Source organism: Panthera onca, chromosome B4, assembly GCF_046562875.1.
Source record: "Panthera onca isolate mPanOnc1 chromosome B4, mPanOnc1 haplotype 2, whole genome shotgun sequence".
Lineage (NCBI taxonomy): Eukaryota > Metazoa > Chordata > Mammalia > Carnivora > Felidae > Panthera > Panthera onca.
The window spans coordinates 79,861,059-79,930,658 of record NC_138345.1 but is presented as its reverse complement, the minus strand read 5'-3'; the positions used below and the strand labels follow the sequence as shown (position 1 = coordinate 79,930,658).

Sequence of the window (69,600 nt, the reverse complement as noted above, 5' to 3'; positions counted from 1 at the left end):
AGTTTCTTTCTTTTTTCTCCTTCCACACTCGTTTTTTAGCTGTTGCCGAATCTCCATGATTTTTTTTTTCCCCTCCGTGTGAAACTGTTAGTCTTGTGTTGATTTCTCTTTTTGTTTGGTAAATGAATTTATTGTTTGGGAAGCTCTATGGGGGTGTGAACAAGGTCTCTTTTGATTAATTCCAACCCCCTCCTCTTTTGAAGAATAATTTACTTGAAGTAGTTTATGCTTTATCCTCATTTTTGTTTAATCTCTCAATTTTGATGTATTTTACCTCCTTTTAAAACCTGACTTGTTCTTTAAATTTAATCTTTACATGTTAAACCGTTTTTAAAGTTTTTATTTAATAAACTTCACCATTTTATACATTTGCTTACCCTTCCCCAGCCTCCTTTGCACTCCTTTCTCCTTCATTTCAGGACCCTCACCCCCAACCTCCACAATTCCCAGCTTCAAATTTGACTCACCCTGCCAGCCAAAGAGGGACACCTAGGAAGAAGCAATGTCCTGCTTGGGTCAAAGCCTACATTCAGGGTTCTAGTTCTCCCCTCCTCCCCCATCGAGCCAGCAAAATCAGGGAAAGAAAAATTTCTGTTTGACTTTTTAGTCTAGGACTGAGCTCTTTCTCCTTGCCTTTATCCTGGGCAACTTTTTGGTACACAAAGTTGAAATTTTAATTCTCATCTTTTCCCTAAATTCTAAGAAAAGTACAAGCAGATCTTTGTACCTCCCCTAAATGTCAGCAGCTAGCTCAGGGTAAGCCTGTTGGGTTTCTTACCTTCTGGAAGAGGATTCCCAGAAGAAACACAATGTTTAGTCCTCTCTTTTACTTTTGATTAAGGTGGAGGTGGCAGGGATCAGGGCACCCCCATTTTGATCTCTGGCTCTGGCTTTGAACGGACACAAAGAAGGAAGGGCGAGCTGGCCTGAGACTCGATCACTTCTGGTCTGAGAGGTCTGGCTTAGGATAGTTTGGGGTAAATCTCACCTCTGAGGAGATTCTTATTTAGCAGTACTGTGAAGTAAACCATCAAAATGGTGTGATGAGGTTTTCAGCCTCTTTAGATCCAGTGCAAGTACAAAAATCAAATTGTTAGAGTAATCTGTTTCCCAAAGATCCACCTCCTGCGACTTTGTCTGTTTCCCGGAGGGAAACAGAACCCAACTGGGCAGAAGTAAAACTGCCACTGCCATTGCCCCTCCCCTCCGGGTTCTCCAGCTCCGTCATCACATTGACATTCTGGGCACATTTGGCCCAGCCCCCGTCCCCCGCTTCTCCCAAGTATGAATCTAAATTACTATTAATAAGGGGCCGCTCCAAGTTAATTGGCATTAAAAGAATTCATTTCAATTTGTTAATATTAAATGAACGCTCTGCACTTTAGCTCCCTTCTTCGCCCTGGATTCCCAGATGAGTGATGGCAAGTGGGGGTGGGGGAATAGAATGAGGATTTTATTTCTGACTCTCCAGCCTAGTCACTGCGGTGCCTCCCCAGGGGGCTGGAGATCAAGGCTCAGTGGGGGCCAGATTGGGGAACGTCCGGTGCTCTTTCTTTTTTTTTTTTTAAGTGAAATTCATCTGATTCTGTGGGAGCTGCAAATGTGGGAGAGGGCAGAGGGGAGCTGAGGGAGAGGGACAGTAGGGTTTGGGGGTAGTTTTGGTGGAGGGATGGGGGACTGTGGAGGGGTGGGGGTGGGGGAGTGGGGAGGAAAAAAGACAGAAATGCATGGGAGTGGTAGGAGGATACGGGTTGTGGGCTGTGGGGGTAAAGCAGATTTGTCAAGGAAGGTGCTAAAACCCACCTAGAGAAGGAGGAGCTGGGGGTGAGGGTGGGAGATGTGGGGTAAAGCAGCTAGGGGATCTGAAGCTATCTAGCTGTGTGACTTTCGGCAAGTTGCTTAACTTTGCTCCCTTAAGTTTCTTGATCTGTAAAACTGGAATAATATTAACAGTAGCTATCTCAGGGGTTGTTTGGGATTTGATGAAATCCACGTGATGTGTTTTCCACGGGGCTTGGCACCTGGAAACTACCAGTAAATGCTAGCTCTTATTATAAAAAATTTTTTCTAACATTTATTTTTGAAACAGAGAGAGACAGAGCATGAACGGGGGAGGGGCAGAGAGAGAGGGAGACACAGAATCAGAAGCAGGCTCCAGGCTCTGAGCCATTAGCCCATAGCCCAACGCGGGGCTCGAACCCACGGGCCACGAGATCGTGACCTGAGCTGAAGTCAGACGCTTAACCAACTGAGCCACCCAGGCGCCCCGGTGCTAGCTCTTATTATAGCAGAGTGGTTAAGAGCATGGATTCTGGAGCCCGACTGCCTGGTTTTGAATCTCAGCCCTGCCTTAGGCTAGCTGTATGACCTGGGGCAAGTTACTTTACCTTTCCGGACGACAGTTTCCTCATCTGCAAAATGGAGTTAATAGTCCTAGCGCACAGGCTGTTGTGGAAGTGAAATGAGTCCATGTGTGTGACATGCCCGGAACAGTGTCAGTAGAGTGGGCAGTACTGTGTCAGCATTAGTTATTATGGATGTTGCTTTTCTAACCTGAGAAGGTTGGAGATAGAGGCGTGGAACCCCTTCGACGTTAAGGGCTCAATGGATTCTCTAAGCCTGATCAGCTCAACCCACTGATCTAACAGCTGGGGTGTACACAGTGGGGGCAGGAGAGAATGAAGCCCTGGGGCTCTGGAGGCTGGGATGCCTGAGTTCTTCCCCAGCCTCTGCTGTGGCTCTTGGCTTGGCCGTCCCTCTCAGTGCCCAGAGACTTCAAGAGGAAGTCACTTCTTTTTTTCCCTGTGGCGGCCCATGCTGGAGGAACTACTTTCTCGGTCTCATACCCCCCTTGGGTCAAGAATGAGTCTCTGGAGTGGGGGCTGGGGTGGGAAGTGGCTAAGTGGGAATGTTTTGGAATGCTTAGTCAGGGAAGACTTGCCGGAGGTGGAAAACACAGATCCAGGTGGGTTCAGGTGGGAAGGCAGTGAGGATGGGGGTAATGAAGAGGGCGGGGGGGGGGGGGGAGTGGTACACTGGCCAGGAAGGGGAGGGAGAAAAGGCCATGCAAAGGCTGGATGAGGCCAGGGGGCAAGGATCAGTTTGGCTTTGCTGGCGCCAAGTAAAATCGGTTACGTTTCTTGAGGACCTACTCTGTGCCCGGGCACAGGGTTATAGACTGGGTGTGTCCTGTTCGATGATCACAACAACCCTGACAAGTGAGTGTCTTATTCCTGTTTCCAGAAGAGTCTGTTGAAGCTCAGAGAGCTGCCCCATTTCGGGTCACACATTTGGTAGCTGGATTTGCCCGGCACTGACCCCCGTGCCTGAGCTGCCTGCAAAGCATGGCCTCCTCCCTTCCCCGGGGCTTGCCTCCCATTCCTACTGTGTCCCCGCGTTTGTAGTCACACTTAGTGACTGGGAACAGAGGATAGAGAATGGGACAGGACCATGAGAAAGCGGCAGATGGGCAGTGGGGGCAGAAGCTTGTCTCACATGTTTGTGAAGAAGATGGATGGAGGGGTATTCTCCCTGGAGCAAGGCCTCCAAGTCACTGTCCTGTGACTGCTGTTCTTGGCATGACGGCCATCGGGGAGCACAGTGACCTCATGGGGGATCACATTGTTTTCTGGACTGTGGTCTCTAGCCCCCCTCCTTTGAGAGGGGAAGGGGAAGAGGGTGGTTCAGGTGTGGGTCTGAGCCCTGGATGAAGACCACTAGTTGTTCAATAAAACCCCTTCTCTCCTTGTTGCTTGAAAGCAGACGGCCTTGCGGCTGGACACCCATTTCGTGGCTGCACTTGCTGCCAGGTGTGGCCAGAGGGGAGTGGGAGCCAAGTAATGTCATCAGAGCCTTAAGACATTGGGTACGTTCTTCTTTCGCGAGCTGGACCCGATGCACCTGGGACTGAGCTTTGACCATGCACTTGAGGAGAAGTCCTTAAGAGAGAGCAAAGCAACCACATGGAAGGAAGCCACGTCTCTGACTGACCAGGTGGAACCGAACTGCCTGCCGTCGAGAAGTGCTCCACTGAGACTGTTACACGAAGAATAAACTTGTTTTCTCTAAGTTCCTGTGTCTGGGGGCCTCTCTCTTATGGCAGTTTTGCCTTCGTCTTTCCTGACGTACCTCCTTACACCAGATTTGTGGTTCAGACTCACCGGCAGGATCACATCAGGTCAGGGAATAGTTACAATAATGACATGTACTGAGTGCCAGATATGACGCATGTTAGTTAATATAACCCTCGTGACAGTCCTCCGAGAGAGGGATCACTATTATTCTCACTTACACGTGAGGAAACTGAGGCCCAGAGGAGATAAGTGATGTGCCAGTGGATACACAGTAAGTGGTAGAACTGGGGTCCCAACCTCGAGTGTGCAGAGCCCGAGTTCTCTATACGGGGCAAGTCCCCTCCTGCAGACGGAGAAGGACCGGGGACCTTGGAGATCATGTAACACTTGGCCAGACCCCTTTCACAGTCATGACAGGGGCCTCGGCATTTCTCATCGTGCCCTCATTTGAACCCAAGAAGTTCAGCAGGACACCCCATGTTAGCTGTTGGGTTGCTACTTAAGATTTTGAGGGGCGCCTGGGCGGCTCAGTGGGTTAAGTGTCCGGCTCTTGATTTCGGCTCAGGTCACGATCGCCCGGTTCGTGAGTTCGAGCCCTGCATCGGGCTCTGCATTGATAGCGAGGAGCCTGCTTGGGATTCTCTCTCTCCCCCTCTGTCTGCCCCTCCCCCGCTCATGCTTGCTCGCTCTCAAAATAAATAAACCTTAAAAAAAGGATTTTATTTAGAGAAAGGACCCCATAGCTAAAACCAGTTTTGACCCCCTGATCGGTTTCATCTCCCCCCCACCCCCCACTTTGTTACAGATGAGGCCCAGAGAGAGGACGTGACTTGTTTAAGGTCACACTTCGTTTTTCTGTCCATTTTCTGAATCCAAGATGAATTCTCTCCCCACCCCATCAGCTGCCTCAACCAGCAGCAAGGACAGAAATAACCCAAACCAGGCAGGGGGCCTGTATCTCATCTGATATGCTTCGGGATAGCCAAGCCATGCTTCCCTAATTTCCCCTGTGCCCCTCCTGTTGGATATCTGCCTCAGAGACCCGCCTCTCTGGGCCTGCACCTCTTCTCCAGCCACCTCCTCACGCAGATGGTCAAACACGCAGAGGGAAAGGAGAGCAGGGGCCAGAGCCAAGATCCCTGACTCCTTCAAGTCTTTCCACATTTATATCTCCCTCCTCCCGCCCAGGCCCCTTCTGAGTAGCCCACCAGGGAGGAGAAGGGGGAAAACTATCATAAATTTCCCCTATTTATACAAGAAGACAGAATGTTTCTTGTGCCAGAAAAAACACAGAGAGGGAGCTGTCAGGGGAGAAGAGACCCAGCCCCATACCTTCTGGGGCCAATTTATCTTCCCGAGTCGTGGCTTGGGGGCTACCATAACCCTGCCTGTGTGATGTGCAGGCTCTGGCTTGAGGGCGCAGCCAGGACTGACAGGCCTCGAGCTTTGTTTCTGAGCACAGCCCTCCTGCTCCCTCTCAAAGCCCCTTCCCCTCCTTGCTTGCTCGCTCGCTCTTTAAACAGGTTTCTTGAGAAATAATTCACATACCGTACAATTCACCATTCAGGCGTATGATTTGGTGGTTTCAGTGTATTCACAGATAACGTGCAACTATGAGCACAATTTGAGAACTTTCATCACCCCCAAAAGAAATCTCATACCCGTTACTTATCACCTCCGTGTCCCCCCAGACCCCCTCCCAAGCCCTAAGCAACCACTAACCTGCTTTCCGTCCCTGTCGATTTCCCCGTTCTGGACTTCCCCGTAAGGGGAATCGTGATGTGTGGCCTTTGTGATTGGCTGATCTCGCTTAGCATAATGTTTGCGAGGGCCATCCGTGCTGCAGCGTGTACGAGTACTTCGGTGTAGCTCAGTCCTTTTCACGGCCGAATAATATTCCATCGTATGGATATGCCTCACTGTGTGGATCCACTCTTCAGCTGATGGATATTTGGGTTGTTTCCACCCTTTGCTCTTATGTCTCTGGACAGCCTGGATCACACAAAGTGAGGTCTGTGGGCAAGAACGAGTGTGTCTTACATGTGGGAGCACCCGATATCCACAAAAGCAGGGCCTTACTTAGGTCATGTCTTCTTTTATGTTAGTTACATACCCACTAGCTGGAATTTCCCTCCCTCTGTTAAGTTACTAAGAAGGGGCTGCTCCTTCCATTTGCCATCAATTCTTTTTTTTATCATCCTTATTTTGGTCACTTGCTGTATTCCTCAGAGTGGGGGACTCGAACCCTTCTCCAGGTCTTTTAGAGACACCTTAGCAGTTGCATGGATATCTTCCCACTGGGGAAAAGGTTCCTGGAGTCTGGGCTCCAGTGATCTTCCGGTATCTCACAGCTGAAGGAAGGTCTGTGGAGGCTCCAGGTCAAGAGAAAGTTTTGTTCCTGGAGGCGTGACTGAGCCCAGAATGCAGGCCTCCTGCCCCTACCTCCTTTCAGTCTTTTACTTTACTTTTTAAAAAATTGTAATGTTTATTTTAGAGAGAGAGAGAGAAACAGAGCACGAAAGGGTGGGGGAGCAGAAAGGGAGGGAGACCCCGAATCCGAAGCAGGCTCCAGCCTCCGAGCTGTCAGCACAGAGCCCAACGTGGGGCTCGAACTCACAAACCGTGAGATCATGACCTGAGCCGAAGCCGGACGCTCAACCGACTGAGCCACCCAGGAGCACCCGCCATTTCAGTCTTGCAGACGTGCCTTGGGCTCCATCCATTCACTTACCTACCTAGCCAGTCTTCACTAAGTATCCAGTGAACTCCACAGACTCCACCACCGACCTCGTAAGCCTTGCAGTTCCGGTGGTGAGAGCCAGACAAATACGAGTGAGCAAAATAACGGCAAGTTGTACAAATTCTGCAACATTTGCTGAATGAACGAACGCATGAACCCTTAGTATGTTCCCTGGAAAGAAACCATAAACATTGGAGTTATAAATCACTTGTGTCGCCACCACCTTTCCTGGTGTAGATAGATGTCAGCCCTTCTCCATCCCTCGGAGGGGATGGTGTGCGGATAATGCAAAATGTTAGCTCAAGTGGCTGCCAGTTATTGGACTAGCCATGTACCAGGGGAGTTATATATGTCACCGATGTTCACCCTTTTAATTAGGTATAATTATCCCCATTTTGAGGATGAGAAAAACTGAGACTCCAAGAGTCTTTGAAATCCCATAGGTAGCAGTACGTGGCAGATCATTTGTACTTTGCTCTGGGATGTGTATTTGTTCTCATTCCCAGCTCTCCACATTCAAGACAAACCCATTTCTTTCCGAGGCCCTGGTACAGAGGAGCTGGCCGCCCTCCCCTGTCCTGCTCCTCCTGCTCAAAGGAAAGCGGGCTGAGACAGAGGTGTGTGTCCCTCTCTCACAGCTTGTGTCCACTGGCTATACCTGCCTCGCAGGTGGGAAGGGAAGGACCAGTCATTTCCCTTGCTCTGTGGGAAGGACCCGTGAGACGCCTGGATGTTGTCAACCAAAGACTTGAACAGGCCAAAGAGCTGACGACGTTGGCAAGAAGGGGACCTCCATGAGGCAGATAATCAGAAGTTGACGACTGGGGCACCTGGATGCCTCAGTCGGTTGAGCGTCCAACTTAGTCTCGGGTCATTGTCTCACAGTCCATGGGTTTAAGCCCCACGTCAGGCTCTGTGCTGACAGCTCAGGGCCTGGAGCCTGCTTCAGATTCTGTGTCTCCCTCTCTCTCTCTGCCCCTCCCCTGCTCATGCTCTGTCTCTCTCTGTCTCAAAAACAAATAAAAACATTAAAAAAAAAAAAGAAGTTGACGACTGACAGTCCTTGAACATCCCTCCCTGCTGCCTCCTGCTAAATCAGGCCGCTCCCGTGGTCTTGACGACAAATAACAAGCTTTCACACGTTCTAATTTTCACATACGTTAGCTCCCTGCTCACAACAGACCTGCGGGGTAGCTAAGGCTGGCCTTGTTCCAGAAAAAGAAAGTTTATGGGGCTAGACCCCAAGCGTCCTGCTCAACTTCATGTAATGAAATTTATGTATGTAATGAATTATGTATGTAATGTACGTATGTAATGACATTATTTATGTATGGACCGCGTACTCTGAAATATTTCACGACTGTTAACCCATCTCCTCTTCTCTACCGCCATATGAGGTGGGCATGAGCGTTAGCCGCAGTTTTTTAAGATGAGGAAACTGAGGCACAGTAATGGAGTGTCTTGCCCCAGGCCGCACAGCCGGCGAGTGGTAGAGCGGGGAGGCGGAAGCCAGCTGCCTGGCCCCACAGTCTGCGTGTAATCGCTGCACCAGGTGGGCTCGGCACAGCGACTGCACTCGGGAACTCTAGTTTGTTTTTCTGGTGACCCCCCCTCCCCTTCCCCCTGCCTCCCTCAGTCTTTATGGCCCATTGGAAAAAAAGCGAGCCAGAGCTGTGGCTCCCAGGGTGACGATCCTTCAGCTGCCTCTTTGGCACTGTCATTCTGGCCTCCTATCTCTTGCCAAAGGCTCCAGCCGGGAATACCGCAGACGGTTTGCCATGGATCAAGGTTTCTCCGGAGAAAGAGCTCACAGGAAGGCTGCTGGGCAAAATGAAGTAACTTGCCGTTTCCCCCATTGCCTCGTCGAGAGCGGCCAAAGGAAGTCACTGCACGTATGAACACGTGCCATCAAAGCACAGCCTCTGGCCAGTTTGGAGACCTAGGTGGGCCGGAGCGGCCGGTGACTCACTGGCCACGTGGAAAATCTGAGGTAGCGGATGATGGAAATAACACTTCTCTAGGAGTGTGGCGTGTTACTCGCTCAACAGTGCTCCCTGACGAGGGCCCAGGGGTGTGCACCTGGGCTGTGACTAGGCTTGTTCATTCATGTACTTGTTATCCACTTATTTATCCAAAGCATTCTAATTCATGCACCTAAGAGGCGCTGAGCTAGCTGTGGAGGATAGGCAAGACAAAATTCCTGCCCTCCAGGGGCTCACCGTCTAGAGAGGGGAGGCAAGAGCAGGATCCAGCGGTTTGCACTAAATCCTGACGTCGTACGGTCATTTCGCCTCGCCACCTGACATCATCTCCCGCCCAGCTCTGTCCTGCTGGCCTCTCCCCACGCTCAGGCACAGGTCACACCTGGCCCAGGCAGCCCTCCTTCCTTCTACCTTCTTTCTGCCTGGATCCGCACCTTCCTTGTGAGCCAGACCGTTTCTGTCAAACGAGGAGTCTTGGATCTCCTTCCCTGTCAGTTACTGTTGGTCTGCAGGCAGGGACAGAGGTGGTGATAAAGCAGCAGAGATAGGCTTCGCCATCATATGGGGATCCCAGGTGGGGCGGGCGGGTTATTTTGTTTGCCCCCTGTGTTCTCCGGGCTGCCCTGGGCCCTGGGGAAGCAGCCTTAAGCAGACCGCATCACCTGGGCTCCTGACCTCCTGATTTCTGTGGGGTTTGGCCAGCAGGGGTCCTGGCAGGAAAGGAGAGAGAAGCCACTGTGTTTATTTCCCATCCCCTGCTGCCTGCTCTCTCTCCTGCCTGAGTCCCAGCAGGGGTTCGGGCTCCTCTGTGGCCACAGCTTTGCTGGGTGGCCCTTGGTTCATGACCCCAGCTCGAATCAGGCTTTGCTGCACATTTCCATTTCCTGTCTCTTTGGGGCTTTCCTGGTGCCTCATCGGCCCTTATTGGTTCCCCGAATCCTGTCTATACCTTGCAAACTGTCATATCATGAAACTCCCTTCCGTGAAGCCCTTCTGAATGTGTCTTTTGTTTCCCGCTGGAACTCTGGCTGGCCTCACCTGGGTGCAGAGGACTGGGTCCCCGGTGGTTCAGAGACCCAGGTCAGCTTTATTACCCCTCTTCTCCAGGGGCTCCCCCGGGGAACAGAGAGGTTGAATGAAGGACAACGCTCTACCAAGGGTTTTCACTGAGGGATGAGGAATCCCTGCCTTCCTGGAAAGCAGAATCAAGGGGCAGTGTGGGACAGGCAGCCGGAAGCTGTGGTCAGGCCAAGGGGAATGAAACAGACTGGGGCCCAGGGCCCGCCTCTGCTGGCTGCTCTGCTCAGCTATCTCCTCAAGGCTTCCGAGCCCTGGAATCCCCGCACATACCTTACTGATGAGAAATCTGTGACTCAGAGAGGGAAGAAGGAGCCTACAGGAGCATCATTCTGTCTCCCTCACACTGGCAATCAAAGAGAAACCCCACTGGGTGATCAAGAGGTTGGAGGGTAACAGACAAATCTTGGCCATGGTGGTGGCCCAGCACATAAAAAAAATCTGGAGCCAGACCGCATAGATGCCAATCCCGGATCCACCTCTTACTAGCGGTGTGATCTTGGACGGGGTACTTGACTTCTCTGGGCCTCAGTTTCCCCATCCATAAAAATGGGGCTGATGAGAATAGCAACCCCCCACCTCATAGGGTTGGGGAGACAGTTAAGTGAGTTTGTGGTCACGAGGCCCCTAGGAACAGCGCTGGCACACAGGGAACACTGTGTAAGTGCTAAAAATCGGAGCTTCTCCCATTCTGCCCCCAGCCGTCTTTTGATTGCGCACCTCCCCTGCCTCCTTTCCAATGTCCCGAAAAAGGGTGAACAACCACCAAGGGAGCCCCTTGTCAAGTCTACCATCACCAAGCCTTTTGTGAGCACGAGCCCTGCCCCGAGGGGTCACCATTCTGGGGAGAGCAGTGAGGACAGGACGCACCCAGTTGGCTCACTCACCCCAGGTGCCTATGCCCAGTGGGCTCAGCCTCGATGCGTGCAGAATGGCCTCTTCCCCCAGCCCCCTCAACTTCCCGGAGCTGCAGGGGGCCCGGGAGCTCTTGGTAACAGCACATTAAGCCCCTGTTTGTGGGAACTTTAATTTAAACACAAATTAGAGACGGCAAATGACTCTGGCAGCCAGATAAGCCATCCCGGGAGAGCAAGGAATAAGCCAAGAGAATCAGCTGAGGTAAGGCCTGAATTTAAACTACCGGAGATTCCCAGAAGCCTGGAATGGGTGAAGGCTGGAGGTCCTCAGTGAAGAACCCCAGAAGCCCCATGCCCCACGGGCCCTGCTCGGGCTCCATGCCAGTCCCCTTTGCCTCTATTCTATTCTGCAAAATTCCAACCCTCCCTGCTCCCGCCGCACTGTTTTGGAGAACTCAATTTCTTCACTCCGTCTTCTCCTCTTCTGTAATCCGCCATTCTGAGAAAGTCCTACTTACTCTCTAACCTCCATCTACACTATCACAGCTGGAACATGATACATCCTGCTTATTGGTGGCTCAGGGGATTTCTATTCAGGAAGCAAACGTGGTAGAGTGGAAATAACCTGAATGCTGATAGACCCGGGTTTACTCCTCTATACAATGGGGGTTTCCTCATCAGTTTCCTCATCTATACAATGAGTGTGTGAGAGGATTTCTAAGTTCCTGGGAGCTCTGACTTTTCACAGGAGGACTTGAGGGCAAGAACGTCCCAGGAAATCTCTAGTGTTCTATAACCCAGGAGTTTCCCACTGTTCTAGATACATTGTTGGTTATTTGGGGGCAGGGGGGAGAAGGGAGAGCAGTCAAGCCTGTCTATTCCTTTGTGGGAAGGGTCTCCAGGCTTTGCTTCTCCCCCTCCACACACAACCCAGGCCCCGGGCCCAGGCAAGAGGCTGCCTTTCCAGGTCTGTCAAGGCCTGCTGAGCTCAGCTCTGTGGGGCTGTGGCTGCTGAGATGTTGTTACTGTCCTCTGGGGTGGGAGCAACATATGTTCCCTCTGTCACAGCACCTGTGAGGGTGGCTGAGGGATGCCAGCCCCCAAGAGGGCAGAGTGCCACCCTCTGCAGCTGACCTTGAGAAATCTTAGCCTGTCTTTCTGGGGAGCTTAAAGTGAGGGCAGAGGGGACAGGTCCCAAACCCCCACCAAATGGGAAGCCGCTGTCCTTCAGAGGGTTAAAGAGCACACCTTGGCTACAGCAAGAGGGAAGAGGGCAGAAGAGTTCTGCCCCACAGGCAGAACTTGGGGGTTGGATGCTAGAACAGACTAGGACTCTGAGAGGTCATCCGAAAGGACAGCCCCATTGCCTTTGGTCTCAGAGGATGTCCGTGAGGCCTGGATCCCAGGAGGTGGTGAGAGGACTGTGACCCCAAAGGTCAATGCCAGCTCGTGACTCAGGAGTCAGAAGGTCCCTGTGACTGGCATAGAAGGACCTTGGCATTTTTTCTGGCCCAAGGCCCTCAGACAGAGGTGGACAGCTGCCATCGGGGCCCAGGGCCCAGCTGTGCCCCCACTTTGCCTGCCTCCCCCCTCTTGTGAGCCTGGCTGCCCCTGGAGCCACAGGCCTGCCCGCCATCTGGGCAACTCAGAGGAGAGCCCACTGCCAAGGGAGTGCCAGCATTGATTTATAGCCCACAACCTTGGCAGGCTCGGCTGTATGCCCGGAACCTCCTTTGCTCAGGAAAGAGGCGCGCCTCTTAAAGGGGCAGTGCAGCGGAATGCAGGGAAGTCCAGGATGTAAGCCGAGGGGTCTGGGGGCTGGCGAGGAAGAGCCCCACCCCTCAGGACTCGGGGTGACCTGTCTTGTCTTACGGAAGCTTCTCTGCTGTCCATCACACCCCTCATCATGCACCTCTCCTTTGTAGGCTTAGCCCAACCTGGACAATCCAATTCAATTGGTTTAATGTCAGTCCCTCTTGACAGACTGCATACTCTATGAGGGCAGGAAGCAGAGCCATGGTGTTCATCCCTGCAAATGCAACACGCAGCACAGTGCCCGGCACCTAATAGAGGCTCAGTAAGCATCTGTCAAGCATAGGAAAGAATAAATAAGTGAAGAACTTTGCCCATGAGGTGTGGGGAATGGTTTTCGAGATCCTGCAGCACCTGCCCCTGCCCGCAGGACCTCTCCCTCCAGGCCCCTTCTCCACGCCTGACACGTCACCTGGGACCAGTGAGGCCAATCTGTTACCCAGACACATTTGCCTCCCTCCTTTCCCTGGGTCTTCTCTCCGAAGTCCTTCATACAATGTTCCTCCCAGTTTCCTTCAACCAAGGAGATTTTGCTAATTGCCTTTCGCCTCCGCTCCCCATTCAGATTACTTCTCAGCATGGAAATGCTTCATTCATTCATTCATTCATTCAGCAATAGTCACCGCATATATGCTGCCTACGAGGCTCTGGGTACTGAGAATTCACGAAAGAACAGGCCGGTCACGATCCCTGACCCCAGGGCCTACATTTCAGGGGATGAGGCAGACCAAAAAAAGGAAGCAAATGTGTTAAGTGCAAGTCGTGGCACCTATACTGTGAAGAGGGCTGAGGTGATCACAGATTTAATGTGGGGACCCATTAAACTGGGTGGCTGGAGAAGGCTTCTCTGAGGAAGTGACATGTGGCTCAGATTTGAAGGGCAAGAAGGAACTGTGTGGAGAAAAGGGGACCAGCATTCCAGAAGTGGCTCCTGCACCTGGATGTGAGCAGGGGAGTCCCTCTGTGGCAGGGGGCAGGGGTGTTCCAAACTATACTCCCCCATCTCTTCCAAATTCTGAAACTCGTACCCCTTCCTTATGCAGGCGCATTGTTGAAAATCCGTGGAGATCCAGCATGGGCTCCGCCTGAGAACTGATCAGAAAAACAACGCCAGGTTCCACTCCAGATCTACTGCGTCAGAATCTGCATTTTAACAAAATGCCCAGTCGTTGGGAGGCACGGCGATGTTGGAGTAGCACCGATCTAGAGAACACCTCAGAGGTGGAGCAGTGCGAGAACATCACTGAGGTGAGTGTCGTGGGAGGCGGCGGTGGTTGCTGAATAGTTCAGATCTGAACCCGAGATGAGGTGTGATAGTGGCTGTGGGTTTATATATGTGCTTGTGTGTGTGTGTGTGTGTGTGTGTGTCTCCAGCCCTGAGGACTGTGAGCTATCTGGGGCTTGACATCTCCTGGCCTTTTTCCACACCTGGGGATACATCTTGATCTCACTGTGACAACACCCCCCTTTTGTACGTGCAGCTGCAAGTCGAATGGAATCTGCCAGCCTCTGGGTGGTGGGGGACACCTCTGAAGCAAGGCAAGGCGAGGAGATTCCTTGTTCCTGACCTCCGGCAATCCATTTATCTGACCTGAGTCTCATAAATGCGTCCTGATGAGCCCAATCGCTTGCTAATGGTTATGAGCTGAGACCTGGGGATTTATGGCTGAGGCCTCAGCGGCCACGGACAGGAGCCGGGCTGCGTGCAGGAGACCAGGCTCTGCGTGGCTTCAGTTCATGACGGTCCGTGCCCAGAATCATACTGGGGACACCCCCACTGCCTTCATTTGGGACAAACAGCACTGCCCTGGGTAGGAACGGGTGGGCCGAGGAGAGGAAAGACCTCTGACTGATGTCCTAGGGATGAGGTGTGAATGTCTGGGAAGCGGGCCCGGCTTGTCTGTGTGTGTGTTGAGGGCAGGGGAGTGGATATTGAATCAAGCACTGGAATTGGAACCAATCAAACTGGGGTTCAAATCCTGGACCTGTTGTTTACCAGTGTGTGACTCTGGACAAATCACTTCTCTTCCTGAGCCTCGTTTTCCTCATCTGTAGATGGGAATTGTAAAATGACCTCACAGGCAATGTCTGCAGAAGGCACTTCAAGTACTAATCGTGTGTATTTAAGTAGGGCAAGAGATTGGGATTCTAACTCCCGCTTTTCTGCTAACTTGCTGGGATTCTCACATCGGCTCTGTCACCAACAGCTTCACATACAATTTCTGGGCCTCAGTTGCCCCGTAGATATTAAAGAAGGGGCGAGACCTGTTGTTCTGTTGGCTTCTCCCAGCTCTTATATTTTGTGATTTTGACGAGGAGTCCTTCAGTTGGAAACAGAGAGTTGGAAGGGCGTGGGCCTCATCCTGGCCATACAGAGGGGGTCCCTGCAGCTGTGGCCTCAGGGACCAATGGGGGTGGTGGTGGAAGCTGAGCCAGAATAGCCCCTCCCTCAATGGTGCTTTCTTGTGAGTTCCACTCCTGGCAGGGTGCTGGGCACTGTGTTTGGGAAGTCTGGGGCAAGAGAAGAGATCAAGAAGGGCCCTGCTGGGGGGTACGGGGTTATCGATGGTTATCGATGGAAATGCCTGAATCACTCATGCTTTTTGCATGGGTAGATCTTCAAATGACCTGTTCCCCTTCCCCCTGCTTCCCTCCCCCACCCAAAACACATAGGGACACATGTGTGGGTGTGTGTACACACACACACACACACACACACACACACACTCACACAGCAGGAATTTTGAGGCTGACCTGATTGGAGTGTGAGCCAAATGGAGTAGAGAATCCCACCCCCACTCCCACCCTGAGAGCTCAGGTACAGATCTAAGGATTCCTATACCACAGTGCACGACAATGTTCTCAGCTATCCCCCCCACCCCTTTGCCCCATTCCGGGAACATCCTGGAGCCGGTCACCGTGGGAAATGGACATGACCCCCAACCCAGCCTCACAGATCCTGCCTCTCTTCTGTGCTCTGTCCCACCCTCCCCCCATGTGCTTGCATGGAAACCCTGGAGACCTCTAGGAACACAGACAGCATCCAAGTCAATGACATTTACTGAGCACATGCTATGTGCCTGGCACTGAGCCAGGCACAAGGGCTATGTAGGGAAATTTGACCTGGTTCCTGTTCTCAAGATGTCATAGCCTAGTAGGGGGACAGACTTTAAACCATTTAATGACAACACAATGCGCTAAGGGACAGTAATGGACAGGCCAACAGGTCTATGGGAGAGGGAGGCATAAAAGGAAGATACTCGAGCTGCTTTCTAAAAATTTTTGGTAGAAAATTGAGAAGATACACATATAACAAATCCTTGTGTCCTCATCACCAGCTGCAACGACGATTACCTTGTGGTCAGACGCGGTGTCACTCCCTCCCACCCACAGGGCACCATTCCTTTGGACGGTTTGGATGGAGGGGCCGCAATCCCCCGTGTGGGCAAGCACTGGAGGGACACTGCAGGCAGAGGGGGAACGCAGCGTCCGCGGGCGCCAAGCAGGGCTTCGTGCTGATGCATCAAATTCGAGCTGGACCAGTGGGGCGAGACGCTGTGTCCACCGCGCACGTTGGCTCCGGAGCCATATTTCGCCCATGTGACTTGTCACTGTTTATAGAACTAGAAGTCTCTCGAGGCAAGCCTTCCGCAGCGCCCAGGACGCGAGAGCAGGCCCTTTGAGAGCTGGGAGTGAGGCGGGTACAGTGAGGCCCGCGAAGGGCGCGAGGGGGGGGGGGGCGGGGAGGCGCGCACCGCACTGACGGGCCCCGCGTGCGCAGCCGGGCCCTCCGCCCTGCGTCGGCGCGCGGCCTTAAATATTACCCCGGAGTTTTCAATTATCTCTTCTTAATGGATTTGCAGGGGCTCTTTCATCAAGCGCGGGGTGGCTGGGTGTGGGGGTGTGGGGAGCGCGCGGCGAGGGCTGGAGCTGGGAAAATGGCCCATATTTCAATATTAAAGCCCTTTACGATCGTCAGCAGCATGAAAGATGCTGCAAATAAAACGGAGCCGCCCGCGCCAGCCTCTCCATCTCGCAAGTTTTAATTAACGCTGAGGGGGAGGCGGCTGCCGGGCGGGGTCGGAGCCGGGCCCCGGGGCGGCTGGCGGAGCCCGGTCCCGGGCGCGAGCCGCGGGGATGTCGCCGCCGGTCTGCGGACGCGGAGCGCGGACGGCCGGTACGGCTGCGGAACGCGCCGGCCGAGGTGGCGGAGCCGGAGGGGAGGGAAGCGCTCGGACGGTTTCGGAGCGTCCGACCGGGAAACGAACATCGCGTCACTGAAGGCAAATGGCTCTTGTTATCGAAGGGGAGGGGGCGTGGGGCCGGAGGACTGAGCGCCTCGCTCCGACCCTCGTTGGGCGTCCTTCCCTCTGCCCCTTCTTCCGGCCCACGGCTCCCGCCCCCACCCCCAGAGCTGGTTCCATCCCCCCACCCCTGCCCGCCCTCCGCGGCTCCCCGCCAACCCCCCTTGCTGGCATCCCGTGGCCCTCGCTTCGCGTGACCCAGCGGCCGCGGGTCCCCGCCCCTCGCGGCTCCTGCTCCGGGACGTCTGCTTTCTCCATCACTCCCGCGGCCTTCGGGGCGGCTCCACTCTCCAGGCGCGGAGCAGCGCGCACAGAAGCGCCACTGTTCTGCCTTGGCAGCGGCCCGGCCTGACAGCTTGTGCCTGAGCAACAGACCCATCCGTCAGGCGGGAAGGATGGAGCGACGTCCGGCTGCCCGCTCTGAGGACTCCCCTGGGAGCCACCTCTGGCCTTGGCCCAGACTCCTCTCTTCCCCTCTCTCCACTCCCCAACCCTGCCCCAACTGCCAGCCCAGTATGTATGTCTGTCTCTAGTCTGGCTCTTCCCACTCCCCCCCTCCCCCCACCTCCCTATGCACACAGCCAGGAGCCTGCCGCCTGGGAGAACCTCCTTCTCTCTCATGGGTCACGCTTAAAGGCCCTTCTGCTACCTACATCCACATGGCAGGGTGTAAACTCTTTAGCTTAAAAGGATCTGGGGATCTTAGTGGACCACAGTCCAAACCCAAGTCAACCAATTAATACTCAGGGTTTAAGCCAAGGACTTTGGGCAAACCCCAGGAAGAAGGGGGCGGAATAGAAAAATAATAAGTGTAAAAGACATGGTCTTTATTCCTGTGTACTTACAGATACTTAATGTGTCCTGAAGTTTTTGCAGAAATCAAATTCTCTTCCCATTGTGCTAAGGAGCTTGCAAGAACCAAGATGACAAATTCTACATTAAAGCAGCAAAAGAAAAATCCTCCTCTACTCCCTTTTTGGTATGTATTTTTTTTTCTTGTCAATTTGTGATAATCATCTGTCAATCCTGCTTTTAAAATAGAGCTTGCTTGGGGTGCCCAGCTGGCTTGGTGGGTAGACCAGGCGACTCTTGATGTCAGGGTGGTAAGTTCCAACCCCCATTGGAAGTAGAGTTTACTTAAAAAAAAAAAATAAAACAAGGGTGCCTGGGTGGCTCAGTGGGTTGAGCGTCCAACTTCAGCTCAGGTCATGATCTTGCAGTTTGTGAGTTCAAGCCCCGCACCTGGCTCTGTGCTGATAGCTTGGAGCCTGGATCCTGCTTCGGATTCTGTGTCTCCCTTTCTCTGCCCCTTCTCCGCTCATGCTCTGTCTCTCAAAAATGAATAAACGTTAAAAAAATTTTTTTAATAAAAAATAAAAATAAATAAAATAGTGCATGCTTATGCAGTATGGTTAGGAAGACAGAATTCACATTTCAACAGTTAGGAAACAAACCAATGCTGTTGGGACAGAGAGTAATGGGAGAAGGGGATGAAAATGAAAATGAAAATGAAAACATCCTGAGTTTAAGGGAGACTTTCTGGAGGAGACCTGATTTGGAAGTCGAATGGTGATATGAATTAGAAAAGAAAGTTCCAGATGGGGAAACACTGGGCCTGAAGTAGGATAGATCCTGTATTTTATTTTGGGTTGAGGAACAGGTACACATGGCTAAAACACGCCTCTGAAAATAGGTTAAGATGAAACAAAACTTGTGTGATAGCAGGAAGAATTCACGGAAGACGATGGGATCTCGATGATGCTGGAGACTGAAGTGACTGGGGAGGGGCCCTGAGCACCCCTTCTCCCAAGGAGTCCTCCTGTACTTGGGATAGGCCAGGGGAGAGCTGCCCGGCCCCGGGGATTCGGCCATCACCTTTTGTTGTACCTTTAGAAGGTCCAGGAATATGGCCATTGGAGGCAGGGCTCCACAGTTTCAACCACCAGCCCTGACACAGGGGAGGAAGGAGAGAGAAGCAAAATCCTTTCCCTGAATCCAGAGTGTAAGGGGGAGAAACAGAGGTCCAGTTACTCAAATCGACAAGTTTTTTGAGCACCAGATATGGGTGCCAAGCACTATACAAGGCACTGAGGACCGAGAGGTGACCAAGGCCCAGTCCTGGTCAACAAGATGCTCACAGTTTGGTGGGGAGGACAATCCACTCATTCAGAAAAAGTGCTGAGCTCTTATCAGGCAGTGCCACAGGCACTAGAGATACAAGTGCAAACCAGACAGACTCCGTCCCTGCTTCTCAGAGATCACTGTCTGCTGCAGAAGATAGGAGCAGAACCGGCAGTTAGAATTCAGGGTGATGTGTGCTCTGCAGGGGGCTGGACCGTTGCCATGCGCGGCGGGGGGGGGGGGGGGGGGCCGCATGGGTGGGACATCCACCCTAGTCTGTGAAAGGGGAAGCGAGGACGATGTAGAAAAGGCAACACTAAATCTACCTCAAAGGATGCACAGAAATCAAGGGCAGAAGACGGGGGGGGGGGGGGGGGGGGGGGGAGGGGCACCTGGGTGGCTCAGTCGGTTACACGTCCAACTCGTGATCTCAGCTCAGGTCGTGATCTCAACGGTTCGAGGGATCGAGCCCTGCGTCAGGCTCTGTGCTGATAGCGGGGAGCCTGCTTAGGAGTCTCTTTATCTCCCTCTCTCTCTGCTCCTCCCCCCTCAAAATAAATAAACTTTAAAAATTAAAAAAAAAAAAAGAAATCAAGGGCAGAATGGCATGGGGAGGATGTTGGGGGCCCAGAGTTTGTGGGTCTGTTCGGCATCCCAGCAAGGGCTGTGGTCACAGCAGGCCCAGGCCATGTTTCCTTCCTCTAGGCACAGGATGGCACTGGCCTGCATTACCGCAGCTCTTCCAACAGCTGCAGGGAGAGCCAGACGATAATCCCAACAGAGCCAGACCAGGGAACGAGCTTATCAGTTTTCCTTATTCTCCCAAGAAGCTTCTGCCTCAGGGCTAGGCTGTTTGGGAAGGCTGGAGGGCAGGGGGGCTCTGTGGAGGGTCTTACTCTTTCCACATCCCCCTTACTGATAACAGTTTTGAAACAAACCAGATTTTAAATAACAAGAAACAAAGTGATCGTCTCTCTGGCTGAAGCTGAATACAAACCAGGACAAGAAAGAATTGTCCTCTCTAGAATGTTTCTGCCTCCCCAGTCCTAACCAGCTCTCTACACGAGCCATCCTCACTACCCCACTGGAGCTGAGTCTGGAAGGGCAGGGGTGAAGCAGCAAAGTAGGAAAGGCACTGGGAGAAGGGCCTGGGCAAAGGCCCAGAGGCAAGAGCGCCTGTGGTCTCTTTGGGGAAACCACAGGTCCTCCAGTGTAGAGAGGAGAAGCCGGCACAGGCTGGTGAAGAGCCAATTTGTCAGGCTAAGGGGGTGGGGACAGTGAGAGGCCCTGGAAGTATTTATGGTTTAAATGTTGACAAGTTTTTCTATACTCTTGTTCCCGCTATCCAGAATTGAGGTTTTATTAAACTATTATTAAACTTTAGTCAACTTTGCTCTGAAGTTTTAAAAATAAAACAAACAGGTCACTACTGATAAAACTAAAGCTCCCTTTCCCCCCTCCCCAGTATCATTCTCCTCCCTCCCAGAGGCACCACCATAAATTTGGAGTTGTTCATCCATCCAGTCTATGTTTTCATATTTTTAACACACACATAGTCCATTGCTTCAGTGCTTTTTTTTTTTTTTTTTTTGAGACAGAGAGAGAGAGCAGGAAGGGGGCGGAGGGGGGGAGAAAGAGAGAGAGAAAGAGAGAATCTTAAGCAGGCTCCACACTCAGCATGAAGTTTGACACAGGGCACAATCCCATGACCCTGGGATCATGAGCTGGGCCGAAATCAAGAGTTGGATGCTGGGAGCACCTGGGTGGCTCAGTTGGTTAAGTGTCCAACTTCAGCTCAGGTCATGATCTCATGGTTCATGAGTTTGAGCCTGGTTTGGATTCTGTATCTCCCTCTGTCTCTGTCCCTCCCCCATTCATGTTCTCCCTCTCCCTCTCCCTCTCCCTCTCTCTCTCTCTCTCTCTCTCAAAAATAAATAAACATTAAAAAAAATTTTTTTTTAATTAAAAAAAAAAAAGTCAGACGCTCAACCGACTGAACCACCCAGGCACCCCTGCTCCGGTGCTTTTTAAAAAACTCTTCAACTATTATGATATAATTTACAACTTGATTTTTTTCATTCCACATAAAAAAAAAAAGTCTTCATTTGAGGTTTTTGGCAAAGCACTGACCAGATCTGGGTTTGTAAGATCACTCTGGCTACCAAGTGGAGGACTCCAGGTGACAGGGAGGACTGAGGATGGTAAGAGTGGAAAAGGTGGTAACAGATGTTCAAAAGGTAGAATCCACAGTAGAGGTCACTGATGGCGAGCCTGGGAGGCACGGGTTTGTTTTGTACACGCTGCTCTTCAGCACCATGAACAGGGCCTGGTTGATTGAAGATGCTCAATAAATACTTGTTGAATCAGAGAGGTTGATAGGGACGAAGGAATCCAGATCGACTCCCAGATTCTCATCCCAGGGTGACTGATGGGATGATGGTGCTAGTATCCAAGATGAGGGTCCCAGGAAGAGGAGCTGGATTGCAGGGAAAGATTAATCCAGAAGCTGTCTTTCTGGGCCGGAGGAAATGGGGCTGCATTGCACAACAGGGGTTGATGATAGGGAGCAGAACAGACTCCCACTTCTCAGGACTGAGGGCAATGAAGGATTTGAAGCGATCCAGAGACTGGAGGGGGGGAAAGTTTCAGTCATGCTGGAGGCAAAGGGAGAGTTGAAAACCAAGCGAGATTCAAACACCAGTTTCCTCAGAAGGCCAGGAGGGCAGGGCCCCGCTTCCGCGTTACCCACAACCAATGCCTTGTTGCCCTTTGTGTGGCGAGTACCGCAGCCCATTAGCCAAGGCAGAGGAGGAGGAAGAAGGTGTAATAAGTGATTCTAGAATCATAAAGACCTTGTCAGGTGCCCACACTCCCAACTTTGCTCCCACTCCATATTCATCAACAAGATGGACGGGCAGGGTGCTCACAATTGCTTCCTAGGGACTTGTTCTTGACCAAATCCAATCTCTTTATTCAGGGAAGGATGTGAAATATAACCTGCTTTCCTGCTCTTAAAACCCAGAGTTCTGGTCATCACCTCGAAAGGATGCCCCCTCTGTGAAGAGCTCCCTCAAAGCTACTGTCCCTCCTCCTTCCCTTACCCCACCCACCCCTGCCCAGGCCCAGCCACCTCCCACCCTCCGCTGCCAATCCACCTTTAAACAGTCTCTCGTTTGTCTTCTCCTTCTCTTTCTCTGACACACTCCCCTCCCCTGGAAGCCTTCCCTGCCCCACCCTCCCCTGCACCCTAGCACTGATTTCCTGAACTGAACTCTGCAGCTCTCAGCTCCAATCTCATCCGTCTTTGTCCCTCTTTTCAGCCCTCACCTGAGCCTTCCATGGCTTGGCCTCAGAGTTCTTTGGGTCCTGGGTATGATTAATGGCATTTCCCTATGTCATCCCTGGGTTCTGGGGCTGGAATGCCTTTACCATCCCCGGTGCTCCTCTTGTGGGGGGACCAAGCATCACTTAAGTTTTGTTTGGCAGAGTAAGGCATTTCCTTCTCTCAGAATAAGAGCCATTGTAGATCCACGTCACTCGATGCCCTTTCCTAGGAGTACTTATAATTTAGACTTGTTCTTTATTCACGGAGTTTTAAATATCACCAAGAAATGGAGTAGGCAGAGGGGGAAATCTTGGAAGAGCTGGTCAGGGTCCAGTCAGCCCACTTCTCCATGAGCCTGCCATGTGAAGGGGTGCTGGGATCCACTCAAAAGGCCTTTTGTCCTCTGGATCCAACCCCTAAGAGTCACCAAAGGACCAACCTAATGATCCTCAAACCATGCTGTGACCAGTCCCCTCCCACCTTGAACTTGGGCAGGCTTCTGACTTTTATCAGAGCAATACACCCGGCAAAATACCACCTCACTGAACCCCTACACTGACCAGAGCTCTAAACCGTCGGAGTCACACTGTGTGACTTAAACAGGTAGACACTTAACATGGATACCCCAAGTCACGTGCCCTCCCCAGCTAACCAAGGTTCTTCCTTGGCAGGGAAACTATTTGGATTCTTTTTCCTACTTTTTCACTATCTGGACAGTTAAATTTCTCTGCAATCGATATATATTACTTGTGCCATTAAGAAGAAAGTAAAACTTTAGAAAGACCAGGAGTTAGGAAGTATAGCTACAGGAGGTGTATAGCCATGGAGGTGGCTTCTGCTGAGTTGGTAACACAGCCCGAGTTAGGTGTGCGTCTTGTGGATGTGCTAATGAACAAAGGGCCACCCCACGGCAGCCTTGAGCCCTGGGCAGCCCCACACCCGGCCAACAGGGGCACCTGCAGGGGATGAGAACGCAGGTAAAGAGAGGAAGGGTCGACGAGACCTGGACGGTCGAATTCCTTTCACAGCCATAAAACTTAAAAGATCTAAGTGACAGGAAGCTTTGGGGTTTTTCTGTAAGAATCCAACCAATTTTAAGTGTTATGCTTTGCAGCCTTCTATAAAGTATGCTGTTCACCCAGTTGATGATTAGTGGTTCAGCTAGTAATTATTAAACAGGAAGGAATCAGGAATAAGTTGCTGTAAATTTAAACTGAACACTTCATGTTCTGAATGCTAAACTTGAAGGTTAAACATTGGGCAGGTGGGAACAGTAGTGTGGTTTGTATGTTTTGCTCTTTTAAAGAGTAACAAAGTTAGAAACCCTGGCTCTTGTCCAGGCTCTGTCCCTAACGTAAAGATTCTCAAACTTTTCTGCCAAAGTCCCTTTGATATTAGAGAGAGGTGAGTGAATGGACCCCAGCAGTCTGGGGACTCAGCTTGAAGGGCTCTGGCCAAGGACCAGGCCTCTTTTGAGGCCTTTGGTTTTATTTTTTTTTATTATTAAAAAATTTATTTATTTGAAAAAAATTTTTTAATGTTTTTTTTAATTTTATATTTGAGAGAGAGAGCACACAAATAGGGGAGGAGCAGAGAGATGGAGACAGAATCTGAAGCAGGCTCCAGGCTCCAAGCTGTCAGTACAGGGTTCGACGAGGGGCTTGAACTCATGAGCAGTGAGATCATGACCTGAGCCAAAGTCAGATGCTTAACCAACTGAGCCATCCAGGTGCCCCCCAAAATTTATCTTTATTTTAATTTATTTTTGAGAGAGACAGAGAGTGTGAGTGGGGGAGGAGCAGAGAGAGACAGAGACACCGAGTCCGAAGCAGGCTCCAGGCTCTGAGCTGTCAGCACAGAGCCTGATGCGGGGCTCGAACTCACAATCCAGACCGTGAGATCATGACCTGAGCCGAAGTCAGACGCTTAACTGACTGAGCCGCCCACGTACCCCAGGCCTTAGGTTTTAGCTTTAAAACTATGCAACCTGGGCATTTTATTATATAGCATATATTGTGTGTGTGTTAAAATAAAAATGATGTTTTAAAATATTTGCCATCAAAACCTCTGTGGTACTCAGAGAAGCTTCTTATGTATCCTGTGACACCTTTACCATGCGGCCACTGCAGTGTGGCCCTAGGGCACTGGCGCCCCGGGTGAGCAGTGCTTCTGTGTGAGGCCCCCTAAGTTCCTTCTCTGATTCTTTGATTTGTCATACTTCTCCGCCACTGTCCAAAGTTACATCTCTGATGACGACCACTTAGCGAGCACTTCCTGTGTGCCAGGCTGCATGCCAAATGCTTTATATGCATTGTCGTTTAAATTGTCACAGCCACGTGGAACTCGGCGAGGTGAAGTGGCTGGCCTAAGGTCACACAGGTGTCAAGGGGCCAAGTGAGTATTCCGACAGCAGTCTGATCGACTCCAAGCTGCCTCCCGCTGCCTCAGGGAGGCTGGAGCCCCTGGCTAAGTGAGTGGCAGCCTGCCTGGGAAGGAGATCGTTGTGGTACATCTAGAAAGAGCGTGTAATATAGGAAGCGTTATTTTCTCCAAGTTTCAGCGATAAGGAACTTTCTCTGAAGGGACGCCAGGTCTTGACCAAAGATCACCTCTCCATTTCCCTGCTGGGCCCTTGCAGCCCACCCTGGAGGGAGTTTCCCCCAACAGGCGGGGCTTCCTGAGCGGCCAAGATGCTGTGGGCGGTTAGGCTCTCTCCTCCTGGGCCCTTTCCCCCTAAGCCGGAGTCCCAGGCACCTCTCCCAGTTTGGAAAGCAGATTATTTATGGTTTATTTTTGACACCAGATCATCGCTGCCCAAGTTTCATCAATTTGTCACTGTTTTTATTGTCAGCAATTGCCCATAACTGGAGCACATTTAAAATGTCATTGATCTTGGTATTACAGTGTCATAATCTGACAGTAATAGGTGTAGCCAGCACAGGAAGCCCAGGCCCTGAGATTGATGGCGTTCAGCACACCAATTATATTCTGTCCATCTAAGTGATAAAAGAGTACGTAGGAGGCATTCAATAGATAAATTAGATATCGCTCCCAATTATGTCCCTTTATTTTATGGAGTCATATGTTCCCCTTAGAACTTTTTTTCTTCATTTGGCTTGTAAAGGGAGAGTTACTTGACCCCCCAAAGACGAGGGCTGCTCCCCTGCCTGACCCACCTTAGGTTTCTCCCTGGTCCCTGTCTACCTTCTAGAAGTTTCTCACCAAGGCTCTTCCTGAGCTCACCTAGGAGGTGCCTGGCATGCAGTGAGTGGGCAGAGGAAGGAGGTAGAGGTGCCCCAGTGTCTTTTGGGAAGGACTGGGAGGTCGGATGGTGCCTTTTGTTAATGTGACCCTGGCTGATAAGTCAGATGGGGTGGGGAGCCATTGCACAGGCTACCATTCTGCAGTCCCAAACCAGCAGAGCCTTCAAATTAGGACAACTAGGGAATTGCTAGGACTGGGGAGGAAGAGGACGGTCAAAGAGCTTTCAGTCCTCGGGAAGTGAATTCATCCAGCTCCTACCTCCACTCCAGCCTGAATTGAGCCAATTCAAACCTTTCCTCAGAAGAACCCCCAGGGCCACCTGCAGCCCCGTTCCAGGCCGATGGCTTCCTCAGCTTGACTCCCAGCACCACCACTGTGCCGGGAGAGTGAGGCAGCTCTCCTAGGGAGGCTGCGGGCTCCCTGCTGGAGAGCAAGCCCCACAGGCTGCTCTTTTTTTCCAAGACGGAGTGCGTGGGCAGAAATGAGAGACAGGGAATAGAGGTGCCCAGCGTATAAAGCCCTTAAACTCTGAGGACAGCCTTGGCCTGATCCAGACCCCTGTTCCCCAAACTCCATGTCCCCCTGAAGCCGGAAGGAAAGACACAAGAGGCCGAGACATCAGGTGGTAAACAGTGTGCCAGGTCCATTTATTGAGCTTTGCAAGCGGAGGCATCCACGGGCCGGGTGGCTCCCCACAGCCTGTTGCCACCTCAGCTGTTATAAATAATCCTGGCACTAAGTGCCCTGTTACACGGAGGGGAAGTTGTTCTTACAGTGTGAAACCTGAGCATATGGGTCAGGGGAGGAGGGATGATGGGGGGACACGAGAGAGAGAATGGGGAGTCATCGCCCCGAGGCTTCTCAAGTACACCCCCGAGCTGGTGATAGATGGATTTCTGGAGCAGCGGATGGCATTTCAAGTGAAATGTTTATAGGAAGCAAGTGTGATTTAAACAACGTCTTGGCCGATAAACACCAGCCAGATGGGGGGAGAGGGCAAAGCGAGGGGTAGAGGAATCAAAGGCCTGGAGGCCCCCAGTGTTAAGTAGCTGTCTGAAGCTCTGCTCAAACACACACACCAGCTTTGGTCTTAACATGTTTTTAAGAGCTGGTTATGATTTCCTTGAGGGCGGCTCAGATTAAGACTAGAGTAGAGCCCCAGCTGAGCGCCTTCAATAACTGTCCATCACGTCATCTTTAAAGACAGCAGCTTCCTTCCTCCCCTCGGCTCAGGGAGCCTGAGACCGGCGGAGGCTGCCAGGCTGCCCAGCTTGTCAGCCTGTTCCTAGGCAGCACTGGGCCATCTGCCCTTGAACGGGTGCTGCCCCAGGTGCCGGGGCAGATCCTGGGGCAGGAATTGAGCCCCACCCTCAGAAAGCTCTCAGTCGTCCAGGAAAGAGAAAACACACAACCTGGAAAAAAAGAGACAAAGTGAACAGAGCAAAAGGACGGAAGCCGAGGCAGAGAAAACGGTCACCAAATCCAGAACCCTTGTCACCGCGTGCACTGCTGCCACCTGGTCTGAGCCACTTGCCTCTCACGTGGACTAGTGCAGTAACCTTGCCACAAGCCCCCTGTATCTTCTCTTGCCCTATGCAAACCATTCCCAATACAAAAGGCAGAAGGACCATTTAGAACTTGGCACGGCATGTTTTTCCTCCCTGCTTCCCTAAGAGTGAATGAAGATCAAAGTCCTTAAGACAGTATTCAAGGCCCTGCATCATCATCTCGCCCCTCAGTGCTGCTGTCATCCTCCCCCGCTGTCCTTGCTCACGACTTTCCAGCTACTCTGGCCTCCAGGCTCCACACACTTGCCAGGCACGCACCTGCCCTAGGGCCTTTGCACCACCTGCTCCCTGTGCTTGGAACACCCTTATTTGTAATATCTGTGGGCCTTACTTACCCCTTCACCTCTAAGTCTTTGTTCAAATACTATATTCTCAATGAGACCCCTGCTGACTCCATATTTGAACTTGCAGACCTCTCTACCATCCTGTTTTTTAAAATGTTTATTTATTAAATTTTGTTTAATGTTTTTTTTGAGAGGGAGAGAGAGACACATACACAGAGTGAGAACAGGGGAAGGGCAGAGAGAGATAGAGACACAGAATCTGAAGCAGGCTCTAGGCTCTGAGCTGTCAGCACAGAACCCGACCTGGGGCTTGAACCCATGAACTGCAAGATCATGACCTGAGCTGAAATCCTAAGCTTAACCGACTGAGCCACCCAGGTGCTCCTAATGTTTATTTATTTTTGAGAGAGAGAAGGCATGCTTGAGAGTGCAAGCTGGGTGGTCGGGGGTGGGGGGGGGAGGGTGCTGGCGGTGGGGGAGAGTGCAAACGGGGGAGGGGCAGGGAGAGAGGGGGACAGAGGATCTGAAGTGGGCTTTGTGCTGACAGCAGAGAGCCAGATGAGGGGCTTGAACTCTCGAACCGAACTCTCGACCGGCGAGATCGTGACCTGAGCTGAAGTTGGACGCCTAAACCACTGAGCCACCCAGGTGCCCCTGGCCCCTGGACTTCTCCACCATCCTGATCCCGCTTCCCCTGATCTGTTTTTTTTGTTTTTTCTCTTAACATTTATTTATTTTTGAGAGACAGAGTGACAGAGCATGAGTGGGGGAGGGGCAGAGAGAGAGGGAGATACAGAATCTGAAGCAGACTCGAGGCTCTGAGCGATCAGCACAGACCCCGATGCAGGGCTCGAACCCACAGACGGCAAGATCATGACCTGAGCTGAAGTCGGATGCTTAGCCGACTGAGCCGCCCCCCACCCCTGCCCGGCGCCCCGACCCTGATCTGTTTTTTTTTTTCTATACCCCATCACCTTCTAATATACAATATGGTTTACCTATTTAATAAATATATTGTGTATTATCTGTCTCTTCTGCTAAAATGTAAGCTCCACAGAGGCAGGGGTCTTTCTCTGTTTTGTTCACTGATGCATCCCAAGGACCTGGAATAGTGCTCAATAATTACTTAGTAAATATGAAGGATGAGGTTAACCAGGGGAGGGTTTGGAGAGGAAGACAGGGGGAGGCCATCCCAGGTGTGGGGTTAACTTGGGCCTTATCTCATACGGGCCATGTGTGAGGATCTGGGAGTCAAGGAGATGGGTACGGTGCAAGATTGGGCCAGTGCATTGCCCAAAAAGGAGAGATTCAGTTGCCAAAGGGACTGGCCTGGATTTACCCCCTGCTGGAAGACTTGGCTTTGGGTTGGGATTTCCTCATCTCCACGGCCAAAGTGTAATTTGGGCTAATAATACCAAAGGGATGTGCCAAGCAAGCATGACGTGGTTGGCAGTAACGGCTGGGCCAGGAGTTCAGAGGCCTTCAAGGTGGGGAGAGGGTGGCTGATTGCGTACGTGGGGCGGGGGAGGGAACCAAGTCACCATCTCCAAGAGGAGGATCCCCCCCCACACTGAGGGCAAAATAAAAGGTCCCAGGCTGCACCTGGAGTAGAAGGAAGTGGAGCGAGGCATCAAGAAAGACTTGCCAACCGTGCAACAGGTGGAAGAGGGAAGGTGTGGAGCCGTGTGCGCTGGGGATCCCGAGCAGGCTAGGCTGATGCCGAGGGCCCTGCAGGCCTGTGAGAGAGACCATGGGATGGCAGGGTGGAAGGCCAGGCCCTTGAGCAGGTTCTGCCTCTGCCTGGCCCCACCCCTCCCTGTCACCTGCAAGGCTTCCAAGCTCCTAGGGCGTGGGAGGGGAGACTGACAGCATTTGGTGCCCCAGACCCCACTGGTCCACGTGTGGGCCTTTAGCACTTCTCCTCAAATCCCCAGTGCTCAGCTCAGCTTTGCGGTGACTTCAGGGGACAAGCCGCGCGAGGTAGAAAGTATCTTTGGAGACGGATACAAGATAGTGGTTGGTGTGGTAATAATGGAGACAGGACCCGGGTGGCCTGGGAGTCCCGAGGATGGGAGGGAGACTTACTTGTCACTGTATCACTTTTGGTGCCTTTTGAGTTTTCAACCACGTACATATATTTCCTATTCAAAAGACATAAAATAATTAAAACAGGACAAAACAACCACAGCAGCAACAAAGAATAGATCCAGGGAAGCGGGAACCTAATGCCTGCGATGGCTACGCTGAGGACGCTGACCTAGCCCTTCCGTCCCCTCTGCACCCTCCTCCTCATCTGGTATCTCCGTTCTCTAGAGGGCCAGAGAGGGGTGTGGCTGGTCTGATGTCACACAGCATTTAGGGGCTAGCAAACGTCTGTGGCCAGGTGTCCAGACTCTGGAAAGTTGACAGGGTCAGCTTTCTCTCTTGGTCTTCAGTGGTCTGTCCTCCCCCTTGACCTGTCCATGTTGTTTGCAAGGCTGTGCATATGCTACAGATCAGCCTTCAAAGAGGCATCCTTTTTTTAAAGATTTTTTTTTTCTAACGTTTATTGATTTTTGAGAGAGAAAGAGACAGAATGCAGGCAGGGCAGGGGCAGAGAGAGAAGGAGACACAGAATCCAAAGCAGGCTCCAGGCTCTGAGCTGTCAGCACAGAGCCCGACCCAGGGCTCAAACTCACAAACAGCAAGATCATGACCTGAGCTAAAGTCCAACGCTTAACCTACTGAGCCACCCAGGCGCCACCACCCCCTCCCCCCAAAGAGGCATCTGAAAAGGTGCGTGGTCTTTTTTTTTTTTTTTTAATTTTTTTTTTAACATTTATTTATTTTTGAGACAGAGAGAGACAGAGCATGAATGGGGGAGGGTCAGAGAGAGGGAGACACAGAATCTGAAACAGGCTCCAGGCTCTGAGCTGTCAGCACAGAGCCCGACGCGGGGCTCGAACTCACGGACCGCGAGATCATGACCTGAGCCGAAATCGGGCGCTTAACCGACTGAGCCACCCAGGCGCCCCAAAGGTGCGTGGTCTTAAATGCCATCTTTCTCAGAGTGTTGCGTGTTTACGGAGCTCTCCTCTGTGCCCCACTCCCCTCCATGTGCATCTGATAGTTTATTCCTTCCCTTCCTGCCTCCCTCCTCTCCACCTCTCCCGACCACCAAAGTGGCTCTCCACTGCAATTCAGCCCTGCCCGTGACAAGACACGTGACCCTGAGCCAGTCATTTAACCTTTCTGTGCCTCTGTTTCTTCATCTATAAGCGCGGAGCGTGACCTTCCTCCCACGGCTCCTCATTCATCCATTTGTACAACAAGCGTGTATTCTGTGCCAGGCGCTGAACCCAGCACCGAGGATCACACGAGACAATATGTGTGGAATTAGTACAGAGACACAGAGAGTTATTGCCAAGGCCTCCTTCCTTGGATGCTTTGCTGGGCTGGACGCTCTACGTCCTCGTCTACATGCCCCTGGAAGAATTTCTTCAGTCTATGCCCAACCTCTCAGCTTCCAACACCGCTCCTGACATCCTCCTCTGGAGAAAGTGTCAGGGGCTGCAGCAATAGCCTTTTTCCCAGGCGTTTCCACTGGACTAGATCCCGAGGGCCTCACTTTGCCTGCAGTAAGGAATAATGCCGAAATTCGCCTGTGGGTCTTGGTCTGGAACTTGAAGAGTGTCCACCTCTCTTGCCCTCTGGGGGCCCCATCCCTGATAATCTGCTCATTTCTCTCCCTCCTCTGCTCATTTCTCTCCCTTCCTGAGCCTCACACCGCCTTGGGGACTGGCACAGAGGCAAAGATTCTGGAACTGGAAACTCTCACATATGCCTCCTTCTAAATCTAACCTGGGCTGTGGATGAAAGCTGGTCCCTTCTGTCAAACAACCACCACAACCTCAGAGCATAAAAGAGAGCTTGTTTCAGATAGAGGAAAGAGAAGTTTCCAGAGCTCTTGGAGAGAGATTGTCCCCACTCGCTGCCTGGCCATTGAAGATTGGGTGAGTATGACTTGGAGGGAGGGATGTTTGTGGAAAAGTTGTGCCGCTTCGGCCTTGGTCACGACAAAATCCCAAGTCAAGTCAAAGCGATGATGCTGGACAATGGGGAAGGAGGGAGACACATCCTGTTTGTTGGGAACAGGCTTGAGGAGAGAGGTTTCGTGAGGGGTTCGATGGAACCACTCAGGTCCCCCAGAGGCAGGAGGAAGGAGATGACCTGAGCCTGCAAAGGATTTGGGGATGCCATGATGTCGCAGGGACTGTGGGGAAGCCAGGGACATGTCAGCTCATCTGTGTCTAGAGCACAAACCCCAAGGACAGGGACCAGGTTCTCTCGAACTGCACAAAGCCTCACACCGGGCACTGGAGAATCTGACTGAGGAGGGCAAGTCCTTCCCTGGAAGATGGTGCCAGCCCCGCCCTCAGGAAAGGACAGCTGCTTTAGAGTCCCAGCAAAAAATGATTCCAGACTGTGGAACCCGAAAGTGCTTCATGGACAAGTTCCTCAGTCCTGCCTACCACAGCCTGCTTTGATCTCACAGTTACCGTGGGATGTCGCCCATCCCCGGAAGACTAACTGAGCAAGGAATAAGGGTCTTGCTTTCAGGTCTAGTCTGTGGACCACGGGAGGCAAAAGAAGTTGGCCAAACTTCCAAGAACCTGTCTCAGCTCCTGGGGAGCCCCATGGAGCATGAAGGAAGGGGTTCCTCTATGGATCTGCCACAGGCCATGAGGATGGATGCAGAGCAGCAGAGGGCAAGGGGGGGTGGAAAGGCCAGAAGAGGTGGGGCTCCTAGAACCCTTCCTGGCTGCAGGTGAGGGAGCTCCTCTGGGTGGTCAGGCCCCTTCCCCCGGCCCAGGACAGACTGCAGCTTCTGGAAGGCAGGAGCTGGTCCTGCATCCTTTAGGCAGCCCCGGTGCCCAGCACAATGCAGACACTCAAAACTCATGTATTGACTGAATAAATGAGCCTGGGGGCCAAAAGCTAGGCCAGCCAGCAGATGGAGTCGGCCTTGGATACGGGCTCCCCCCATTTGGGCCTCAGTTTCTCCATGTGTAATGTGAGGGGGCTTCCGTAGCTTATCCCTAAGGTTCCCAGCAACCTGTTTGCTCTCTTTTTTCCAAATTCTCCTCCCCCCCCCTCCAGTAAAACCCTTCTCTCCCACGAATTCTCTCCCATTCTCTGCACTCCTGCTCAGTGCCTCCCCCCACCCGCGCCAGCCAACTTGCTCCTGTTTCGCCCTTTACAGGTGTTTCTCTTTCTGCTTCTGGCCATTCCTCCCAGCATGCCCCGGCCCCCTCCCCGGAGCCTCCGTATTGGGGCTCCCCTCCCTGCCCCTCGCTGGTTCTAGCGCCCCCTTCAGCGCCCTTAGGCTCCAGGGCGGGAGCTGGGAGGAGGGGGGTCCCAGAGCAGCCTTGGGGCCTGCCCAGGTCCCCCTCCCCGCAGTGGTGCCAAAGCGCGCCCTCTCCCCTCGCTAATGCGATCTGGAGAGACCCCGGCGGGCGGCGGGCAGTCTGGGCTGAGCGTCCCGGGCGGCGCTGATGGATGGTCCCCTGACAGTAATCGCGGAATGAGGACGCGCTGGCGACGCTCTCGCCCGAGGCCGGCTGTTTGGCTAGCCCGGGAGTCCCTCCTCCAAGGCGCGGGGGGCCCCCAACCCACCTGGCTTTGGAGAGGCCTGCGGCCTCCGGGTCAGGGCTGAGATGGGGTCTCTCCCTGCCCTCTTTCCCTTGGAGACCTCGGTTTCTGTTTTGAAATCATCCTTGGGTCCTACGCTGCAACTGTGATTCTGAACAAGCCACTCACTCATCTGTCTCCAGCCTCAGTTTCCCCTTCTGTATAATAGGAAATAATGGTCTTTCCAAGCCTGGATGGAGAGTGTTAACAGCCAAGGAGAAAACACGGGGGGAAATTACCGTCTCCCTTAAGCTGAAATTGATTTTCACTTTTAGTTTACAGTGCTCAGAAGAATACAGGCTAATGTACTGCTCGGAATGAGAGCTGGGTGGATATCCACACACAGAACATATGTTTATGCACGTCCGCATGTCATATAATGTTTTGGGGTGTCTAATAAGTACACCTGAAAGTAAGAGATGGCAGTCAGCGTTGCTAACGTGTGTTTAAAGAGAAGCACAGCAGCGCGACATTTCTCCAGGGAGGTGGCCGCCTGGAGCAGGACCCTTCCTCCACTCTACTGAGACCCGCCCACTCACCGAAACCTCATTCCTTATCCTGTCTTGGGATCCCCTTCAATCCAGGGCTAGGCTGACTCAGGGCTGTGAGGAGAGAATCCTTCTTGGGGAAATGTTCTCAGACGATTTCCCAGCCCCCTCACCCACTTCTGGGTGACACAGAGTTCTAAGGCTCTTCCACTCCTTCAACCCAAGGGATCCCCATGGGGGGGGGTGGGGGGGGGGGCTGGCCCTGCAGAGGGGCCCGGGGCAAGGATCCAGAACCAATTACAATTCTGAGAGCACACCCAGACGCCTCCTCACTCCCTTTTAACCTTTCTCTCTCGTCAGGAACCAAATTGAGTTAGTCTTGAGTTTTGATTTAATTCCCGAAATGGAGTCATAATCTGTTTAGTGTCCTTTTTCCCAAGTCCTGGGTACTGAAGTGTGCGTGGGGGGTGGGGGAGTTAATGAGAGAGTTGCTCTGTGGCCTGTGGAGAACCCTCACACACACTTAACCTCCCAACACCACCAAAGAGCAGGAGACACCAGGAATGCCACTGGTGGTATAATGGTGATGGTGATGACAATGGTGATGTTAGAGATGCCGGCTAGTATTTACTGGGCGCCTACTGTGTGCCAGTACTGAGCTGGGCCCTGTACATGCATCTCTCCCAATGACCTTCCAGGGAGGTACCATGAATGTTTCCAATTTACAGATGTAGAAACTGAGACTTCGGTTAATTTCAGGAGCTTATGCTGTGTCCACAGCTATTCATTGAACAGCAGAGCCCCAATGTAAAACCACACAGTCTGTGCTCTTCTCCACTTAGCTGGGTGAGACAGAAAGTTCTACAAGCCCCAGCTCCCTCATTTGCACAACACAAACAATAAATAGGGATAATAACATGCTCCTTTCATAGGGTTGTTCTGTTGATTAAATGAGATACGTATTTGCTGCATTCAGGGTAAGCATTTAATTGCTTAAGTGCCTTCAACACTGGGGTGGATGGAGTAGGGCAAAGGAATGGGTACAGTGCTGGGGGGGGGGGGTGACTGTTTATTATAAGTTGTTCCTGCTGATAATAATAGCATGTATTAGAGAACGTGCTGGGCACAGGCAGTCCTACAAGGAAAAGATTGCTACGCCTGTTTCACAGATGAAGAAACTGAGTTTCAGATAAATTAAGTAAATGGCCTAAAGCCAACCGGTTAATAAATGGCAAAGTGGTGCTTGTATTCAAACAGTGGGCCCTTGGACTCCCAAGCCTGCCACCCCCGGTGCCCCAGGGGGGTCACTAGAAACTGGCCTCCCCTGGAGGAGGTCGGGGGGGGGGGGGGGGCAACACCCTCTACCACCTGCAACCCAATTTTCTCCAGGTGAGCAATGTTTCCTTAAAGGAACAGGAGGAAAGTCAACAACGAGGCAGCTGAGACAGGTTCTCCCTCCCCCAAAGCCAAAGTGGAGCCTCCCTTCCCTCCCTCTCCTCACTCCCCTGATTCCTCTGCGCTCAAGTTTGTGGCCATTAAATAGAAGAGGAGAAAGTTTGAATCAGGCATGAAATATTTATCAGTTAATTACAATATGCAGATTCTGTTCCTGGGGGTGATTTATCTTTTTGGAAATATAGGAAAAGATCCTGGAAACTTGTATCCTAATTGCTTGGCCTATTATTGTAGCAACCAGGTAGAAATTCCATTTACTATGTAACTACAAATTCTCCTACTGGCTGCCTCTGCCTCTGTCACTGGTGGTCTGGGACTGGATGCTTTTTTGAGGAGAGAGGGGCCTCTCCGAGGTCAATCTGTCCATTCCCCTGTTTCCTCTTGGGGAGGCCCCTTTCAAAACCCTAGTGATGGTAGGAAATGAAAAAGATGAGAGTCTCTAAAATTCTGAAGTGTCCAGAGAAGCCAATGCTAAGTGGCACCCTCCCCCAATGAGGCAATGAGGGCTGAGGCTGTGAAAATGCCCCCACTTGGAAGAGCTCTCAGCTGGCAGCCTCTCGCCTCCCATATCACCTCCTAGGGCCCATACCTCAACCCCAGGCTGCACATTAGCATCACCGGAAGAGTTTTCCAACCAGATGCTTAGGCACTACTCCAGGCCAACCAAATCAGAATCCCTGGAGGGGGGGACCCGGGCATCAGTATTTTTTAAAGCTCCCCAGTGGGTTCCAATGTGCGGCAACAGATGAGACCCTCCGGGGCTAACAGGAGGGTATGGCTCCCTGGTGAGGGGGCCCTGCTCCTCTGTGTGACTATGTAATTTTTATCACTCCCTTTCAGGTGGTGGAGGGGACAATCCCTTCACTTTTATTGGAATCTGAAGAGCATCCTTTATTCCCCTTACCAGAAGCTTCTAATATTAATAACTACCATTTATCAAGCCCCTGCTGAATGCTCGGATCTATGCAAATAAAATTTAATCGGATCTACACAACTTTGTGAGGTCAGTGGGTATGTCCATTTTATGGAGGGCTCAGGGAGGTGAAGGAATCTGCCTCGGGTTCTACAAACTGGCAAGTGACGGCTCTGGGATTTGAACTCAGAGCCTGTGCTGTAACCACTGTTACAGATTCTCCCAGATTCTCCGGGCTGGAAGTGCTTCAAAGCTAGTATGGGAAGGGCCTGGGGATCATCTTGGGGAGGGGAAAGGCAAGGGAGACAAGAAGGGGGCATGTGGATGGAGCTCGGAGAAAAGAGGGCTGTGGGGGGAGGGGCCGGGGTGTGTGGGGATGACCGGAGGTACCAAGAGGAAGAAGGTGTGGCGAGGGAAGGGGGCAGTGGTGGTGGAGAAAGCTGGGGGAAGGGGTTCAGGAGCGGGAGCTGGCAATCAGAACGCTGGGAAAGGTGAGTTGTGCCCACCGAGGACCAGGATCGGGTAGCTGGAGAGGGGGAGGGACCTTGTGTCAGAGGAGGGGTCTTTGTGAGGCACGCAGCAGTGAGGAATGCCCGCCATGAATACTAAGGGCAAGAAGAAGAGAAAGGGCCAGAGGGGGCTGGGTGATGTTTAGCGGCCGGGGTGATTAATGGGGGTGAACGGAGGGTGAAACTCAAACCCTTCGAACGGAGATGGTGGGGAATGGTTGTCCAAGAACAACAGCGCACTGTTTCATCGAGAAAGCCAATGTCCAGAGGAGGGGCGGGTGGGGAGGGCGCCTGGGCGCAGTCGCTCCTTTCCTTTTTCCCAAGGTCTCTTTATTTGCCATCAGACAGTAAATTAAAATATGCTCGCCAACTCCCGGGGACTCTCCAGAGGGGCTTCCTACCTGCCTCCTGGCTTGGGGGAGACCAAGGATGCTGGAGTGACTTGGGGAAAGAGCAGCTGAGGTCTGGGATGGCAGCTGAGATGTCTCCAGGGTCTGCTCCACTGGGACATGAAATGGCCATGTGCTGGCCGGGCCACAGATCCCCTCTGGACCAGGCGGGCACTGAGCAAGTCACAGGGGCTGGGTCCCCACACGTCCTGTGAAAGGTGGCGGTGTTCTCAGAGTAAAGTTCTCAGTGCAGTCACAGCGTGAGGGAGGCGTTGCCTCCATGAGGCAGAGTTGGGGGAAGGAGGAGGGAAGGCCCTGGATTGGGGTACGGATCTGGGTTTGAGGAACAGAGGTTAAAACTCTCAGGAAATAGGAGGTCTGAACCCCCTCCTTCATTTTCTACCTTCTGCCTTTCTCTAGATGCAACTTTGGGAACTGCCTCTGCCTCCACCCCCCCCCCCCCACCACCCCTATCCCGGTCAGCATTCTCAGAGGGCAGGGAAGGAGGGGAGAGGGAATGAAGAAAATGTCTCCGTGCAGGGGGAGGTGAGCTGTAGGCAGGGATTCGGATGGAAATTATCTCACAGGAGACAATTTTCTCCCTCTCTAGGCCCTTACAGATGTGAAACAACGGGCAGATCCCACTCCCCACCCCCAAACATCCAAGAGCATGGTGTATCTTGAAGCCTTTGCCGCCTCAAGGGAGTGGGGTAGGAGGAAAGGGAGGCCAGGAAAAGGAGGGGCCAGTATTCAGGGGTCTCCGGAGGGCTGAGGGAGACCAGCTTGTCCTAGGGCAGGGGAGGCAGGAGGTCCACCCTTGATCCCAGATCACTTGGATTGTCGCACCTGGGTGTCCTTTGCCACCAGGCCTTACCCCCTGTCTCCACACACAGCTCGGCTAACCTGCTTCTCTCGTTGGAGTCTTACTCACAGTCTCCACTCCACCTTTCTAGGAGCCAGGCCTACAAAGCGCTTTGAAATCTGAAGTTAGTGGGTGGTGGTTAATGGAGCGCAAACACTCTGTGAGGTGCAAACATGACCTGACTGGTAATGTGGCAACCGTTCCACACAGGGGCCGAGTTCAAGGGCTGCCTTCCAGAGGACCAGGCCTCAGTTTGCTTGTTCTGAGGGCAGGGGCTAACAGAGGGTGCCCTGTGCTTCACAGAGGAGAAGGAAATAAATGAGCCCACTGGAGAACAACGGCCACAATCAACGGTCTTAATTATGAATTAATAATTCATAATTATTCCAGACTTGCAGATAAGCACAAGCCCGCTGAAATTATTTCCCAGGGAGGAATTCAGTTGGAGGGGGTGGGAAGGGGACTGCATTGCGGCCATTACTTCTAGAGGCCCTGAAGATCATTCCTCTGCTTCCCAACCAGAACGTGGAAGAGATTCATGAGCTGCTTGGTGGGTTCCCCCTTACGGCTATTACCCGCCCCCCATGCTTCTAAACACAGGGCCACACTTCCTCCCCATTCTACCCTGCCAAAGGGACCTCAGAACCTAGACCCTGGATTTCTGTGGTCTCTCTGGCCCCTGCTGCCTGTCCTGCTTTTTATACAAAGATGGGTGTCTCTTCTCCCTCTCTCTCCTCCCTTCTCATGGAGATTGTCTAGGAGGCCTCATGGTGGTGGAAGGTCTTCCAGTTCTAGGTGGGAAGAGAAACAGGGAGTACCCCTTCTAGTGTGGATGCTGTTAGCTCCAGGGTCTGGGTTCGAGGGGCTGACGCTGACCTACTGAGAAGACATCATGGGATGTCTTGGTGGTGGGGCCTAAACAGGGCCAAGGAGGCATACCCACCCCCAGACCCAGCTCCCTGCTGCTCTCCTCTCCAACATCCATAATTCCAAGTTCCCATTTTTTAAATCTCTTAAAGGAAGCTCAAAGAGCCACTCAGACCCTCACAGCTCCAGATCTCCTCTCTCTCAGGGAATCTGAAAAGGAGAGATTCCTGTTTCTCCCCAAATTCAATGCCTTAGACCACAAAGGGGCCTTATTATCTTCTGGCCATTAGGAGACCCTTGACCACCATCTCTGCTGTGGAACCACCTTCTTCAATATTCTAGAAGAAAGAAGGAGCAAGTGGCCAGTGGCCAAGAGGATCTGGCATTAGAAAGAATTTTCAATCCCAATTCTACAATTTTCCCATCAGCCTCAGCAGTTGCACCAAATCTGCATGTGAGGCTACATCTCAGGATGAAGGGAGTTGGCACAAGCGGACCTAAAGCACTCTTTTCCAAACCTGTGGGTGCAAGGATGTGCTTGAAAATCTGCTTCTGGCCTAGGTGGATGGTCAGCGCAGCACACCCAGGGGGGACCCACTGCCATGGGGACCACACAACCACCCTTCACTTCAAGCTCCTTCCCTGGCCCCACTTTTGGTCTCAAGAGAGGGATCAGTTAGGCGTGATCCAAATTATCCAGATAATTAATTGTGGAAGCACGACTTGCGTTCTCTTAAAATGCCACTCCTTTGGCCTCCAGAGATCATTAAATCCCTTCCCTAGCTCCTCCTATTCTCTACCCGCCTCCCCAACGTACTCCAAAATCTTAGCTACGAAAAAATCCTAAAGTAGGGGAACAAACTTTCCTGATCTACCATTTTTTCCCCACCTGCAACTCCTGTCCCCTCCCCCCAAATTTTCTCTCTTCTGAGCCTCCGCTCTTCGCTTCTTTAAAAAAAAAAAAAAAAAAAAAAAAAAACGAAGAAGAAGGAATTTTCAATAGTCCCACTTGTCAAGCGAAGACCATCTTTTAACCTTCAACAGCAGCGAAAGCCGTGTGAACTCTCGGTGAACCAAGATTGAAGTCATAAATCACGCGTACAAAGGCGGCTGCGGAGGCTGGCGCGGGCTGCTGCACCTTTAACGCTTTCTGGGGCTGACAGGCGGCGGCCCAGCTAAAGTTCACAGCGCCCGGGGAGGGCCCGCCCCCGCCTCCCCTCCCCCGGCCCCGGGCCCCGGCCTCGGCCCCCGGCCCGCCCGGCCCAGCCCGCGCGAGCCTCGCCCGGAGGCCCCGAGCTGCTCTCGCGCGCGCAGGAGGGGGGGACATTCTCTCTCCCGCCGCCCGCTCGCTGCTCGGCCGCTCGGCCGGCGCCCCCACCCCGCCCCGCTTGCTGTATTTAAATAGGCAACTGGATCCACACGGACACAATAATTTAGCTTGTCTATGGCATTTTCTACAGGACCCCAAGAGATGGACCTTCCACTCCCCCTTTTCTCTCTAGAACTGGCATCTTTCATCTCTGTCTATACGGGCCCAATTATACAGATCCTTGGGGTTCCAATAGGATCTGAAGCATTGGAACCAAGAACACCTGGCCATAATCAGAAAGGATTTTCTTTTTCGTTACCTTGTCTTTCTTTTCCTTTTTTCCCCCTTTCCCTTAAAAATTCTATTGTTTTACTTTCAGGTATTTATCTGCTTTTAAGAGGGCTAGAATTAACCACGGTGAGGGCGGGGTAGGTGGGGTGGGGGGAAAGCCCAGCCTTCAGCCCCTTGCAGAGATCGCCAGGCTTCCGAGCCTGCCCCGCCTCGCTTCCTTTCCTTGGCCTTCGGCCTCCTCCTCCTCCTCAGATCGTTTTTTTTTTTTGTTCCTCCCCCCACCGTCTTCTCTCCGGTTTAATTAAAGTTTAGCGACTCCACTTGCCTTTTTTCTCCTCTCTCTCCGAAAGCGGAAACCTGACAGACCAGCGGCCATGGGCCAAGCAGCCCCGTGGCCCCAGCACAATCTGGGCCCGCCACCGTCAGGGCCTCCCCCTCGCCCGCCACCCTCCGCCGCCGCCGCCGATGGCCTCCTGAACTGGTGCGCAGCCCCTCCACCATCCCGCAGGTGTGCAGCCGCCGGCCTGAGGGATCTGAATGACCGGGGCTGGGGTAGGGGTGTCCTGCCTTCCCCTAAACCCACCCCTAGACTTGCTCCAGAAAGTTTGGAGGGTGGGTACACCCCGACTGAGGTAATCAGCTCCCCCAAACCCATGGCTGACTAATATGATATGACAAAAGCTGGTGATGGATTTGGTATATGTTAATTCACAATGCCCTTTCCTCCAGAATTTAACTATAAGTTAATACACACCGGAAACCACGCGCATACACGCTCGTTAATGGGCTTAGGTATTAGCGAGTCCTAACGATGCATACAAATGTGCTCTGCGCTCTGTAGGCCCCTCAAGATTTATGGGCCTTGAGCTCTCTGAAGCTGTAAACAAGGAGAAAAAAAGAGAAAGAGAGAGAGAGACTGGGGGAAAGAGACAGAGGCCTGACTCACCCCTCCAGGTTGTGGGAGAGAAGGGATCTCTGCAAGTGGGTTCTTATGTATTTTGCTTTCCTTACAAGCTCGGTGTCTGTGGGTTTCGGCATGGGGCTGGGGCTGGGGCTCGGGTGGTGGTTGCCCTGAATGCTGCTGGGATGCGTGGGCAGTGTGGTGTTTGTGTGCTGGGGTAGGAGGACTCCTGCCTCCCAGGCCGGGGCCTGCATCTAGCAGATATCTGTGGGCGTATACCTGTGAGTGTGCAGTGTGCTAGGTGTGTGTGTGCATGCAAGTGCATGTGTGAGAAGCAGGCCTCCCTCTGGGCCTGGCTGCTGTCCCCTGAACCCGGTGAACAAATCTCTAACAACAGTCATAATAACAATAAATAATAAATAACAATAAAACAGTAGTTAACAGTCCCTCCCTAGCAGGGTAACAATAAAATGCAAGAGGAGATATTTTGAGGAGGGGCCAGGGGAAGGAGTCATGATCACAGCATCTGAGGGGAAGACAAGGAAGGGAGGGAGGGAGGAAGGAAGGATGGAAAGAAGGAAAGGAAGGAAGGAAGGAAGGAAGGAAGGAAGGAAGGAAGTTAGCTTCTTCCTATGCCCTCGGGGGGCTGGGTTTGGGAACCCCCTCTCCAGACAAGGTCCTCTGGCCAGAGGAGGAGAGGGAGAGCCAGGAGGCCACTCTTTCCTGCTTCTTTTACTCTGGCTTTTGCTTTGTGCGATCAGGGGAGGGATCCCACATATGGGGGTGATTAGTGGCTTTGGGGTCTCTGGAGCCCCTGTTTTAAAGAGAAGAGCAAGCGGACAGGGTCAGACGAGGGGGCAGAGATGGATGAGGCGATGGCCAGAGCCAGGGGTCCCGGCCAGTCGGGCCGCAGAGGTGCTGGGGGAGGACCTGCCGCCGGGTATGGACAGAAGCAGAAAAACATTTATGGCCGCCTGCAAGAGAGAGGGGAGAGCAAGGCCGGGTTTCCGGTAGGCCCAGGGAAAGTTCCCTTTCTAGGGGCTTTTCAAACAAACAAACAAACAAACAAACAAAAACAACCACCACAACAGCAACAACAACAAAAAAGGAGAAGAAGGGAGGGGTTGAGGCGCGCTGAATTTTCCCTCGCGGTCTTGGAGCCTGCGGATTTCCATAAAAGAAGAGAAGACCACGCTCCCGGATCCTTCCACATCTGCCTCGTTTTCTCCAGGTACAATTTTCTGGTAATCTTATCTATGTATTTATCGTGTGTGGTGGGGAGTCACATGTGTAGGGATACGGCGCTCGCCCAGAGAGAAAGCCGCCCCACAGTTTCGGGTCTAACGAAATCCACCACCACCACCACCACCCTCCCCCCTTTAAAAACAATTGTATCCCCCAAAAAGGAAAGAAAAAATCAAAGAGGAAATATAAAAACGCAAATTAGCCAAGTTTTTAAAAGAGAAAGGAAAGAAAAGGACAAAAAAAATGACCATAACAAACAAGCGTTGAGAACTTTTAAAAGATTTAAGTCACAAACCTTTTCAGAGGTTTTGATTCTTTTTCAACAGCCGGTGACCCATCTGGTCTGAAAGGGACGGAGAACTACACTTGCCACTGAGTCACTTCTTTAAGACCGGTGCACACACAAAGATTCACAAGAGAACCCGGGGCGTCCTTGCATTTGAACACCACGCGAGGCGGAGGATACTGATAACCAGTCGGACAAAATACTAATAAAATAAAATGAAATCGGGGGAAGCGCTGAGTGCAGGGCGAGCGGCGAGAGGCCGGATCTTGGGTTCCAGGCGGCCCGGGGCGACGGGGCGGGGGGGCGGGGGGCGCCGAGCGGGGCCAGGCTCCTGCTGGCGACCCTGCTCCGTCTCGGCGTCCCCAGCCTGGCCCGCGGCCCCCTTCTCTCCAGCCTCCGCGCCCCTCCTGCCCTCTCGGCTCAGATGCCTGGTTCGGCCTCCCTGGTGCGAGAATTTGGGACCTAAGAAGGGGCAAAGTGACTCAAGCCAGACTCTCCATTTTTCTCCCCTAGGCCTCTCCACTTGCCCAGGCGCTCAGCCACCCGGGGACCGACACAACAGGGGCTTCTGGGCCGCTCCCTACCCACTCCTGTATGGTTTCTCCAAAGTCTAGCGACCTCCAACCCTCCTTGTTGGGGGGGGGGCCAAATATCAGTGGCCAGACTCCTCTGCACCCTGTCATGGGTGACCTCACTTCAGGAATATCTTGAAGGAGAAGAAAAAGAAGGCCGGCTTAGAGCCGTGTTTACATCTAGTTCTACTGATCTGTTCACATCTGGAGAGTTTATTTATAACCCCCACTATAACTCTCCCTGTTTGGAGGCACTGATGTCTAGAAAATATTGCTCTATCTCTAACCATACCTAAATGTGCTGTGCTTGTATTTACAGATTTATGCTCGAGGAAAATATAATTATTTCCATTGTATTTGTGCATATACAATAGTTATAGAAGTAGATTTATATATGAGAAAATATACGACTCTCTTACAGCCATCCAGTTTTATGGACATTTGATATCCTGACAGATTTATATCTCCGAGCAGCTATATAGATAAATGTATATCGTTAGAATTATGTATCAGGAGATATATACTTATTGATTGTGATATAGAGTAGTTAGAACATTCACTCAGAGCCATATATGGCTGTGGAGATATTTCTATATTATTATCACTATATATAGGCATCTCTATTTATAACTACATAGTTATAAAAATAGACATAAGTAATTATAGTCCTATATGTACATGCTGCTATCTCTCTGTAGAGTTATAGACACTTGTGAATATAACTCTGTAGAGATATCTGTATGTATATAAGGGTGTAATTACCTCGTGATGTGTGTGTATTGGGGCTCAGACCAGTCTATCTCTGTACAGACATATTTATATGTAGGGGCTGAGAGAGACTTATTCACAGAAATATTTCCAGAGAGCCAACTGAAAAGCAGGATCGGGCCATCTAGGAAATCAGCTAGCAGAGTTCTTTACTTACGGGGAGAGGGCCACAAGGTAAACAGAACATAGGAAGCCTTGAGAAGAGGAGGCAAAATGACTGGGGTGTGGTGGGAACAGTCAAGGAGGACAGCGGTGAACCCCAGGCACTGCCTGAAGACAGGGAGCTGGTTTTGTGAGGGGCAGGTACAGATGGTCGTGGGCGCGGGTCTTGTGGAAGGGGAGGCCGGGAACAGTACCACAACCTGGAGGTACACTTCAGCTCCGCGGCCCGGGAGCAGGCCTTGGGTTTGGCTTTCATGCACTAAAGGCCAGCTACCACCTAGCCCCTTCTGCGTTCCTGGCACATTGCTCTTGAACCCCAGTTTCAGGGTCTCAGAAAGGTGGCTTCGGAGGTCAGGAGACTTAGGGACAGGACAGGGAGGGGTGCGCTTTCACTGCCTTTGCTCTCTGGGGCTACGGCCAGGAAAGCCAGGGACTGTGGCCAAATAAAGCTTGCTTTCACCGGGGGCCTCCTGTGCCCCTGGGGGGGCTGTGTGGTAGGAGCCTGTGTGGTAGTTTGAGGGGTGAATTTTCAAGTGTTGGGCTTATTCTGATGGGAGTTTCAGGAGGCCTTGCTCAACCCCCTTTTTTGGAGGCCCAGGCCTCAGGAGCTTAATCCTGCTCCATTGGGTCACTCCTCTGTTGCTCCCCAGCTTGGGGTTCCCTCCCTTCTGGGTACAGAAGGCTATACCCTCCAGCTTCCTACCAGCACTGCCCTGGGCCTTGAGGGGAGAATTTGCCTCTAATGTGTGGGGAACGTGGATCGGCACCTCTAGACCTCATTTCTCCCGCTCACATCTACCTGGCTCTCTCTCCAGCCTCCTTCCAGGTGCCAACTGGGCCCGGACTCCACAATTCTTCCCCTGCCACCAACCATCCCAGGAGAAAAGACATTTTTCCCCTGGCCCCCGTTCTTTCCATCTTTCTTTCTTTAAACCAGGAAGTCACAGACCTCTTTGCTCAATGGTTTGTTTGAGGGAGTTTCCCTGCACTCAGGATCAGTGGCCGGTCAGGCTTCCAAGATCTCTAGGATTCTGGCAAGGAAGTGAAGACCCCTGGGCTGGGGTTAAATGCCAAGTGCCACCCTCCACACACCCCTGCCCACGGGATTGGAGCTTCTCCGGGACAAGGACTCTATCTTCTGCCTGACACAGAGGGGTAGCCCGATACGTGCTTGTGGAGATAAACCGAATGGCGGTCAGTGCAACAGCTTTTGGTGGAGAGAATCTCACCTTCTGTGGCCACTGCTGAGAGCTAGCTAGCAGGCACCTGGGGGCCCTGGCTGGAGCCAGGCCAGGAGCCCATGGTGGCTGGAGATTAGTGCCCAGCAGAGAGCAGCCTGAGCTGAGACAGGCGAGTAGGGGGTAGAGTGAGGCACCGAAGCCAGGATCTGCCCCCATAGAGTGACTCCATCCCCCACCCCAGCCTCCTGGCTCCCCAGACCCCCAAGCACATGAAAACTAAACCAGAACTGAGACCTGGACTGGGAAGGAGCTGCCTGTCAGCCTGAGGGCTCCAAAAAGGAACTACCACTTGGTCCATTAAGAAAGACATAAATAGGGGTGCCTGGGTGGCTCAGTCAGTTGAGCGTCTGACTTCGGCTCAGGTGACGATCTCACGGTTTGTGGGTTCGAGCCCCATGTCGGGCTCTGTGCTGACATCTCAGAGCCTAGAGTCTGCTTTAGATTCTGTGTCTCCCTCTCTCTCTGCCCCTCACCCACTTGCACTCTCTCTCTCTCAAAAATAAATAAACATTAAAAAAAAAGAAATACATAAATAAAACAAAAAATAAATCAGCATGATACAGGCACCCTGGTAGAAGGAAACCCCTCAGCTGGGCTCTAGGGATACTACCAAATGCATCAGAATAAATATTTTAAAAGTTTTTTCACTTAAAAAGTTCACAAATTTTCTGATTCGGTAATATTCTCTAATTAGGTTGTTTCATATAGTTCTTTTTTTTTTTTTTAAGTTTATTTATTTGTTTTGCGGGGGGGGGGGGGGGGGTGGTGCAGAGAGGGAGAGAATCCCAAGCAGGCTTTGCACCACCAGGGAAGAGCCACCAGCACAGAGCCCGATGTGGGGCTTGAACTCGTGAACCTCGAGCTCATGACCTGAGCTGAAACCAGGATTCGGACACTTAACCGACTGAGCCACCCAGGTGCCCTTCTTTTTTAACCTGTCATCACTCCCTGTAGATTTGGTCTGTGCAGAATAGGTCCTGGAGTTTGGGGAAGGCAGGTCACCGTGAGTGTATGGGGTGAGTATAGGCAGTTTCTCTATCTAGTGAGGATCTAGGTCTGCAGGGAAGGGTCAGCCTTGCCTCTCCCATCAAGGCCTGGAGCAAGGAAGACTCTCCCAAATGCGATTCCTTTTTTCCATAAGAGTCTTTAGGGGCAATCTGTCCTGTATCTGGGTGAGGGTCCAAGATCCAGAGAGGGATCTAAGTTAAACCTTAATTCTAGCCCCAGACTCTGACAGTTTCCTCCTGAAACACCCAGCCCTTCCCTCCCCAGAACACCTAATGCCCATAGAGATGGTGGGTGCTTTGCCTAAAGAAATGCTGAGTGGGAGAACGGAGGGTCCAGCATTTACATGGGTTTGCCTAAGCAGGACTCTGGGCAGGTGCCTGGACTCTGGCCAGGATCGGGCTGGGGTGGGGGCAGTTGCTGTAAACCTCAGAACCTGTGGCTTCAGACAATGATTGTCCTTGGCCAAAAGACGGGAGATGAGAAACCCTGGCCATACATCATTAATCCTGGAGAGTCCTAGCTCTCTTACCTGGGCTGGAATGGCTCCTAGCTGTTTCTGGGTCCCAACCTCCTTTGAGAAGCAGATAAAAACAATCTGCCCTCTCCCCACCAAAATGTGCATACCCACAGTGTTGTTGAGGGTTGCTGGGCTCATACAGAGACCAGGAAGCCCATGATCTCTGGGCTGCGTCTCCCTTGCTTCTTGTGACCCATCTCCAGTTATCTCCTTTTGCTTGTACCCTCCCTGAGTGCCTCTGCTTAGGAGTCAGGCAGTTCTTCTCTGCCATTCTTGGCAGAGCTCTCTTCCTTCTTTCCTTTTCTAGAGCAGGCACCAGGCACAGGCCTTGCTTATGCCGAGCTCCCGATCGGCTCTCCTGCAGAAACGAGGAGAGTGGCTATTAACTGAAGCCTGGTCTACACTGCCCTACTACTCCACTCATCTGGGGGGGGGGGGGGGGGGCAGGGGGAGGGATCCTGAGGGCATAGTGACAGCATGGAGGCCTGGCTATAAGGGGTCTAATTCCCATTTCTAGTGGAAACTTGGATGCAAGGAGCAAGTTGCAATTGCTATGATAATAGTCATAATAATAACAATAATAATTTATTTAGCATATCATTAGATGTGTATTTACTGTCTTCCCTCTGCTTTTTTACAAGTGTCTCCTAAGGAATTCTCACAACACCCAGGGGAAACAATAATAAGCTAATTACCACCCTCCGGCTCCTCCTCCTCCCATCCACGGCGCACTTACACAGCCCCTCTTCGTGTTTACACCTATTTAGCACAGTCTCCCCTTCCCAATTCTCCTCTCCCATTCCCAGTTTTTCCCATCCCTGTTAAGGGAATTTCCCCCTAATCTGGGGTGGGGGGAAAGGTTGGGGAGGAGAGTAGCTGAGCCCCAGAGAGTTTTGGGTATTAATGTTGTTTCCCTGGCCTCACAGCAATGTTTAGGATGATGTGGGAAGAACCAGATTCTTCTCTGATTGTGCGTTGGGGGGCAGAAATTGCCTGCACATCGTTTAGAGGCAGACTGGGTTAGAGAGGGGACGGGTGCCTGCATGATGCCAGAACATCGGAGTCAAGTGCAGGAGAATGGCTGGTCCTGCAAATGTAACATCGGTATCAGGGGCTTTCAGACTGTTCAGGCCAGACCTCAGAGATGCCGGGCCCCATCTATCCCCCCGGTCTCTTTTGGCATTGAGAAAAGAAAAAAAAGGGAAGGGAAGGGAAGGGAAGGGAAGGGAAGGGAAAGGAAGGAGACATGTGCATATATATATATATATATATATATATGTGTGTGTGTGTGTGTGTGCATATATACATTTGTATATGCACACATTTTCGCACATATATTTTTCCTGAGTGAATAATCATGCCCATGGCTACACTTTTTAAAATACTCATTTCCTTCCACTTTAAATAAAAAATCGTATCTTCTCAGAGATTACAATGAAAACACAAACCAGACATGAGTTTTTGGATGACGGATTGCGAGTAGTCTCTTGGACCACCTAAAAAGCCCCCTGGAGTCCCAGTGATCTGTGGAGCTCACTTCCTCAGCCCCAGCCCAGGGTGGAGAGCCAGAGTCAATGTCATGAGAGTCTTCATCACAGACGGAGCAGCTTGGCCTGTCATTGAGATCCTGGGTGTTGCTGCCCAGATACCCAGACCCTGAGGTCAGCCTCCACCTCGCTGCCCTGGTGGCATGATAGAAATTTGTGTGAGGGTAGTTTATGTTTTTGTTTTTTTTTAAGTCCCTATCATGGAGGCAGCCATCCATCCTCTCTGTGGATAAGGCTATCCTCACCCCGAACCTAAGGTTTCCAAGATGCTTAGAGGAATCCAGAACTCTCTCTCTGCATCTTTATTACTGATAAAGTCATATTACAGTAATATTACTGATTATAGATCTTGAGAGATGAAATGAAGTTGGAAAGAAACTGGATTCATCCAGGTAAAAAGAACATTATGCACAATTTATCACGATGTGAGCTTCTGTTTGTTCTGAACATGGTGGTCATTCATTCCATGACTTAGTTCCAATTTATGGACAGTGTCTTGAAGCCCCCTCAATACTCATAACCATAATCGCTTCCATTTAGAGAAGATGACTATATGCCAGGTGCTTTATACTGAATTTGATGAGGAAATGTAATCTCAGAAAGGTTAAGTCACCTGCCCAAGGTCACATAGCCAGGTTTGAACCAGGTTTCCCCATCTGCTATGTTTTAACACTTCCAAGTCATGCCTCGTGGGTTAGATAAACAGCAGATAGTCATGGCAATGAAACTGATATTTAAAAAAAAAAAAAGTTTTACATCCTATGGACATACCGGGGGGCGGGGGTGGGGGGGTGGGGAGGGCACTTGTACACTGGCTCCTACAGTGGCCAATCCAAATGCATGCACACTATTGGCATTTTTCTCTCTCTGAATTCAGTGTTACTGGCAGCCCCTGTGATTTCTCAGCATAATGACTGCCCTCACCACTTGGAGTCCACCCCTTTCCCATAGCTGAGGCCTCTGGGTTCTAGGGGAGCCCTTGACTTTCCACTACCCCAGGCAGAGTCTAGCTTTCTCACCAGGGTCAGCCAATGTGAAACTGAGAAGTATCTCGAGATTAATCTTCAGAACCCCTCACTCCCTGAGCATCCCTCCCCCAACTCCCCAGCAGTGCTTTTCTTGTTCTATCCTTGTTTGATAAACTACCCCAGCGGTGCTTTTCTATTTGAAAGGATGTGATCTGCAGAGGACCGCACTTAACACCTCGTGCTCTAATGGTGGAGCTCACAGCATTTCAGTGGCAAGATAATTGGGGAGGGGGAAACAGAGTCTTCCCAGGGGCTTTAAACTGCATCAATGCATAAGGCTGATCCTGCACCTCATTATCCATTAACTTCAGATGAAAGCTATCAAATTGGATCCCTTATTCTGATATTTGAAACTGAGCAGACAGGGGGCTGATTTCTCTGCTTTCACCTGACTGCTGGCACCAGGCAGATACCCTGCCATTGTCCTGCCTCATCTTGCCTTTGCCTCCCTCCCCTGGGGGGCAGGGTCCCTAAGGGACACAGCTCCCCATGGTGTGGCTGCAGGGGCCCTGTGGAAGAGGTTGAGTTGTCAAATGAGGAGACACCACAGCTAACACCCCCTCTCCCCCACCCCCCACCAACTCTGGAATGAAGATGGAGAGTTTTCTGTGCCTGGTTTGGTTCACGGAGACACATAGTCCATCATTTGATTTTCTACAAAGAGTATTCCTTCCCTGCCCCCCAGCATCCTCTAGTTTTTTTTCTCAGAGCTGGAAGGATCTTAGTGATGTCCTAATCGAACCACTTCATTGTGAAGGAAGGGAAACTGAGGCTCAGACAGACACCAGGACCCAGGTATTTCGATCCCTAAGCCGTGCTGCATCTAGCTCTTTGCACTTCAGCTGAATACTTTTTTCACCGCTCCCTCTAAACCCCAGGATCCAAGCTTACCTTCCATGGCAGACTACACAGACACCAACAAATGCCATGATGGCGGAGCCCTCCCAGCCCAGGAGCGACCACTTTTGGGCACAGGCTTCAGCATACCCACACCATGCTCCATAATCCCGCTAGAGCCCATCTGTAATTTCTGTGAAGTTAAAGGGTTTCTCTGTTCCCCTGGTTTCTGCCCCACTCCCCAGAGCTGGCCAGGGCCTGCAGAGGGGCTGGAGGGCTCAGGCAGAGAGCAAATGGGTAAACACAACTTTTGTTCCTCGCAGCCTCACGTGAGGACCGAGGCTGCTTTGAATAGAGAAGTTTCCTTAATATGCTGTCAAAGGAAAGAAACCTGTCTCATCGTCCAACTCTGATGACTGAAGCCCAGGGAAGGGAGTTGAGCTTAATTAGCGTTAGGAATGCTGATTCTGCATAAGAAAGAACTTGCCAGCCTGGGGAGAGTCGTCTGATGACTGGGATCTCTGAATACACCAGGTAAATTCTCATCTCCTCTCCCCCATATAGTCAAGTTAAGCTCACAGGGTTCCTTCCCGTCCAAAGATTCTGGTTACTTTTCCCAGTATTTGGTGGTCTGTCTAATCTTAGATTCCTCAGGCAGTGCTCCCTCAGTTTCCCATTGGGCCTTGGCCCTGGGAAACATTTTTAAATCTCACGCTGGTCCTCAACAACTTCCCCATCCTTAAGAAACCAAACAAAATCGAACCAGTTCAGGAACAAAATCCGCCAGATCCCTTATCAGTCTGATGTGGGTACAACAGCACTGGCCCGGGAGTCCAGAGTCTTGGTGTCTCTTATAGGCTGAATTATGTTCCTCCCCAAATTCATAGGTTGACGTCCTAACCCTCAGTACCACAGAGGGTGACTATATTTGGAGGCAGGGCCTTTAGAGAGGTAATTAAAGTAAAATGAGGTCATATGGGTGGGCTCTAATCCAGTATTTCAGGTGTGCTTATAAGAAGAAATTAGAACACAGACACAGAGAAAAGACCACAGGAAGTCAGGACCACGTGAAGAAGACCATCTACAAGCCAAGGAGGGAGACCCCGAAAGAAACCAACCCTGCCAACACCTTGATCTTGGACTTCTAAACCTCCAGAACGGCAAAAGAAATAAATTTCTATTGTTTAAGCCACCCGGTGTGTGGTACTTTATTAGGGCAACCCCAGCAAACTAATACAGTGTCTAAGTATGTCTCAGCCATTGATTTGATTTGCCGGGAGATCTCGGACATTTAAAACTCTCTAAGCCTCAGTTTCCACATGAGCCCAAAGGTCCCATCTTGTGAGTCCCAGTAAAGGGAAAGCCCTGCTTATACTACACAATGTTTACTTTCATGTCATTGTAAGTGGGCACAGTTCCAGATACATGTCCTCATCCAGTCACACACACAGCCCTGCATCACCGCCTTATCCTTCCAAAATCGTACAGTCAATGTACACAGCCCGTTCCCTAGCCGAAATGCCAGTGTAGATTCAACTTTCGATGCAAATGTATTTGGGTCCCCTGACTCAGAGGCTGTGGCTGCTCCTGCGCCTCACCAAAACTGGTTGAAATGACAATATTTTAGTCAGTTGACTGGTTTTGGTGAACTTGGTGCCACAGAGCCCCACTGGTCTATCCCCACTTAATTGATGGATTTTATTTTTAAATTGTCAGATTCTGGCCATCTATTCCCCCCCCCCCCTTAAGCATATCTATTTATTTTTGAGAGAGAGAGAGAGAGGACAAACAAGAGAGGGGCAGAGAGCGAGAGGGAGAGACAGAATCCAAAGCAGGCTCCAGGCTCTGCGCTATCAGCATAGAGCCGGATGTGGGGCTCGAACCCACAAATCGTGAGCTCATGACCCGAGCCAAAGTCAGACGCTTAACTGACTGAGCCACCCAGATGCCCCGTGGCCATCCCTTTTGATTCAGAATCACTCTGTGGCCATGCAAGGCCTAGTCAACCACCATCTGATCCATTGAGCAGCGTCACCTTTTTTCTTTGAATGGATTGGCAAGTTCACTCAAAAGAGTCAAACTCAGACAATGACAATTGACACAGCCTCACTCAGGCCCTGAGAAAGCACTCTCGGGTCATGTCTAGAAGATGTCACAACACCCACCTGGGTTAACCAATTCAGTGAAAAATCAGTCCAACCTATACCTATAATACAGCATAGGCAAAACAATGTTCCTTTGTCAGCCTGAGCTGACTTAAAGTCTGTATATGGCCCATGTCCTTCCCCCTTCTTACTGAGCTGACTTCTTAGGACAAGAGATGTACGTTCATATGGACACACAGTACTCTCAGTCTTGTCTTTTGAGGAGAGAGGACTGGGCAATAGAGAACTTGTGCTGTCAGGGGCAGTGGGAAGACCTTGGGATGACTTATCTCAGGGGCATGTCTATGTGAACATGACACAGATTGTAGCTTTGGCTGCTACGTGACCCGTTTGATGGGAGGAGAGGGAAGGTGCCAGCTAGAATGGACCTTGGCCATGTTAACTGGTCCTGAATAAAAGCGGGCCAACGTGTATTTGCATGCATCCCGGCTTTTGTATTTGACTTTCTGTATTTTTGTACCAGGGCTTAGTTTGTATCCCTGCATATTCACACGTCTGAGCGTTTGGATTTGTGTCTCAGCATTTTCCCATGTGGTTAAGTCCGCTGATATGTACTTGGACATTTGCATCTGTCTCTGAGCATTTGCATGTGTTTGTACATGGCCTGTGCATGGATTTGCCTGTGCCTCTGTCCGTATCTTCTTTTGGGTTTCTGTAGGAGGACGCTGTTACGTGTGCATATCTGCATGTCTTTGGAGATCGGTAGCTCCAAGGAGACTTCAGACATTGTAAAGTCTGTGCCTGGCAAGCCAAGGATGAAATCTGATGCTGGAGGATGGTCAGGCAGGCCCTCTGCTCAGATTCTTTCTGGCTCAACAACTATTTTCCTCCAAAATGAGGTTTGCAGTGTTTTCCACGGGCCCCTTCTGGCAGCCTCCACCAGCTCTAGACCTCAGGGTCCCCTCTCAGGCCATTTTTTAATGGACCTAATGAGTGGAAGGGAGTGTCTGGAGGTGAACTGAGAATTTAAGACAGGAATAGAAGAGGAGACTTTATAATTTCCTGCCCATTCTACCTTTTCCCTTCTTAAAAAAAATTTTTTTTAATGTTTATTTATTTTTGAGAGAGAGAGAGAGACAGAGCGTAAGCAGGGGAGGAGCAGAGAGAGGGAGACACAGAATCCGAAGCAGGCTCCAGGCTCTGAGCTGTCAGCACAGAGCCCTATGCGGGGCTCGAACTCATGAACCGTGAGATCATGACCTGAGCCGAAGTCGGACGCTTAACCAACTGAGCCTCCCAGGCACCCCATCTACCTTTTCGCTTATTAATATTCGTCAACTCTGAGCACGAGGCACAGGGGAGCCAACTGGTCTGAGTTATTAAAGCCCTTTCTCCACTCTTTGAAAGCTAATTTTACTAAAAAATTTTTAGGTGGTTATGAGAAGCATATTGTGGTTATGTTGTAAAAAAAAAAAAGTCTTCATCTTTTAGAGACATCCATTGAATTGTTCACAGAAGAAATGACATGACGTCTGAGATTTGTTTCAAAATATATGAGATCGTGTTGGGTTCGATCTAGATAAAAATTAGATTGGCCATGGGCTGATCGTTGTTAAAGTGAGGTGACGGGTATATGAGAGCCTGCTCATATTATTTTCTCTGCTATCGTGTTTGGACTTTTCAATAGTAGAAAAAGAATCATGTCCACTCAGGCATCTCCTACTATTTTCCCCCTGCGCTCCCCATCCAGAGATGTAGCTCTAATTGTTTCCCCCCATTACACAGGTGAGGAAGTGAAGGCTCTCGCTGGGTAAGGGATTTGCCTGAGGCAACCGGGAGCAGAATTCAGACAGCCTGACTTCCTACCAAAGGTTCTTCTCATTGGATCCTGCATAAACGTGAGCCTCGTGCAGCCACAAAATACAGAATTTGTGAATAAATACCTATTATGTTAATGAAACAACTAAGACTCCGCTTGCTCATACATTTGCACGGGGCTTACCCAGACAAGTATCTGGACCCCCAAGGGCTCCCCACCTCCGTTCACACAGCTCTGCTTTCCTTTGTTGTACGCTTGTAGATCACTTATTTTGAAAAGATGTGTTAGACACAACGTGTGGGGTGGAGGGGGCGGGGAAGAAGGGGATCGGATCGTTACATCGGTTCTGTGTTCTCGTGTGAAGACCTGGGCAATTTACATACCCTCAGTGAGAAGGTACCGACAGGGGACCTGGAAGGAAGAAATGTTTCCCGACGATGGATGGATCAAGCCCCAGGACCACAGACACGTGGAGAGTTTGTCAGGCTGGTGCCCTGTACCTCTTGACAAAAACTGCAACTCTGTGCGCAGGTACAAGATAGTTTTCTCCTCTCATACACAGATATGTTCAGATAAATATAACTGTCACATATGCTTCCTTAAAGAGTTCGTGCGTGGCGTACATCCACGTTCGGTACACGTTACACAGCCGTGTCTCTAGAGAGAGGGGTTCTGAGTAGGTCAGTGCAGGTGTAGGAGTTAGAAGGCAGGAGTTCTAGTCTACTCTCCACCACTTGCTGAGCATAGATCTTCAGCAAGTCACATCACTCTCTTTGGCTCAGTTTCTCCTCCTGAAAGACAAGACTGATATTAATAGCTAAGCTGCCCATCTCAAGCGACGCTAAATGCAGGAAGGCCATTTTTTGCCTATAAATTTGTATTTTACCCCACACTGTCATACTAAAAATGATGGCGATGAATCTGTGACATACATAGCATATATGTACGTATGCATGTATATCTGTTCATCGAATCCATGGGACAGAAAAATTGAATCGACTGCCTAAGACAACACATTCCAAAGACATCATGGAATCGTGAAATGATGATAGGTGTTAGAGTCAGAAACACCACTAATGAGCTAAAACGGTGTCCAATATAAGTGTTATGGAGTGGCTTCTGCTGGTTAGCTCAGTCAGTTCGATCAGTGTTTCTTAAAATGTGGCCCAAGGACCCCTGGGGGTTCTTGAAGACCCTTTCAGGAGCTCTCAGAGCGGTCCCTCCTCTTCCAACTACCTATCTGCGTGAGGCTATGTACTTCGTATACTTCAGCCAAAACAATGAATGTATTGCAGCAAACTGAATGCAGAAACAGGCGTGAGAATCCATTCGTCTTCTCAGCTAGACATTAAAGAGATTTGCCTAGGGGTGCCTGGGTGGCTCAGTCGGGTGAGCATCCGACTCTTGATTTCGGTTCAGTTCATGATCTCGTGGTTTTGGGGCTCTGCACTGAGTGTGGAACCTACTTGGGATTCTCTCTCTCTCTCTCTCTCTCTCTCTCTCTCTCCCTTTTTCTCTGCCCCTCCCCCCGCTCTCACTCTCTCAAAATAAATAACTAAGCTTTAAAAAAGAAAAGCGATTTGTCTAAATGCGAAACGAGGACATCCTTTTTACTAAATTGTTTTGGCAAATATAGTTATTTTCCCCAAAAGTTAGTTATGTTACCATGTAAGAGCTTTATTATCTTTTTTGAGAAGATTTTTAGAAGGTTTGAGTTTTAATTCTAATAAGGGAAATCCTGAGAGATAGTATTTTTAAAAGCTCTTTGAGATTTCAATAATTTTTAAGAGTGTAGACAGTGTACGAGTGTGAAGACCAAAAAGTTCGAGAACCACTGGGGTTAGAGCCTGTCAATGGCAAGAACCTGAGGTTACTGTAGGCCCTGCCTGCGCCCAGGCTGGCGCTGCCCCACAACCTCACCAATGGCCTGCCAACCTCATGCCATCCTGACGGCCAGTGCCCATGTCCATCACGAGCAAAGAATTGGAGGAGTTCAGAGCACCCACCCTGGAAGTCCAGCAAGTCTGACTGGAGTCCTGGCTCTGCCCATGGGGCATATCGCTAGCCTCCTGGGCCTCCCTCAACTTCCCCTTGGGTAGAATGGGAATACAATAGCTTCCTTACAGTGTGGTCATGAGGCTCAAGTAAGATAACAAATTTAGCACAGTGCCTGCTCTATAGTAAGCACTTAAGAAAATGCCTATTATTGTTAATAATAATAATAGGAAGAAGGAGGAGGAGGAGGAGGAGGCGGAGAATAGCACTCATTGAAAGCTCACTGTGTGCCAGGCACTCTTCGAAGTGCTTTTCATACATTAACCCACTTACTCCTCCAATGCCGCTGTAAGGCAGTTAGCAACCCCAGGAGAGAACTATTCTGCAGTCGCTGCTGTTAGTGTGGCTGTGGCAGTGGTTTCCTAGGTCCTGCCTCCGAGCAGAGTAGTGCAGACTAGAGGGTTAGATACATGTTTGTGGTTTTGATTGAACTGTGAACAAGTGAAAGTATTTGGTGAGGAATCTGATCATCCGGAGGCCTCTAACTCCACCTGCCTCTATAGCCACCCGAGGCCTAAGGAGCCCAATTGCAGGATCAAGGGTGAGTCCTCAGGCCACAGGGTCTCCAGTAAAGGAACAAGCCTTTTTGAGCAGCATGCGGGGAACAGGGGACAGCAAAAGCCTCGATTACCAGGGATAAGTCAAAGAAGTTACTTCATAGGCGCTGTACTTGGGATGTTATTGTCTGTCACAAATCACCTCCACACACACACACACACACACACACACACGCACGCGCACGCCTTCAACAAAGTCACCCACCCACACATGCAGGAACAGAAGAAATGAATGTGTTGAGGTCCTAGCATGAATCTGTCATGAGTGTTTTGAGGGTGTGTCTGTAGGTAAACGTGTGCAGAGAGAAAGGACTGTGTGAAATTACAGGCTGGAGGGAGGGACTCTCTTCCCAGTCTTTCCTCTTCCGTCCCCATTAGCAAAAATTCCATAACAAAATACAGACTCCCACCATCTCCTGTATCTTTCTTGGGTCAGGTTCCCCCAGAGAACATTCTGGCTGGTATGGGTCTATCCAACCAGTTGAGGGACAGGGGGGAATACTTCAGTTGCCTCTCATTGCCATGGAAACTGAGTGGCAAGCCACGGGGAGCATGAATCTGGGGCTCTTGGCCAACCACTGGTCTTCAAGGACAGAAGAGGGAGCAGGATGCCAGGCAAGGCTAAATCTCGGGAAGGAGCTGGAGGGAATGAAGGGAGGAGGGGAACTTATGCTCTCCTACCAGCTTTCAACTGTGGGCACTAGGGCAAAGACCTTGGGATTATTCCAGTCTGGGGCTCTGGGATACGAAGCAGGTTCTTGCTAAAGACAGGTCTCCCAGGCAGAGTTCAAGAGTCTTGGCCTGAATTATCTGGACTCAGACCCAACTGGATTGACACAGAGAGGAAAAGATAGCCTATTATTTACCCTGATTGGGTTTACCGTACTCTCCTTAAGCTTTGGAAACCACATATTCCTGGATATGAGTGTTGGAAAGGAGGATCTCAGGGAGTCATTTTTTCTTTTCTTTTTTTCTTTTTTGAGAGATAGAGAAAAGAGGCCCTCCAGTGTGCACAGTATGGACACTGTCTTGATTTCTTCAGTTTGGGTTACGGAATTCTGGGAGCTATTGAGGGACATTCTAATTGCTCAGAGAATGAGTTTGCCATCAAAGAAAGGGGCAGAATGACCAGACAGAGGGGTTAGGAAAGGCCATCTCCCCTCTGTGGTCAGGATAGGAAGATATGTTCAAACTCTGGAGCCCAAAACAGCCCTCAGAGAACTGGGGCAATTATTTAAAAATTCTGCACCAAACCTTTCGATCTCAGATACCTTGCTTTTACCTGAATTTAATGGATAGCTGTCCCAGTGAGAGAAGAGACTGGTCCCTGGGGGCCAGGACTCAGACTGCACCATTGGGTGGGGGGGCCTCTCCAGCTGGGAAGGTGAGATTCAAGTGACTTGGGGTTGGGAAAGCTTCTCAAGGGTTGGCCTCACAGGTCTCTGAGCCCTGGGGTAGCAAAGCCCTCTAGAAGCCAGAGGCCCTCCATTTGGGGGCCTCTTTGATTCCCAGAAGTGGAGGGAGGAGGAAAAGGAGGAAAGGAGGGTGTGGGGGGGAGGGGCAGGCAGGAACAGATGCTTCCAGATCTAAAGAAATAATTTGAGGGGGAAAGGCAGGATCAAACGGAGGAAGAGGAGGGGGAGGTGGGGGGAAAGGAAAGAGAACAAAGGTATAGTGGGGATTGGAGCCTCTTTGGTGGAGGAGATAAAGGGGAATCCGAGTGAGTTGGCTAAGCAGACATCTGCCCAGGCTGTAAAACCTTGCTCTATTTGCTGCTGGCTCTGGAGCGGTCAGATCAGCCCCTGAGGTGGCCTGAACTGGAGGCTCAGCCAGGAACCTTTGAACGTCAGCTGTCCCTCCAGATTGCTGCCCCCCCCCCCCACCTTTTGGTTCTTCTTCTCCACTTTCTCAGTTGGAGGGGAGTTCTAGGAGGAGCACTGGGGCTGGGGAATGTCCTAGAGGATTGCTGCAGGATGAAAGGGGCAGAGCAGCAGGGATATGAGGAAACACCGAGCACAGAAAGCAGTAGAAATGCCAGGCAGAGACCTTGAAACAGCTGAGCAAAGACAAGCAGGGCTGCAGGCAGTCACATTGCAAAATGGGTCGAAATCGGCAGAGAGACAGAGTCCAAGAAGAAAGGTTTCCAACGAGGGGTGGGGGGAGGCACGCATCTCTCCATGTGACCTTTGAGCTTGCTCAGGCAAGACAGGGCTTGAGATGGGGGGCTGGGGAAAGACGGGAGCAAATGTACATGGGGAATATTCCATGCCTCCCCCATTTTCTCCTCTCACCAAACTGCCTTCCTTTTTTGCCTCCAGCTAGAACCAACTGCTATTCAGCAACCATATTTTCCAAGGTCTATTCTAGCTGAGTAGAAGGACTCCACACGCGCAAAGTTACAAACACTGTGCAACTGACAAAAGGGACAGAGTCTCAAACAAGAGCCAGGCCATCGTAGGGATGGGGAGAGATGGGGGGAACAAGAACAAACTGGTTGGGGGACATCTCCCAAGTTACTCACTCTGTACCCACCCCACCCTCCCGTGGATCACCCAGCCCTGTCCCTGCCCATCAGATTTAAGAGCAAATTCCCCCTTTTCTAAGAGCCCTAATCCTAATCTAGTGCCCAGAGACAAAGGCCAGGGGAAGAGGGAAGCAATTCTTCCTGTGTTGGGGTGGAGGTGCCGGGAGGACCCATTGGCCTGGAATTCCTGTGATGGAGGAGACCATTTGTTGGTTTGATGACCTGGGATGCTTCTCTCTCTGTGCCCACAAAAATCTTGAGAGGGTCCCATTTCCCCGCTCTTGTAACTCGGGGGAAAGTATGCATTCATTGCTAGCGAAAATGAAATCTCATTCGGTAGTGGTAACTGTGGGGGATCGGTCGGTCGAGGAGCAATTGAGAGTGTGCTCAATTTTCCACGAAAAAAAAAAAATGAAGGCCGAAGAGGGCAAAAAAAAAAAAAAAAAAAAAGGCGGGGGGGGGGGGGAGTTTGGGCTCTTAAAGGGCGAGACCCCGGAGGTGGAGCGGAGTTCACCGCGCAGTGAACCCGCTCGGCCGGCCGCGCAGCCCGAGGCCCCCGCCCAGAGCCCTATTGTCCGCGGTCCGAGCCCGGGGTCGTGACCCAGCCGAAGGCGACACGGCGCCCGGGGCGGCCGTGGCGTGGAACCCGGAGGGGGCGCCGGGCCGCTGCCGGCCTCTCGCACCTCACCTTTGCCCGGGCCGGCCCCATCTCGCCATCCTCAGGACCCCGGTCGCTCCAGAAGGGAGCCGGGACCCCCGGTGGCGGCAGCCGCTCTGTGCCCCATTCTCTCGCACCGGCTGCCTGGAAGGCCAGAGGCCGGCAGCGGGGACCTGGGGTCGGACTGTTTGGCAGTGCCTACCACACGCTCCGTTTTAACGCTTCGCCCCCGGAAGTTCAAATATACTTCCCTCTCTAGATGCTGGAAGTGGGAAGAGATGGTCAGAAAAGAGGAGTGAGCCGAGATGACACTTCTTTGGGTTTGACCCATATCCCCATCACAGCTGGCAGAACAGACCCTGGAGTGCCCTACGTTTTAGGAAATCTGGCCATTGCTGCTGGGGACTGGAAATTTTAAATAGTCCTTTCCATTTATTAGGCTCTGTAACCCTAGTCACCCTCAAACATGGGAGACCCTCCCTACCCATCCTTGTCTTCTCTGCCTCCTAATTTAATTCATCAGCTAGCTGGGTCTACAGGAGGATGAAACTGCAAAGGCCCTTGACCCTGTTTGCGCGGATGTGGGCTCCGTTGCTGGATGGACCCTTTTTAAAAACGCAGCTACAGAGCTGATGGCAGAGAGAAGAGAAGACAAATCCTGAGGAGTGGAGACAGAGCCAGGTCTGAGAAGGGGCTCCTGGACCTAGAGGGCAGAGGAGCAAACCTTGGTTTCTCCCTGCTAGCAAAGCCAAAAGGGATCTGAGCTCCCGGAGGTACACAGACTTTAAGGTGGCTGAGGGACCCCTTCAGGTCTCTGGTTCACACAGTGTACCCTACCATTTTTAACCCCCAAGAGGCAGCTAAAATTCCGATACCCCAAACAGTCATGCGCTGCAGAGAAAAAGTAAAATGGGGCTAGCTCTATGGGGTGTAGCAAAAGCAGGCCAAGTTGGTAGGGGGTGATCAGTTCTACCAGAAAGAGTGGTCAGAGGCAAAGGCTCTTTTTTTTTTTTTTCCCCTACCAAATCCCCCAAATGTTTATTTTGGGCTTCTGCCCACCAGATAAATCAAGCTAACAGATTAGGAAGTTCATAAAATTGTATTCTTAGATAATGATGTCCAGAGAGGTAATAAATATCCCCTCTGCTCTGATGGCCGCTGGTGTTGGGGGGGAATCCTTCGTCTCTTTCTCCGAGGCTGGGAAGGGTTTCTTAGAATTAGCTCTTTGAAGGTGGGGTACCAGATAGAAGCTGTGGAAAACCATGAGAAGGAGCTTTGTGAGGGCAACACCAATGCTCCCCCCAGGACTTGGCAAAAAGCAGAGGCAAAGATGTGGAATCACGTAGGCATGCTGCTTCTCCCATCATAGCACCCTCCACCTCAAGGGCCCCCTTCGGAGTCCGTCTCCCCTAATCTTGGACAAGCAGACAAGTGGTGCCTAGCAGAGGGTACCCTGGTCCCAAGCTCTGAGAACCCCTTGTTTTATCTTCCCTACCACTCCCCCAAACACACACATACACATCCATCTCACAGCAGGAAGGCGGCTCTGCACTGCAATCCGCTAAGTCCACGCAGGAGAAAAAAAAAAAAAACAAACCCAGAAGCTGATGCCCAGATTGCAGAGAAAACTTTGTAGGAAACTTCATGCAAGCAGCAGCGAGAGGCCCTCGGAGAAGTAAAGTTCCCCAGTCCTTCCCCCACCCCAGGCTCGCTTTCCCTCCCCACCTTCTCCTTTTGGAGCGAAGTTTCTTCACTCCCCAGGTACAAGACTCGGCCCAGAAACTCCATTTCCCCCAAGCGGAAGCCCTCCGTTCAGGATTGGATTTCCCGCCTTCCTTCCCCAAGATCGGGAGTTGAGCTAAAAACTGAATGGCAAAACGAGACAGAGTTGAAAATGCTGTACTCCTTGCCCTGAGCAGATCAAGTGCTAACTACTTACATGTCAAGGGGATTTTTGATCTGTGGGGATCTCCTGGTGCTTGGAGAGAAGGACCTTGGAAGACTGGCGTTGCCGCTTTCACCCCGTCTTCTTTTAACTTAGCCATTGGAGAGAGAGATACAACGCGCTGGCAGGCATTCATGTGCCTTGCCTCTCCCTTTACTGTGGGCAAGAAATCTCCAGCCCTACAAAAGCAGTGGCATCGTATCTGGAGACCAGGGGCTGAGCGAGGGCTGGTTTGGGAGGGTCGGAGATGGGGGTGGGGGAGAGGTCAGAGGCGCTGCCGAATATAAAGGCGATGGGAGAGAAAATGCTGTGTCCTCCCCGTGAACCTGGGTTGTGTCCTCCCCGCACCGCCCCCCCAGCAGCCTTTACCCTCTGCTCAACCCAACTTAAATAAAAACTCCAGCCCTCGGCTTCCCAATGAGGCTGGAGCAGCCCGAGTGGAGCAGCAGCGGGGACCCAGACCTCTGGAACTAGGGGTCCGGCCAAGGGGTTGGCCCTTCATGCCCCTCACTCCCTCCTCCGCCCCCCACCCCATCTCTGTCCGGCACCCTGATCCCATTCTGGGCAGTCAGGTCCAAGGAAAGGAGAGCTTTGGGGAAAGAGGAGAGAATGGAGCCCACTGGAGGGAAGGCCAGAGGCCAAAATCTTCACAAACTCAGATGTAAGGGGGTTTCGTTTTGTTTCATTGATCAAGAATTACAGATTTCTAATGTTTCCCCTTTTCAGACGGAGCGGGACAGAGAACTATGTGTACAGTATGTGTGAGAGGAGGGAGAAGCCCCTAAAGAAGGGGAAATAAAGGAACAGTCCCAATCCTTTCCGGATGTTTTCCTGCGCTAGACAGCGTCCCTTTCGCAAGTTCAGAGAGAAGCTTAAGAAATAAAAGATGGTAATTTTTCTCCTCCTTGCTTTCATCTCTTCCACTTTTGGGAGGAGAGGGGATTAAATTCCTCTAAAACCAAAGAAGCAAAGTTAGAAAAGACTATGGATCTTAAGTTCCTTTTCTTTCTCCCCACCCCCCTTTTCCATTTAAACTTCCTTCAGGGTTGAAAAGACACCCAAGTTCCCCCCCCCCAGACCTTCTTTCCCTTTTCCCAAGCACAGTTAGACCCCCTTTTACTGCCCCAAAGTCAATTGCCTCAAGATGATAGGAGCTACAGTCAGATTTGGCTCCTAATTCACTTGATCACATAAAATAACTCCAGATAATTGTTGGCCCTGCTTCCGCACACTGTAGGCAGCATGTTTTGCTGTCTCCAGGGCACCATTGAGGGAGGGGAAAGTAGACCTCCAGGACCAAGTGATTCCCCCCAACACACACACACACACACACACACACACACACACACACACACGCATGCACACACACTCCACTCCAAGTACCAGCCAGCAAGTGGTTCAAGAGGAAATAAATCCAAAGCATACTGAACAACAGATTTTCACAACTGGTCCCATTGTTACCTTCCACTCCAGAATTTAGGGAGAGAGGATAAGGGTATCCCTGGCTCCTCTACAAATCCCAGATCTCTTCTCCCTCATCTCTTCTACTTCTCAGAGCCCTCAATTCGGAAATTTGGATAAATTGTCTGAGAAACTCACCAAATACCACCCCCCCCCCCTTCTCCCAACAAACAAGCAAAAATTTGAGCAGGCCTTGCTTAGGGCCTGGTCTTCAAGATCAGGATTATTTGGGAGCCTTTGGCTTAAATTAATTATTCAGGTAATCCAGGCCAGTTTTGGTTGTTGTTGTTGTTTGTTTGTTTGTTTCCCTCATTTTAGCCCCCGGGGAAACAACTGGAAAAAAAAATTTTTTTAACAGCCGGAGAGCCTTGTTTCAGCTAACTTCAATCCCTGCCAGGACCTGGGAGGTTATAGGAAAAGGGGTGGTCCCTGCCTCTCCCTGTGTCTTTTCTCAACACCTGGCAGGTCCATGATAAAAGTTATGGAAAAAAATAAAAGTTCTTCATTATCTCCAGGCATCAGGCTTTGAGGCCTACACATGCAAGGGGGCCTCCCAGGCCTCTGGCCTCCACTTCACCCTTCTTTCCAAGTCTAAACAAACAGAGAAGCCACCCTGACAGGTCACTTCACTGCTACAGAATCACCAGCTCAAAATCTTCCTTCTTTTAAGGAGCACATGCTGTTGAGGGGGCATCTTCCTTAATCCCTCAACCCTAAAGGGTCCAAAACGATGAAAACTCTTCTCTGTCCCACTCCCTAAACTTGCCTTCTTGTCTGCAAATCAGGCAGGCCTACTCAGCAGAGAGAAAAGAGAAGAGGGGAGAGGGAAATCAACAAAAAGAAGATGGGTACCTAACTACAGAGAAGTGAGACCCTCCCAGCTCCACTCTAAGTACCCCCAGAAGAGTCTGGCCTCTGCAGACTCAGGGAAGGGACAGGAGAGATCAGCACTAATCCTCCATATGCCCTCTTCTGAGGATCCCCTGCCCCAACCCCCTTGCTGGTTCTTCTAAGGACATTGGAAACGGAGTGGAGAGTTAAGATTTGTGTGTTTGCTTAGAGTAAACTTAGGCAACTATCGAGAAGGGGGGATGTTATCAGGCCAGAAGGAGGAGGGGATAAAAAGAAACCATCAGACATTGACGTAAAACTAATTCACATCCACTGGTTTATTATTGATCACGGGGCATTTCACATCGACACTAAAATTCTTTATTGCAAGTTTTACAATAATCAAGTAAATTCAGTCCAAAAACACAATAACCACGATGGTGTGGGGGGGGGGGGGGGGTTCTACCTATAGACTGCCTCTCTGAACTGAAAGTTCATTTTTATTTTCTTTTGGCTCCTCAAACTGAACAGCTCTGAGAGGCTCTTCAGATGCATTTAGCTTTGTCTGCTGTCTTCCCCCCTCTCCTCCCAGCCCCCCCCAACAATAATACAAAAGAACTTCATAGCTTTGTTCTCCTTAAAATGACTTCCCCCTCACTAACCTCCCCTGGTGCATTTTCAATGCAAAAGGCCTAAGGAAAGAGGGGGGAAGGAGGAGGAGGAGAAGGAGGAGAATTGGCTTAAAAATCTCTCTTTCCTTTTTTTCTGTTCCTCATTTCCCCTGAAATTCACCCAAACCAGACCATCGCACCTTGCAATATATAATTTTTGCAGCTTTCTTCCTTAAAAAATAAATAACCCCCCAAAATGGCCTTAAAAAAAAAAAAAAACCCCAGCAGGTACCATGCTAAGACAACATCACATGCTTAAAAGGGTCCTTAACAGTGGAAGGGAGAGAAGGGCAGAGGGCTTATCTGTTTTGTCAGTTTGGAATTGACAAGGGATAAGGTGGGAGGAAGAGAGAAAAGAACCAAAAAATATATATATATTAAATTCTATAAATAAGAGTCAATTTGTGTGTGAGGGGAGGATGGGGGCATGGGGTGGGGGCAGGGTGTGAGTTATGTTTTATAACCTGGTAATGTCCTCTGCCCGTTGCTGCTCCGGCGGCGTGGCGCTCTGGGAGTGGTCTTCAGAAGTGCCCGGGGTGGCTGCCGAGAGGGTGCTGGGCGCAGCGCCGGCCGGGGGCGCTGACCTGACTTTGGTGTTGGGGAGTCGGTGGTCCTTCTTCCATTTCATGCGACGGTTTTGGAACCAGATTTTGATCTGCCTCTCAGAGAGGCACAGCGAGTGGGCGATCTCGATCCTTCTCCTTCGGGTCAGGTAGCGATTGTAATGAAACTCTTTCTCTAATTCCAGGACTTGCTGCCGGGTGTAGGCTGTCCTCGAGCGCTTGGGTTCCCCTCCGTTATAATTGGGGTTCACTGGGGGGGGAGGAGGAGGGGAAAAGCAAATAGTGGGGTTCAGAGGCAGCAGGCTCCCGCCCCCCACCCTCACCCCATCCTCAGCTCTGTGGAACAGGAGGAGGGGGTGGTGGAAATAAAGTCATCAAGCTAAATGGGTTATAAAGAAGTTGAAGGAAGCTGGAGACTTTGTAGTGTAATAAGAGGGGAATCCTCATTGTAACGACACTGAATTATTTATGCGCCCTTAGAAAGCGAGCATAGTTTTCACACATACATAACAGATCGTAGCACATGGCTCGGACTGCCCAGAGTAGCTAAGCCATAAAATTTATGGGGGATGTAATTACCCATTCTCGCTCGTAAATCCAGTTCAATTGTGCTAACCCAGAGTCGCTCCTGGAGAGAGAGGGGGAAGGAGAGAAAGGAGGACGGGGGCCGGAGGGGGCCGGGGAGGGTGGGGAGCGCTGGGGAAGAGGGGAGGGAGGGGGAGAGCAAAAAGCAAAGTTGCCTACCCGTGCTAACGTGGATTTTTTTCATCCATGGGTAGACTATGGGTTGCTTGCTGGCGGCGCTGGAGGGATGGTCAGGGGCTGGCTGGCTGCAGGCTGGCGGGGCTGGGGACGGGGAGGCGGAGGCGCCTGAGAGAGGCGCCGGCTCGCAGAGCGGCTGTGATTTCTCGGGGTGGTGGTGGCCCGCCTGGGCCGGCCCGTGGCCTCGCGAATTGCCCGGCCCCTGGAGACTGGTGCAGCTATACTGGCGCTCGGGGTAGCTAGGGCGCGGAGGCGGTGGTGGGTACAGCTCCTGGTGGTGATGCTGGAATCCCGATTCCCTGGTCCGGCCGTAATATTCCGGACTGTGTTCAGGGATGTAGCTATTTTGCGAATATTCTTCGCATGGAGGAAATTTCGGATCGATGTAGTTAGAGTCCATCAAATACGAGCTCATGATCATTAATTTCTGGAGTGGAAAATAATTTTTCTCGCTTTGTCGTTTTTCTGCTCCATAAAGCCCTCCTACTAGCTAGCGACCCTGTAAAGTTACTTTCACCATGTGACTCCGCCGGCCAATCACACGGAGCAACCCAGTCCCCGGATAAGGAACCGAATCGCTTTATTCAAAATGTATCCAATTTTTTTTGTGTGTGGTGGTGGTGGTGGTGGTGCTGGGGGTGGTGGTGGTGGTGATGTGGGGTTAGCTGGCGGGGGCTGAGGTGCCCCCAGTGCGCACGCCGCCGACTGACAGCCCTCCCCTGTAAAAGGAGATGGGAAGCCCCCAGCTCCCTTCCAAAGCCTGGGCACTGGGGGGCTGTCGGGAGGCTGTGATTCAGCCCCCTCCCATGGTCTCCCCTTGGGCCTCCGGTGGGCCCCCTGGGCCTCGGCTCCTGAGCTTTTCCAGAGGTCTCCATTCATGGCGATCCTGTCTCAGTGTGTGTAGGTCACCGGGCAGCGCCCCTCTTTTGCAGGAAGAGGAAGTTGAATGAGGAGGACTGGAGTGGAGGTTGGATGGGGAGGGGCCCAGGCTAAGCCCAGGAGGCTGGAGAGCCTGGGGTGCCCCCCATCCAAGGATACCAGAGTCCAGCCCCCTTCCCCGTACACACTCACCCAACCCTCTGGCCATGGGGCCGGCGAGGCAGGGTCCCAGCTGGACCGGGCAGGTAGAGGCAGCGGGATGCAAATGATTCTGACGTCATTTCTGGAAGTCTGGGGGTTGAGCCCCCGCTGAAGAGAGACAGGAAGTGGTTGGCAAAAGCAGAGTTCAGAAGCCTTGCCCTCCTCCCCTAGAACCCACTGACCCTCCCTGCCCCAGCCCCAGAGCAGATGATCTCTTCCACCGCTGGCTGCTGTTTCCACTCTCCTTCCGTCTGGCCTGCTGCTTTCTTACAACTACCTCCAGGGCTGGTTCCTAAGGACCTAGGGCGAGGAGAAGTGGGATTTGCCAGGAACCAGTGCCCTGTGATGGTGCCCAGCCACGGCCCTGAGCGCTCTTCTTTCTTCATCCCCACAGTGAGCCGACCTAACTGAGAGGGAGGCCTGTGTGGGTAGAGCCTGCTTCCGGCCAGGGATTGTATCCATGTAACACATGTGTTTACATGTAAACACACACTCCCAAGGGCCAGCTCCAGGCTGCCTTCCAAAAGCTGAGGGGTGAGCTCACGGAGCTGGGGAGGCTGGGCAGGCCTCGGGGGTCTCCAGCCCATTCCTCCACGCTCCCGTCTCTGCCACCCACCCACAGGAACACCCTGATGGCAGGGTGGCAGGGCCCTGGAGGAGGGAGGGGGCAAGGAAGGGCTGCTTTTTCCAACCCCCCCCCCCCCACGCAGCCAGGGGTGGCCACGCTGTGCCACCAATTCCAATTAGCTGATCCCATAACTCAGAGTTGGGGGGTGGCAGAAGGGAGAGCCCAGGGAGGGAGCTGGGTCCCCTTGTTGTACTTGATAACAATTATAGTTTAAAATCATAGCTTGCCGGGGCTCGGCTATATTTTACTTGATAACAATAAAAGTGACACATAAAGTTAACTGTTTATGTTTTATTTATTAGACTAAATCTGCCAGCGGTGGTAGGAGCGCTTGCCTCGTCGCTCCAGCTTTTATAGGGCTGTAAAACGTCATAAATCAGTCTCGCGGAATCGCCCGCACTCTTTGTGTCGGCGGCGGCGCAGGGCTGGCGGCCGCTGGCTGCCTGCTCCCTCCTTTCCACGAAAAGTCGTAATGTGATTTTTTTCCCTCTGATTTTATTATTATGATCGCCGCCGTGATTAGTCAATCTACCTTTAATTCGCCGCCCTACGCTGCCTCCTCCCAGCCCAGCCTGGTTGACACTTGAATAAGTACCTTTTAAAACGGCATAACAACTATTTGAGGGTTTAATTAGAACATCTGCAATTAAGGGAATGAGGAGGGGAAAGGGAAAAAAAAAATAAAGCTCTCTCATGAGAGGGAAGACCGAAGGCAGGAGATTCCCCACCTATCTTTCACCACCTTAGGGATGCGGGAGAGGGGGGTTCCCATTTCCAAATTAGGGCTCACCCTGAGGGCAGAAATGAGAACCGCCTGGGCCCGCTGACCACCTTACATCCTCCGATGTCATGCCGAGGCCCCCCTCACCCCAGGCTCACCAGGAGTGAGGAGTGCTTGGGGGCTCCTGGATACCCTCTCCCCAAGAGGACAGTGCCCTGCCCCCCTCCCACCAGGTGGCTGAGGAAACAGGAATTCCCTGAAGGTCCACCATCTCTTAGAGGAGATTCCCAGATTTCCCAAGTGGGTTGAGAACCTCTGCCCATTCCTGTCTGGGACCGTGTGCATGTGAGGACTGGCCAGTTTGGCTGGAAGAGGAACGTGAAACTGTGAGGAGGAGAAGGCTGCTACTTGGGTGATAGTGGTGTGGAGTCTGGGAGGGTTTGATTTGTCGTCTTTATTGGGGGTAGGGGCAGGTTAATCATAAGTTGCTGGAAGAGGGCAGAGGGAAACCAACGCTGGATGCTGCCTACATAAAGAGTCTGAACCGCAGCCCCAGACTGCCCCACAGGGAGAGCCAAAGCTCCAGAGAGCTCAGGTAGGGTGGGGGGAGGGTTGCTGAAGAAGAAGAAAGCCTTCCAGCCCCACCCCCAACCTCCCTTTCAGGCCAGCACCTAGATCAGCTTGCCCCACCTAGTCCTGGCCCAGAATATTCCCTTCCCCACCTTGGAAAGGTGAGGTCTGGGCCTGGCTCTTCTGCTCCCAGCCCTCCCACTCTCCTTCTACCAGCCCTGCCCCCACCATAACCCTCTTTTCTTTCATCTCTTCACCTTCTCGGGATTCTTAGGGAGTTCTTCCCAAGGCATTGCCGGTCCCACACCCCCACTCCCCAGGATTCTGAGCTCCTGCAGGTGGTTCAAGAGAGCAGGAGCAGAAAACCCACCTTGGGCC

At 51.5% G+C, this 69,600-nt stretch overlaps 1 protein-coding gene and 3 long non-coding RNA genes across 11 annotated transcripts; 2 read left to right on the top strand and 2 right to left on the bottom strand.

Moving 5' to 3' along the window:
- Window positions 1-26,173: 26,173 nt before the first annotated feature.
- On the bottom strand, window positions 26,174-42,703 carry LOC132694278 (uncharacterized). Of its 3 annotated transcripts, XR_009617232.3 has the most exons (6): window positions 42,602-42,703; window positions 29,493-29,548; window positions 29,231-29,398; window positions 29,010-29,143; window positions 28,406-28,510; window positions 26,174-26,967 (listed from the first exon to the last, which is right to left on the bottom strand). It is a non-coding gene; the product is annotated as an uncharacterized LOC132694278 (long non-coding RNA). The 3 variants fall into 3 exon arrangements; XR_014137955.1 differs by having other exon boundaries at window positions 29,010-29,398; XR_009617231.3 differs by lacking the exons at window positions 28,406-28,510; window positions 29,010-29,143; window positions 29,231-29,398.
- Window positions 40,680-43,520, top strand: LOC144616906 (uncharacterized). The gene is made up of 2 exons (XR_013556756.2): window positions 40,680-42,292; window positions 42,633-43,520. It is a non-coding gene; the product is annotated as an uncharacterized LOC144616906 (long non-coding RNA).
- A 2,579-nt stretch (window positions 43,521-46,099) lies between these two features.
- LOC132694277 (uncharacterized) lies at window positions 46,100-51,464 on the top strand. Of its 2 annotated transcripts, XR_009617224.3 has the most exons (4): window positions 46,100-46,252; window positions 48,287-48,545; window positions 48,600-50,806; window positions 51,268-51,464. It is a non-coding gene; the product is annotated as an uncharacterized LOC132694277 (long non-coding RNA). The 2 variants fall into 2 exon arrangements; XR_009617230.2 differs by lacking the exon at window positions 48,287-48,545.
- Window positions 51,465-64,541: 13,077 nt separating this feature from the next.
- Window positions 64,542-68,090, bottom strand: HOXC4 (homeobox C4). 5 transcript variants are annotated; one of them, XM_060657417.3, is made up of 3 exons: window positions 67,295-68,090; window positions 66,041-67,179; window positions 64,542-65,711 (listed from the first exon to the last, which is right to left on the bottom strand). In XM_060657417.3, exons 2-3 carry the CDS (start codon window positions 66,642-66,644, stop codon window positions 65,356-65,358), a joined length of 960 nt encoding a protein of 319 aa, XP_060513400.1. In that variant the 5' UTR covers window positions 66,645-67,179; window positions 67,295-68,090; the 3' UTR covers window positions 64,542-65,355. The 5 variants fall into 5 exon arrangements, with proteins under 5 accessions (XP_060513400.1, XP_060513399.1, XP_060513398.1 ...); XM_060657416.3 differs by having other exon boundaries at window positions 66,041-67,146; XM_060657415.3 differs by having other exon boundaries at window positions 66,041-67,411; window positions 67,578-68,090.
- Window positions 68,091-69,600: the final 1,510 nt, after the last annotated feature.

Excerpts from the sequence above, each read along its gene's own strand:
- HOXC4 (XM_060657417.3), bottom strand. The coding sequence starts at position 66,644 with ATGATCATGAGCTCGTATTTGATGGACTCTAACTACATCGATCCGAAA. Across the intron at positions 65,712-66,040 it reads GGATTTACGAGCGAGAATGG|TGAACCCCAATTATAACGGA; the intron begins GTAATTACATCC and ends CTCCCCCCCCAG.